This window comes from Phaethon aethereus (assembly GCF_964289735.1).
Source record: "Phaethon aethereus genome assembly, chromosome: 1".
Lineage (NCBI taxonomy): Eukaryota > Metazoa > Chordata > Aves > Phaethontiformes > Phaethontidae > Phaethon > Phaethon aethereus.
Window position 1 is genome coordinate 4,225,316 of NC_138575.1, and position 70,552 is coordinate 4,295,867.

The 70,552-nt window shown below is 49.5% G+C and overlaps 1 protein-coding gene across 3 annotated transcripts; it reads left to right on the top strand.

The window, feature by feature from the left end:
* Positions 1–13,164: 13,164 nt before the first annotated feature.
* PFKFB3 (6-phosphofructo-2-kinase/fructose-2,6-biphosphatase 3) lies at positions 13,165–32,234 on the top strand (the record flags this gene model as incomplete). 3 transcript variants are annotated; one of them, XM_082001758.1, is made up of 16 exons in its annotated part: positions 13,165–13,456; positions 18,646–18,771; positions 19,096–19,192; positions 19,714–19,780; positions 19,936–20,010; positions 20,318–20,374; positions 22,206–22,330; positions 23,092–23,299; positions 24,148–24,294; positions 24,666–24,770; positions 25,784–25,913; positions 26,122–26,184; positions 26,353–26,417; positions 27,965–28,135; positions 29,252–29,274; positions 31,170–31,224. In XM_082001758.1, exons 1-16 carry the CDS (start codon positions 13,378–13,380, stop codon positions 31,222–31,224), a joined length of 1,593 nt encoding a protein of 530 aa, XP_081857884.1. In that variant the 5' UTR covers positions 13,165–13,377. The 3 variants fall into 3 exon arrangements, with proteins under 3 accessions (XP_081857884.1, XP_081857885.1, XP_081857883.1); XM_082001759.1 differs by lacking the exons at positions 29,252–29,274; positions 31,170–31,224 and adding an exon at positions 32,205–32,234; XM_082001757.1 differs by lacking the exon at positions 31,170–31,224 and having other exon boundaries at positions 13,270–13,456; positions 29,252–29,278.
* Between the last annotated feature and the right edge of the window lie 38,318 nt (positions 32,235–70,552).

The window sequence follows — 70,552 nt, forward strand, 5'->3', positions numbered from 1 at the left end:
GCGCAGCCCCGGCCCCGCTTTGGGCTCGCCTGATGGGGCCGGCAGCCCTCGGCAGCTGGCGTTTGGGCAGGGACGTGGCAGGGCCGGTGTTAAATGTCCGCAACCCTCCAGACAATCTGGTTTATTCCCCTCCCTGATGCCTTGGCAGTCAACTCTGGAGCTTGTTTGCCCAACCTGACGCGGGAAGTACCTTTTGCAGGGCAGCGAGGGGAACTTGTTTACTGATTTATTTATTATTTTTTTGGCCATGCACGGCTCGCTGGCTCTCGGCCGCCCGAGAGGGACGGCGGGGACGCAGGGCTGCCGGACCACGTGCCGGCCCCGGGAAGCCACACGGGCTGTGCATGCCCCGTTCACGCGCACGCGGGGAGGAGACGCTGCCCAGCTCTGCCCTCCCGACCTCGCCGTCAGCCAGCACCGTCACCGTCCCTCCCCGCAGCTGCAGCCTCCTCCGGAGACACGCGAAAGGGGCATGAGCAGCGATCGCCGGGACCGGGGCGCTGCTGGGCTTTCCGGCTATTTCCAGGAAACCTGGAGAACAGCTGAGCCTGGTAAACAACAGGGATAACACGCTGGGATGGGAGTTGTTTTTCTCCCCGTAGTACTGGTGTAGTATTGGGTGTCTTGCCTCCTGCACCCAGATCTGGCCACAAGCCCCACGGGGGGATGTGACTTCCCAGTTTCGGTCTCTCCGGAGGCGGGATGCTCCGGCTGCTTCTGCCAGGGGATAAGCAGGAGGATGGGTTGCACTGCGCGCGTCTTGCTCATGGGCTCAAAGGCAGGGACTGAGTGCTTGGCTCAAGGAGATTGAATTATTTTGCCCCTAAAAATGCAGACGGGCACTGCCAGGCTGTCCTGCTCAAGTGGAGAATAAAGGCTCCTTAGTCCCTTATATAAATTTATTTGGAGGAAACTTGTCCCGTCGTCCCAGGTATGACCGAGGCGAGCATCCCACCTTGATGCTAATAGGAGGCTCTAGCATGCCCGGGGCAGAAATTTGAGGTTTTGGTTTGTTTTTTCTCCCGCTCACTGATTTTCTTAGAAATCCTCCTTATTAGCAAGGGATTTCTAACAGGAACGATAGGACATGGCTGAGGCTGTGATTTGGGCTTGGGCAGCCCAGCAAAGCCCCTTCACCCCCGGCACCATGGGATGCTGCCCCGCTTTGTGCCAACGCCAGTGCTCCAGGGATGGATCTGTGCTCACAAAACAACACTCTCTCTGCAAAAAAATTAAAATAATAAAAAAAAAGCTGGGTTTTTTTTCCCCAGCTGAAGCGCTGGATCCCATTCACAGCTAAGGGTGAGGCTTTGGGGTGGGAAGAGGGACTCGGAAGTGGCTTTGCCACAGAAATCTCCATGTTGTTGAACCGACCTGAGCAGGATGACTTGAGAGAGAAAAGGCACCTGCCAGCAGCGATTTTTGTGTTTATTTGTTTCTCCAGGGTTGATTTGCCAAAGGCAGGGAATGGATTTCCACCTCGCAGCAGCTGTGAAGAACGTGTATGTGGGGGAACGCAGTCAGCAAAGCCTTTGGTCCTTTTAAACATGAAATCACTTCTGGTTGCTGCTGTGTTTCCCCAATTCTTTTCTTCTTTTTGTAATTTTTGAGTAGAGCTGAGCTGCTCAGAAACTAACGCAAGTCAAACACATCGGCACTGTAAATAGGAGAGCAATTTAATAAACGATTAAATGGTTTATGGCTGCTGCAACAGCAGCAATTTGGGCAAGTTCTCGGTGGAGAACATGTGGGTGGGAAGAGGTCTTTTTGGGTATGGCTTTACCAGTCCAAGGTTTGGAAACCCTATGGTTGTCTTTTCTGGCTTGGCTTGGGATGTCCTGCCATGCCGTGCTTGCAGCGGTGGGGCTGGCTGGCCTCGGTGGCTAACGGCCCGGCTGCAAACGAGACAAGGCAATGTGGGATGAGGCTGGCGTGTGCCAGCGCCGAGTCTTAGTCACCCCGTTTTGTTGATGACTGACTCTGTCCGAATGCAAAAGAACCAGATTTTTGAGTAGCATCCAAAGCCAGCAGCGGCGTGGGCTGCCAGCGATCGAGGCGGTTGCGTGTGCTCCTGCACGTGTCCGAGGGAGCTGTGCTTGTCCAAGCGTGGAGGGCTGGATCGGACACTGCGCGAGGTGGGTTTCCACGGCTATTTAGCTGGTCAGCTCTGGAACGAGCATCTGTGTTTAAGGCAGGACGGGGAGCAGACACGCAACGCATCTGCGCTCAGAGCACTTCCTGCAGATACGGGAGGCTGCAGCTACTGCGACCCTTTGGCCACCCTTGCCTTCACCCAAAATCCATGCTGGTGGGATCCCTGTTAGCCACAACTGCAGAAAGACCTTGCTTTTGCATAGGTGGCAGGTTTGGGAAACGCTCTGGGCTCTGCCCGTGCAAACCTCCATGGGTGTCGGCATCCCAGTGGATACAGACTGGTGCTCCTGTTGGCTCAGCACATAGTGTTGGGTGATCCAAACATCCATCTGACCCATGAGGCATCACAAGCACCTTCACCCAGCGGTGGGAACGATGTGCCTATCACTGAGATGCCTTGGATTATCCAAGCTCCGGCAATAAATACACAACATGAAGCAAAAGAAGGTCATGCCTTGAGCCCGAGCCCAGCAATCTTTCTTTATTGGGAAGCTGGCAGGAGACCCTGCCCGGGAGTCGGGTGGCCATCAGATCTCTTGTTGACTCAGGCCACTCTCTAGCAGTTGTTTTAGTTCAGCCTGAGCGCCGGGTAAACAGCCGGGCTGGGAAACGTGAAACCCTCGCTCGGACCTTGCCATCGCCGCGGGCGTCAGCCCGGGGAGGTGCAAGCGAAGAAGCATGGACCCACCAGCGCGGTGTAGAGGAACATGTGGGCACGGTGGGGTGAACACGTGGGGTGAGCCCATGTCTCCTGGAGTCATTCGTTTGGTTTTCAAGGAATGAGAAGAAAAAACTGAATCCTACTTGGGGCATGGAGTTTGTGCGGCGATTCCCTGATGGGTGGTGTTGCCAGAAATACTGAAGCAGATGCAATAAATGTGGTTTTCCCCCTTCTCCATCGTATTTGATGCGGACTGCTCATGGTCAACGGCCAATGTGTGCTTCCATCTGTGCCATCCCCTCATGGCTCTGGCTCTCAGCTCAAGTAGCAGCATTTGTTTTGGGAGGAAACTGGGGCATTCCCCAGTGCTATGAAGCACAGCATCTTCCCTCGTGATCCCTACCAAACTGCCAGGTACCCAAACACTGGTTTACTACTAAACGTTAAACTCCAGGGCAGAAATCTAAACATTCCGCTGAATTTTCTTCTCCCCCCCACCCCCCCAAGGAGCTGTTAACAGCTTGTCATTGTGTGTTGGAAAATGTAAATACATTTGAGAAAATATGTTGGCAGCAAGCTCCCCATATTGTTTCAGCTTGTCCCAAAATTCCAGAGAAATTTCTCATTAATATTTTTCATGTCTGACTAGAAAATATCAAGGAAAGAAGAAAAAAATTCTGTAGATATTTTTGGACAATTTTAGCCTTTATTTTTACCCAGCCAAGTCTCCATGGCATGGAAAAGATTAAATGAAATGCATAAATTAAAAACGTCTGCTAGGAATTAGATAAATGGAAATCTTTGCCCTGTAAGCAGAAAATTTTTAAGAAAACCCTGATAAGGAAATCTGGTTATTTAACTTCTGCATTCCAGTGATCTGTGTGATCTGATTCCAGTGGTTTGGCTCCAAAAATTGGTTAGGAGAGTTGTTAGGAAATCGGAGATCTGAACGGTTACTTGAGGGAGGCTTTGACTGTCGAGAGCTCCAGCAAAAGGTACGGAAACTCAGACTGGCTCCTGCAGCTGGAAAAAAACCTCCTAGAGATGTCTGCTGTGTGAAGGGCAGAGCCTCAGGCTTTCATCTCGTGATCATTTTTGTTCCTTGTGCAGGGAATTCAGAAATCTTTGCCTTCTCATGATGGCTTTTCAGTTGGTTGGGCATTTTTCAGTGTAGTTGTGGACCATCCTATTCTAAATTTCAACCTATTGACCATATGCTTTCCCTCTTAGTTGTGTTTCACAGACTTCCTAAAAGCAGTCCCTGCAGGTCTCAGGCTTAAAAGAACATAGCAACAGTCTGGAGAAGTGGGACACTTAGACCTCACCTCTTGATGCCTTGTGGTTTCCATCACCTGAATGGAGAGGTGAACCCTTGCGGAGGCTGATCCAGGGAACAGCTCAACCCGAGGAGCAGTGTTCATCCCAAAAGTGGTAATTCTTGGATGGGGTTGAGGTGCGTAGGACACTGTTGGGCAACCATCACCTGCCATTGCCTGTATCGTCCCAGCCCTGTGAGGAAGCAGGAACAAGCGGGTTGTCGATATGGCAGACGTGCCACATGTAAGGATGTGGGTGGAAAGATCTTCAGCACGTACGCAGTTTCGAAATGTGTCTCCTCATCAAAGCTTTACTCTTCCTCCCTACATGGGACTCATGGATTGAAAAGGAATTGTGTTTTGGGTCACCTCGTGCTGGAGTGTGCTGAGATGCGTGTTGGATGGCTTTGGACATGGGCCGCACTGAGGTCTTCCAACATGTTCACAGGCTACAAACACCTCCAGGACACATCTCGTCCTGGTTTACAATCAATATCCACAGCAGGGCAAGCGGATTGCTCTGGGAGTGCCCATTTCTCTCCGTGGATGGTAGAAGCAGTCAAAGGTGACCAGCCCTTTGTAGACACCCAAAATGACACAAATCCTTCCCAGATACTACTCACAGCTTTGCTGTGGATGGAAGCAGACACGGCAGGAGCCGTGTGGGGCTGCAGCGCTTCCTCCCTGCTCAGCATCCCCCAGGGAACGTTTCTGTCCGAGCCCCCCAGATGGTGCAGGTCGTCCTGGGATGCTGGATGTAGGATGTAGGGTGGCGTTTAATCACCCCCTGATCAAAAGCCTCCGTGTCAGAAGCCGGACTGATATTAGCAGGGGTTGATAGCAGGGATAAAAAAACGTCCTTTTTCCCAGGCTATGATTAATCCGGCGCGTGCTGCTGCCTACAGGCACCTCCTCCTCGATCGGCAGGAATGCAAACCGCCGCATTTCCTTCCCGAGAGCTTTGGGTTGTAGCTTCTTGCATTTCTTTGAAGAGATTCCCCAGCATCTCCAGGATATCTGGCATCATTTATGACATCATTGCCTACAACTCTTTAGAAGCCTCTTGGGCACCATGGCAACGCTGAGGTTGTTACTGGCCTGGGCTTGTTACATCACAAGGTGAGTCAGCCCCAGAATGAAAGGCCACAGCCTTCGCCATTGTTTGATTTAATAACCTGCAATGATGAGATAACGATCCAGGCTCTTAATGAAAGGTGGGTGTTAATAAGACGTTAGGAAATAGTGCAATAGCAAAGTCCATGGGATAATGACAGGCTGTGATTTCCGGAGGGTGACCATCTTCTACCCAAAATGGGTTGAATAGACTCATCCATGGGGGTTTCGTATCCATCACTGGCGCCCTGCAGGCAGGAGACCTGGAGAGCTGCATCCCAAATGCCTCCCTGGACTGGGAATTAAGCTCTTGGTGAACACAACCAACTTCAGCCACTGGGCAGCCCCATGGAAATGGCTCCTGTAACACTCTGTGCTTAGAGGAGGGCCGGGACCTTAACTCCTTCCTGCTGGATCTCCAACTTGCTGCATCGCTTTCCAGCACAAATTAGGTCTGGACCAGTTGTGAGCACACGGCTGCGTTTCTGCTGATTTATCTGGAGGAGGAACTGTGGTAACACATGCCAAGTTTATTCTGGCAGCAGCAGGACGGGTGGTAGCTGAGCTGGCAGCGGGGATGGAGTAACCCTGTAAACACACTTTTCTTTCAAACCAGCAGGAATTTTTTGTGCCGGATCGGTGCCTTGTCGCAGGTGGTTGTGGCATCTTGCTTAGGGACGAGGTAACTTAAAGTCAAGTTTAACATCTTGTGGATTTACACCCTAAATCAATCCCAAGACTTTCAGTGGGGAATTTCACAACCTAAAATCACAGGGCAAACGGGGAGGTGTTCCTTTGGTGTAACTAAAAGTACCTGGGTCAGGCTAATGTGAATATTGGCTTCTCAGAGTCACTGACAGTGCCAAAACCTGAATTTTGGCGCTCTGTCTGATCCTCACCCTTCGACCCTTTCTGTTGGGACCGAGCCTGAAATTTTGCAGCCAGATTTAATTTCAAGGAGAACCAGTGTCAGATTCCTGAGACTGGAATATCCCCGACCTCTTGCCTTCTAATTACCCTGCAACCACTTTTAAAACCCCATTTTGCCTCTGCAACCTATAGAGTCAATTATCTTTATGGTTTAGCCCGTTTATGGGATGAGTTTTGTTTTGTACTAGTCTTGTAAGGTCAGGAACTTTCACAGGACATTGCTCAATCCTGGACCCATTTCTGAGCAGACCTGCCAGCGTTGAGCAATGTCCCTGCTCCGATGGATGTGGCAGGTTCAGAACGTTATTTCCAAATGTTTTGGGGTTTTTTTTTTGAGATTTACAGAATGTAAATTGCTTTCCTGGGATTTTAAATAGGAACATCAGTCTGGGAGGCTCCTTTGCGGCCATCAGTCCCGGCTAATGGACACCCATCTTACACCTCCTCGTCTCTGGCCTTGAGCTTTACTGGGTCTTCCCAGAGACCCTCCAAGACCTGAGCATAGAGGGGCACCCACCTCTCTCTGGGGGTGATGGAGGGATCTTTGGGTGATTTTAATTCTAACTTGGGAAATCGAGATTAAATCCAGGCTCTCATCCCGCCGCCTTCCCCATATTCATCACGACCAGGCAACGTGTTTGCAACTCTCCCGTTTCCTTTCCTACCTACCTTTAACTCACCCAATTACAACCAAACTCCTCGAGTTAGGGCACGAATCTGACAGCTCAGAAGAAAGTAGGGTTGAACCCTCATCCTCCTGCTTGAAGGGCTCCTAAATGGAAAAGAATGAAAAAAAAATCGCTTTTAGCAAGGCTGATGGCGTAGCATGACAAAGGGTTGACTTCAGAATTTACCGTCCCCAAAATAGTTCCTGCGTTGCACCGAGTGCGACGGCGACAGCACGCAGGGGAGCTCGGAGCAGAGGGCTGAGCAAAAGCAGGCAGGTCCCCAGGCTTGAATCGGTTGAATACGGCTGAAAAAGCACTTAAGGAAAACCACAGGGACCCCGTTTTCTACCAGCGGACAGTGACATGATTTTTTTTTTTTTTTTTTAACTGCCCGGTAGCACCCGCCGTTGCAAGCGAGCTCACGTGCACAAGAGCTGATTTTTGCTGTTTGTTGCTTGAATGCTGGGGAAAGCGTCCCGGTGCCTTTCTGCAACCCCTTCGTGGCCTTTCCTGCCTCTTGGCTGCCGGGAAAGGCAAGACCAGCTCCCGGCGCGGCGTTTGAGCGGGGCCGATACAGCGGGGCCGAGCAATGCCCTGCGCCTCGGCGGGGATTTCCCCCTCTCGGACTCAGCACTTATTTCTCAGCGCCGGAGGCTGAACCCCTTTGAATTATCCCCTTCTCCGCTTGCAGCTATTTTTAAGGAACGCTGCAGCCCCAGGCACGCGCGCGGCGGCCGCCAGCGCTTGCTCTGCTGGTATTTGGGTGCGCGGCTGGTGTTAGCAGCTAGCTGAATTTCTTACGGCAGGGGAAGGAAGGCGTTTGGTGAGCACATCAGGTCCAGTTACAGCGTGCCGTAGTCTCAAAAACTGGACGGCGTGTCCCCGGGTGGAGGAACGGGTGCGTTTCTCCAGCGTTTGTGGGGTGGCTCAGGGCAGCCGGTGTTCCCTGCCTTGCCCGGATCCCGCACCCTGGGGAAGAGTTGAGCCCTGCCAGTTGCAGACCCAAGAGGTGCCGATCGGGAGCTCTCCTCCCATTTCAGGGGAGGGGGCTGCAAGTCCCGCGCTCGGCAGCATCCCATCATCGCTGCAGGAAACCCTGCCTTGAAATAATATCGTGAAGAAACCATTTTGCCTGATTTCCGTTCCTCTTTGGCCAGCAGCGGGGCTGATGATGCGGGGCTGATGCCGTTGAGGAGGAAAGGGAGCGAGTGATTGCGAGGGCAGGGGGGGTGGAAGGCAAGAAATGAGGAAGGAAAACCCATCTCTCGTTCAGAGGAGAGAAAAAGCTCTTTTCCGTGGCAGAAACACCCCGCCGCGGTACACGGCTGATGCAGGAGCTCGTCGCGGCAGGATGAGGCCGAGATGAGAAGGGGAGCGGGGATACCCCGGTGCCACAGGTACAGGTCGCACTTTGCTCCTTGTTTATTTAGTCTTGTAATTGAAATACCTGCGAAGGGGAGGAAGGAGATTGAAAGGTGCAGACACAAAGGACCGTGAACTCCAGCTGCCCCTCCAAACCCAAACATTTTTTTATCAGCATTTGCAAAACCCCCCTCACCGTGAGCCCGACCCTCGGCGGCTTTCGCAAACTGCGAGTCCTTGCAAAGGAACCTCCATCGGCAGCAAAAGCAGCTCAGCGTCCAGCGGGCGAGAGGAGGAGGCAACCGCTTGGATTCCTCCCTGGTATCTTTGAAAGCCGATGATTACCCTAAAGCATGGCAGACCATTTTCTTGGCTTCTCCAGGATCCTGCTGATTTTTTTCCCGAAGCTCAGAGCTTAGCATTTTTGTTTGTTTGTTTGTTTGTTTGTTTAAAATAAGTGTGTAAATACCTCTCAGTCAGCCCAGAGGAATCATTTTCTCTGTTGCAAGAGGGTGTCATTAATGCACTAACAAGAAATGGGGCAGCTGCTGCCTGACTTTTGCAACCTCCCTCCCAGGGTAGGGAGAACTGTTTGTGCCCATGTCCCAGGCTGGTAAACCGAGGCCATGCTGGAAATTGCTGCAGGGCAAGCTGTCCTACCGTTAACCGAGGACACGTATGGCTGCATCTTTATGATGATGTATGCACAGCTCCCAGCCACCGTCTCCAAATTTTAACTGTGCAAAGAGTTGCTGGGTGCAGGGTTGGACGGTGCGACTCGGATCTTGCCGGGCAGCACGCACGCTGCACCCTGTCCCCTCCGTGCCACATGCTAAGGGGATGGTCCGTGTGGTGCTGAACGTAGGCGTGAACGTGACTTGTCCTGTCCTTCACAAGTTTCCTTTAGGGGGGGGGGGGGGAAAAGAGAAAGAGAAAAGAGGAGGATGAATCACGGCTTAGTCAGAGTTGGGGCTCGCCGGAGCAATCGCTACCGTTGCCTGCATTTTGATGCCGGGGGAAGGGTGCCAGGGGAGGGTGGCTGGTGGCCCCTTGGTACCGGTAGGTTCTTCCAAAGGGGATGGGGTATTTAGTCTGGGATTGTGATTTTTGGGCCGTATCCAGAGCCTAATTCCACCATTTGGGGTGGGTTGCTAAGTCAGTTGGGTGAGACATAAAAGGAGGAATTGAGGGGGTTTGACTTTGATGTTTTGGAGAAGTTCGCAGCCTGTAAACCCCGGAAGAGATGGATGTCCCGTTCTCACAGAACCGGGGTTTTTCACCCCCCTCCGCCAGACTCCCCTCCTTTGCGCTGCCCTCCCCTCTCCCACCCCTCTGGACCTGCTGCCTCCATCCCTTGGATGCCCGAGTCTTTTTTTTTTCCCCCCCATCTACCACCAGGACCTTCAGATTTCGACCCCTGAAATGACATTTATACTCCTGTCCCTTTGCGTTTAGTAAATCACTGCAGGTTCCTGCGACAGGGTAGGCGAGGCAGCACCTCCGGCCAACGCTGGGTGATTTATTCCTCCCTCCGCATCTTTCGTCACCCGGGGAAGCAGAGGATGCGGGACGGCATCGCTGGCCATCCCGCGGCACGCCGCGGCCCTCGGCAAGCCGACGCACCTCTTACTAACCGCGCTTGGCCCCGTCGGTGATTTGATTTCTCAAAAAACCGCTGAGCTAAGCACCCCGTGGGCTCCTTTCACGGCAGCTGTGAGCAGCAGCGTATTTACGGGTGCGGGCTCTATTTATAGGGAGTTGTGCTTTTACACAGCACGACTCGAGAAGGGAAAATAAACTCCCTCGGTGCACCTAGTGCTGTCCTGCCCGCCACCCTCGCCGTGCCGGGAAAGTGCCTTATAAATAGTCATGGTGCTTCTTCCAGCTGACCTCGCTTGGAGCAGCTGGGTGCTCGTGCCTTTGAAAACCAGGCCATTTATTTAGGAGTTGAAGCTTTCCGCTCCAGTTATTTGAGAGTTTTTAAGCCAAGAATTAGTAGGTGGATCTAATTTGAAGTGACTGTGATTTTAATTCGGGCAGGGTTTCGCTTTCGGGCTCCTTTCGATATTGGGGGGGTGGTGAAGAGCTGCGGAGAGGAGAGCTGAGCTGCCGGAGGAAGGGGGACGCCCAGACTCCTCGTCCCGCAACGTCACGTGAATTTTCTTCCTTCTTCTGACTTGTGTTTTAGCTGAGAACTGAGTTTTTGTTGCCCTCCGTGGGAAAAGGTTGGGGATTTCAGGAAAAAAAAACCACCACAACCTTTTTGCCCTTTCCCGAGGGTGGATTTTGTGCGTGGTGGTGCAGGGAGCCCTGTTGTGCCTGACCCCATCCCCACCCTCGCCAGCCGAAGCGCCTGCTGCTCTCACCCTCTTCCTTCCCACATCCCAAATCTCTGGCTCTTTTCCAGCTCCCTCATAGTAGCTAATATTTTTTTTTTTTTTTTTTTTTGCCTGTGAATATTTTTTGCCTGCGAATATTTTTTGCCTGCGTAGGAGAGGGAAGGATGGTGCATTTTTTTACTCCATCCCTCTTGGCTCCATGTAAGGAGATGGCCAAAAATATCTTCTTTCTAGATCCGTTATAAAAATATAAGCCTTTGCTTCTAGAGGAGGAAAATGCCCTAGATAATAACAGAGGCTATCGAACACTGGAAGTATCCGAGATGCTACTCGTCGAGCTTTAAATTTTCAAGCACAATTTGCTTTATTAAACCCCATCAAAGCAGATGCTCCCACCTCTACAGCTCGTCCCAGCTCTCTTTCAGCTCCCCCCAGCAGCCTGCACCCCCACCCACCCCAGTGCCACCCCATCGCTGGGGCTGGGGGGGGTGTCAGCACCTGCACCCCTGGGGCCTCGGTACCGGCAAAGAGCTTTTCTGGGTGGCCCCTGGCTGATGTCCCCAACCCCTCTGTGCTGCAAACGCAGCTTCGGGTTGTTGCTGGGCTGCTGTTCGCAGCCTGATTTAAGGGCGGAAAGGTAACACGCAGCAACCTGGCCGCTGGGGTATTATTAATAATAATAAAGCACTAAAATAATGAAAACGGTAAAATAATGAAAATAATAAGATTATAAAGAATAAAATAATAAAACCAATGTAATAGTGTAATGATATAATGGAATAGTATAAAATAATGCGATGCTGTAATAAAAGCAATATGGTAATACAATAAAATAATATGATAAAATAATACAATACACAATAATAGAATAAAATACTATAATAATACAATAGAATATTACAATAATACAACAAAAATAATACAGCGCTGTAACAAAATACTGTAATAATGCAATAAAAATAATACCATAATACAACAAAAATAATACAACGCTGTAACAAAATACTGTAATAATACGATAAAAATAATAGGATAATACGATAATACAATGAAAACAACGCTATAGCAAAATACCGTAATAATGCCGTGACAGTAACCGCGCATCCCCCGCGCATCCCCAGCGCTGCCGCCGCTTCGCACCCCCGGCGGAGCCGCTTTGTGCGGGGGAGGGACGGAGGGGCCCGCCCCGCCGCCGAGGCGCCCGCCCGGGCGCTTTGCGCGGCCGCGGAGCGGTGGCCGCGGGCGGAGGCGGAGCCGCCGGGGCGGCCCCGCCGGGGGAGGCGGCCCGGCCCGGCCCCGCCATGCGCGACGTGAGCGACGTGCCGGGGCGCGGACCCCGGCCCCCCGCGCCCGCCGCCCCCCGCCCGGGGCAGCCGCTGCCGGCGCCCCCGCGCAGCCCCCGCGCTTCGCCTCATGAGGAGTCTGTCTCGGTTCTTGGATTTAGGTTTACTTTTGGGGGGGTTATTTTTAAATTTTTAAAAAATATTTTTTCTTTTTTGTTAATTTTGTGGTTTTATTTTACTTTTTATTATTTTAGTTTGTTATTTTTGTTTTGCTTTTGATTATTTTTTATTATTTTGTTTAGTATATTTTACTTTTCATTTTAATTTTGTGGGGTTTTTTATAATTTTATTTTTTTATTTGATTTTCATTTTTATGTTTACTTTTTACTTTTTATTATTTTATTTTACTTTTAATATATTTTCGTTATTTTATTTTAATTTTTTTACTTTATTTTTTATTTTGATTTTTTATTTTACCTTTTTATTATTTTATTATTCTATTTTAAGACATTTCATTTTCATGGATTTCTTTTTTTATACATGTTAATTTCTCTGTATTTCAACATGTTTTAATTTTATCTCTTTTAGTCTCCTATATACTTTCTCCTCCTATACCTTCTCTTGTCCTACACATCGCGTCTCACGTCCCCGGTTCGCGCCCGGGGGCCGCCCGCGCGCCCCCCCCGCGCGGCGCGGGCCGCCCCTCTCCCCCCGCCGCAGAACAAAGCTCCCCGCGCGCCGCGGCGCCTCCTTTGTCCCCGCTGCAGTGCGGGGGGCGGGCGGCAGGCGGCAGCGCGGGCCGGGCCGCGCCCCCGAGCCCTCTGCGCCCGCCGCCTCCCCCCCCCCCCTCCCTCCCTCCCCTCCTCCTCCGCGGCGGCGCAGCGGCCGCCCCCCCCCCGCCCCGGAGGGCGGGAGCCGCCGGGCGCCGGCCGGCCTGGCGGACTAGAAATAGGCGGCCGCGGCCGCCGCCGCCTCATCGCGGGCGCAGCGGGGGGAGAGCGGCAAGCGGCGGCGGCAGCAGCAGGAGGAGCGGCGGCGGCAGGAACGGCAGCAGCGCCGCTTCCCTGCGGCAAGCCAGGAGCCAGGCAGCGCCAGCCCTTCCCCAGCTGCCTCACGTTGAGATTTTCCTCCTTTTTTTCTTTTTTTTCCAAAATAAAAGAGCTATTTTTTTTTTTTATCTGGATTTATAGCGAAATTAGCGGCAGGACTAGCCCTCGCTCCCTCCAAGCACGCTGCGGCGGGATTTGTGCCGTTCCTGCCGGCTTTGTGCCTTGAAGCCCCGTCCCTCCTCTTCCTCCTCCTCCTCCTCCTCCTCCTCCCCCTCATCCGCCGTAAAGCCGTAGCGAGGCTCCCGGGAGCATCGAAAGCGCCGCAGCCGCTTGTGCCACCCACCCCCCCAAAGGGACGACTGCAACAAAAAGCCTTTTTTTTTTTAATTGTATTTTTTTTCCCCCTTCATTCTTCTTTTTTTTTTTTTTTCCCCCTCCTGCCACCCCACCCCCCAAACGCTCCAAGGTGGCCGCGGAACGCAAAAAGACCTTTGTTTTAAAAATGCCCATGGAGCTGACGCAAAGCCGCATCCAGAAGATTTGGCTTCCCAATGACAACCGGCCGGCGCTGCCCCGCCGCTGTGAGTACGGGCACCCCGTGGGACCGGGGGGGTGGGAAACAGCCCCCCCCCCCCCATCCTCCCGCGCACCCCAGGGGGACTCTTTGGAACGGCCTCCCCACACCCCCCTTCCCCATCATAGCCCTCCAGCATCACCCCGGGGCCGCGTCCCGCCCGCTGCCGAGCCCTGGCCGCAGCCCGGGGAGCCGGGGGCAGGCGCAGCCATCTCACGGCAGCTCCGCGGCCCCGTGGAGCGGAGGATGCGGAGAGGCGCCGAGACACGCGTGTCCCCATTTCCACCCTCACACCCCCCCCCCCGCTTCCAGCCCTGGGATTAAAAGGGAAGGGAGCAGGTTGCTACCCTCAGCACCCGCTCGGCTGGGATTTCCAGGGTGTCTGGCACCTTGCTCTGAGATTTTTTTAGGTGTTTATTAATGGGGGGGGGGGCAGAGTTAGGGATTTGGGGAAAAAACCACCAGCCGTTTGCACTTTTACCCTGTGCTGTGCTTGGGGTGAGATAGGAAGCAGGTGGAGAGGAAGGCAAAAAAATAATGCTTGAACTTCTGCAGCGGTTTCCTTTCTTTCAAGAGCTCCGAAAGCGTCCTGAGCGTGCAAAACCAACCTCCGCGCTTTAAAAAGAAAAAAAGCAAACGCTTGGGTCATCCCGGTGTTACTATAAAACAAATCATGAATCATAACACAATACTAAAGCTCAAGAGGCAGCTCTTTTAACTCGCCCAACAGCTAAACTGACAACTTGCCAGTTGGGCAACTCCGCGTAGCTCGAAATAAGGCATCCGCGGATCCGGGGCTGCGGAGAGCCCGGGCGGAGGATGGAAGGGGCTCGGCCAGTGGGTGAATCAGCCTTTCCCATGCTTTCCTTGAGCAGGCGTTCTTTTTTTTTTTAAAGTCGTTTCGGGCATTTATTTCCAAGTAATTTTTAATCATCGTAATAAATGCCGTGAAGTTGCCAGACGGTGCCCCGTGGCCGTGGGTCGGGCGTGCGGCGCGGGGCGGCGGAGCCCCGCAGCGGATGTTCGCACCCGCAGCCTGTGCTTGGCAAGGGCGGCTCTTGCAGCAGAAGCTGCTGAGGAAATGGCTTTCAGCAACAGGCGAAACAGCCGGGTTGCCACGGGGCTTTGCTTTTTAGCGGGGTAAAATGTCTCCTGGCTTTAATGCTTTAATGCTTTGCAGATGTATCGGTTGGGTTTGATTTTTTTTTTTTTTTTAATACCCCCTCCCCCCCCCCCCGAACTGACACCTTTGAAAGAAATCCCTCGTGTACGCGGAGCCTCCCTGTGTTTTTTGTTGCTTTATTCACCTGGTTTCTCAGAGGAGAGAATTCTCTCCTTCGCAGAGCAGAAAACTAACATATTTTAACATATTAAGGCACCAAGGGACTCATTAATACCGTAATGGGGCTTCTAATTATTTTCTCTCGGGGTGGGAACAAGCCATGCTGGGCACTGTTCGCTGCGCTCTGTGGGAAGAGTGTTATCGGGCTTTTTTAGTTGGAAGTTTTTTTAAACCCCAGGTGGCTATTTTAAACTCGAGGTGCTATCAATTCCTCGGCAACAAAGAGCAAAGCCACAAAGCCGGGTGGGAATGGAGGTGTCCCAGACATGCGAGGCCCGATGCGGTCCCTGGGGAGGAGGAGGAGAGAGTAGGAGCATCCCTGGGAGCATCCTTGGAAAGCTCCGCCTGGCTGCTCCCTGCGTGTGAAATAATTAGCCCGATCGCCCGCTTCTTCGTCAACGGGAGGCTGCAGTGGACGCGAAGCGATGCCTTCATCTGGCCTTTTGACGGCGATCCATTAAATTGCTGTCAAGCTGCACGTCCCTCACGTAGGGGCTGGGAAAGTCAAGTCGTCGCAGGCGGCTGGATGGGCAGAGCCAGGCGAGGGGAGGGGGCTGCTCCTGCCTTTCGCTCCCTCATCGCTCCGGCTTGGTGGACGAGGGCGAATGGAAATTCGGCGGGGATGTGCGTGCCAAACCTGTGCTGGCAGGTCGGCGGGGTGATACCGGTCCCTCAGGCACGCGCGATGCGCGGCGCGGAAACGTCTCCTCGGTGCGGCCGCGAGGGTGACGGGGAGTTGCGGTGGGATGAGGCTGGACACGGGGAACGTAAGGCTAACGTCGAACGAGTGGCGTGGGCTTACAGGAGGCACATGGGAACACTTCTTACAAGGAGACAGTAAAAATGCCTGAAGGTGGCTGTTTTATCGAACCTTTTATAGAAGCAAATTTCCTTCCCTCTTTTTTTTTTTTCTTTCTTCCTTCCACCCGCCCCGGTGACCCGCGAGAGCACACCAACGCCAGCTTTCTGAGCAGATAGGAGGCACAAGTGACGAGCTACTTCTCAATATCCTGACTGAGCCTTTCGAAAGTCACCCCTGACCTTGACTTACCTGGATACATATTGATAACGAGTAATGAATATGCATTGAAACCCCTGATAGCTTTCTGGCCGTGGCGGGGGGGGGGGAAGAGATGAATTAGGTCTTTGTGAAGCACTGGGAGCAAAACACGGGCTTCTGTTTCATCCCTGATGCAAAGTTTCCTGGACGCTTTTGTGATTTTGCTGGGGCTGGGCTCAGGTTCCTGATAAAAAAGTTGCACACCCTATGCCCCGGTGTTTTGGGAAGTGCTTCCCAGGTCTGCAAACAGATGCTTTTTCACAGTACAAGGGGAACCTGGATCTTTCCATTGGCAGCAAATGGAACTGGGGGGAGATGCCCCCAATACAGGTGTCTAACTCCTGCAGCACCCTTTGGAGGTGGCATGTTTGCGCCAGCTCAGGTGCTGTCTCAGCTGTTTGGAGCCAAAGAGACGTGAACAGTACCTGGCTTTGTCCCCATCCTCTTGGAATGCTATTATTTTAATGGCCCCAAATCCTCTTGGCTCCGCTCTTTGGTATCCTTTGTCTGCTGCCAGGTAGGGAAAGGAGTTTCTTTATTCAAGTATTATTCCTTCTCCCCTCTCTATTTAATATGTGGTTGGTTTTTTGTGCAGAAGACTTGCGCCCATAGGTTGGTTGAGGATGTGAGATTGTTAGAGTAAAAAAAAAAAAAAAAAATTTCTGGATACATTGCACAGCTCCCTTGGTACCCCAGCACACAAAATCAGGGCTTGCTGCTGAAATCAGCAGGAGCTGGCCCGGGCTTTTGAAATGCGGCACCGGGGAGGCAGGTCGCACAGAGGGAGCAAGAGCGAGGGTAGGTCCAGCCTGAGGAATGTGGGATATTTAAAAAAAAAAAAAAAAAAATCTCTTCTTTTAGATAGTTTTCTCACCTCTTATCTGCTGAGTCTGCTTTGGTGTGACAGCCAGACAGATGATGCGTGGCTCTTCTGTCCCCTTCTGGGCACCAGTGCTGTAACTCTTCCTTGTGGCCTTAATTTGGTTCCTTTAGCCGTTGGATTTTTTTTTTTTTTTTTTATTAGTAAGGGAAGGAAATCCCACGTGCTTTGCGTGCTCTCTGGATACCTCTCGGTCTGTTTGCCCTTCCCGGATCTCCTGGGATCTGGGATGATTTCTCATCCTTCCCAGACGAGAAAAATCTACCCCAACCCACCGCCCTGTCTCCATCCCCGGGAGCCCCTCGCAGCCCCACACCGCTCTGCCGCCGTCGCCTGGTCCCACCTGCAGGCAGCTGGGATGGGCAGGCAGAGCTCTCCGCCCAGACCATAATTAAGCTGCGTTTTTATGGCCCTGCCACCAGCCACTCACTCCCTGCATTCCTTTCCCCTGAGTTCTCTGGCCTCACCGGGCAGATTGAAGGGTGGGTGAGAAATCCCCCGGAGGGTCTCGCGTATCGGGGCTGTCTCTGCCTTCGCCGGGAGGGCTCTTGGCGTGTCACGTCGGGGTGGCATGAAAGACGTCTGGCTAATCCAAATTCCATTAGGCATCGTTAAGATCTTCCTTTCCCATATTTAAAGCACTTGGCTTTGTGCCTTGGCCTTTGGTGTGTGCGGCATCCTGTGAGAAGCAATTCTGTAGGGCAAACCCTGGAGAGGAGCAGGGATGCTGCCACGTTACATGGTCCGTGGGGCGTGCGGTCCAGATAGTCCAGAGGCATCCCGTGATGCTGGGACCAGGCTGTGGAGGACTAAAAAAAAATTGCAAAACTGCATTCCCAGTCCTGCAACCTCAGCAACTTCCTCCAAACTGAAAGAGGAATTTACTTTCTAAAGGATTTATGGCGGGATAAGCGATTCACCTGGGCAGCCTGGCAGCTGCCTTGTCTGCATTTTGGCCGTGCCATTCGGGTGAATTGGAGAGGAGTTTCTCTTCACTTGCCAGGCCATCACCAAGTGATGCCTCTGGATTATTTCCAGATGTTTCACATGGACCCTCTTTACAACAACAACAAAAAATTCCAGCTTAAAACAAGTTTATGAGGAAAAAGTCACTCTTGGATATCTGCTTTTAAACGCCGGTGGGTCTGCAGTCCTCGGGCCCTGCTTGTCCTCAGTGAAAACAGTTAGTTGGTTGCATTTGCATGTTTATCAGCTAAAAAGCTAGCAAAAGTTTTTGGAAAGTGTGTGGGTGGAGATCTCGGTGCACACCTGGTATTTCAGCACAACAGCTGTATCTAAAGTGCGCTGCTGCGAGGACCAGACCAAAGTCCTTGGCCATCCTCTAGCTCTCCACAGAATTGGCCAAATTGCAGGAATAAGAGGTTGTGTTTCTCTTGAATTTTTTTTTTTTCCCCCCCAAATGGGGAAACTGAGGCACAGAGGTCCTGCAGGGAGCCTGGGGCAGCTGCTGGTTCCTTGATCACTTTGCAGCCATCGGGATGTTCTCCTCTTGCCATGGCTGTCAAGCTGTCACTCCTGTCCCCCAGTTTGGGTGGCACCAGGGTGAATTTGGGTCAGCATGGCTTAGCTGGGGCAGTCGTCTCTTACCTGTGGGCAGCCACAGAGCCACCCACCATGCCCCCTGCTCTGACATGTGCTCAGTCAGCAGATCCCATTGCAAAAATGAGTCAGGGGATTTGCCTGCTCATGTTTTTGGTTGTCCATGCTTATGAGGGATGCACAGAAGATACTGCAGAGATGGTGGTGCACAGGGAGCAGAGGCTTTGGGTTTCTTCTAGCTGCTGAAGGACTTGGGGAAAGGTTGAGTCAAGAGCAAGTGCCTTGTAGGGTTGATACAAGATGAGCTGGAGGATTAACGGCTGCTCATGTTGTGCTTTCTCCTCCTCCTCGCAGCCTGTGGGCCACAGCTTGCCAATTCCCCCACTGTGATAGTGATGGTTGGCCTCCCAGCCCGTGGGAAGACCTACATCTCCAAGAAGCTGACTCGCTACCTCAACTGGATTGGTGTCCCAACAAAAGGTGAGGCTTTCACTGTCTGCCTGGGGAAAGCATGAGGTCTGGGTGCTTGGGAGATGCTCAAGGAGCTTAGTCCCTTGGTGAGTGGAAGGTGGTGGAGGATCTTTTCAAGTTCCCATGGGCCAAATATCCATGTCCTCCCATCGCTTCTGCTGCAGCTTAGGTTCTCCTTCACTTTGAAGACCAAGGGATGTCCCTGAGCCTTTTGCTCTAAGATGTCACTTCTTGGTCCATTGCTGGAAAGCGTTATCTGGAGGAGCTGCACAGCTGAATCGAGCTGCACTGACACTGCTCCTGGTTTTGATGGTCTTTGCTTTTCCCATGCAGTTTTCAACGTGGGCGAGTATCGCCGTGAGGCTGTGAAGCATTACAGCTCCTATGACTTCTTCCGCCCCGACAATGAGGAGGCCATGAAAGTCAGGAGGTAACTGTGGGCACCGCATCTGTGCTCATACCCAAGTCCCAAATGGGTGGTGAAGCCCATGGCTGGAAGTGGAGTTGCCCAGCTTGTTTTGGGGGGTGATGGACAGAAAAGCTGAGCTCTAGCTTGATGTTTCCCTGCCTGCCTAAGGAGGGCCTGACTTGGGCGCCAAAAGCTGAAAATGGAAGTTGTCACAGCTTGGTAGCTTCAGGATCACCAACACATCCTCCATGAGTAGTACCCTGAACTCACCTTCAGGCTCAGCAATGTAGGGTACAAGGTTTGCCATGAGGTTTGGCCTTCGCTTCTTCATCTACCATTGCCTCTGCCGTGAAGACCAGCGTGCTGCTCAGCATGCATGGCTCTTGTATTTGTGGCAGGCTGATGGTGTCTTTCCTAAAAGGTCCCTGGGAGAAGGGGAGGAGGAGGCACAAAGCCTGCCCTCCTTTGCAGAGGTCTGTGTGCTGACTGCTGTGAGCATCTCAGAGGACATCGGGACCACGTGTCTCTCGCCTCTTTTGTAGGCAATGTGCCCTGGCTGCCTTGAGGGACGTCAAGCTGTACCTGACGGAGGAGGCTGGCCAGATTGCGGTAAGCTCAAGAGATGTGCTCCATGGGGTTTGGCAGCAGTCCTCGTCCCGAAGGCACTGTGCCCCGTGCAGTTCTCTCTGCAGTTCCTTCTCTGAGGAAGGGCTCAGTGGGAAACCAGGCACTCTGGGTGCTCATCGGGATCTCTGCTTTTAAAGGTTTTTGATGCCACCAATACCACGCGGGAGAGGAGAGGGATGATCCTAAACTTTGCCAAAGAAAATGGGTTCAAGGTTGGTACCATCAGGCTATGCCTGTATTGTGTAGTCTACGTTAGTGTATTGTTGGCATTTTTTTTTCCACTAATGTGTTGTTCTCGTAATGCCCCTGTATAAGGGGGATTTCGCTGCTGGGTTTGATCAAAAATACGAAACTCTTCCCTTGTTCCCAATCCCGAGCCCTGGAGAAGGGAAGGATGGGAGTGGGGCAGAGGCAGAGCTCTCTGATCAAGGAAGGGAGGAGGTTGGGTTGAGCAAGCAGCTGATTGAGTGCTGCAAACCTTATTGCTGGCCTTCAGGTGAGCTTTGTTTTGGTCCTCAGGTGTTCTTCATTGAATCTGTCTGCAATGATCCCACAGTAGTTGCCACCAATGTTATGGTAAGCATGCAAATGTCTTGCTTTTGTTTTCCCTCATGGGAGATTGTCCACCTGTGCTCAGCCACTTTCTTACAGAATGTCTTGACAGAGCTGGTTGAGGATTAGGAGGTTTTTATCTTTTTATGGTGTATTTGTCCCTAGGATGAGAAAGGAGCTGTTACCTCCCAGGACATAGGGCCACCTGGACATAATGAAAGAAAAGTCGATGTAGTCTTTGCTGCATTCCCTTCCACGCTCTCTGCATTTCTGTTATCCTGTAACTTGATATCAAGGAGAGAAATGTATTCAAGATGCTTTGGTGACCCCTGCAAAGTCCCGTTTTTTTAGAAGTGATGGGTGTGGTTAGGGATTTAAATCCTGTTGGAGAGCAGTCTGACTTGGTGTCTTCAGCCATGTGCAGCTTCCCAAAATCTACTGGGGTCTGCTTTGTGAAGAATAACAGCTCAGCTTAGAGATTTCTTGCCAGTAGCTGAAATCTTGGCTGGGAAAGTAGCATAAAACATTGCTTCCTGGCTCCTTGGGGAGCTGCTGGATCTTTGATTTCCCACCAGCAGAAGAGATCCTTTGCCCGTTAGGCTTGGCTGGGGCAGGTAGATGCTAATTGGCCTACCTAGGCATGATTAACTTGAAGGAAAGTGTCATTTCCCCCACTGGGCTCTGCTCCAGCCTTATCTCCAGTTGTACATCTGAACTTTGCAAGCTATTTTATGGTGTCTGGGAATGCGTTGCACGGTACCCAAAGTCTGCAGGAAGGGTTTTGTTGGGTTTTATTTTGCCCCTGGGACGGGCTCCACAAAGGGTGCTGTGGTGGCAGCGAGAGCATGGCTTTTGCTCCTGCTGGGAGCTGGTGTCCCATGGCCAGTGATCAGCTTTTTGGGAGGTTGCACACAGCCTTTTCCATGATGCTAATAAAACGCTCGATTTACTCCATCTTTTTTTTTCTTTCCTCTTTTTTTTTTTTTCTTTGCAACTCCCTGAAGCTGGATTTTTTGGAGGATTTAATCCCTTTCTTTGGAAACTAATGCTTGAAGGGGGAAAAAATGAACTACTAGCGGAGCGTAGGTTTTTGCTCCACGAGGTGCTGCAGACGAAAGGTGCTCTTAGTGCTGGGATCAGTGCAGAAAATACGCTGCGGGCCTGGGATGCTGCCACACGCGTCATTCGGTTGTGTTATCCTGGTGGCTTCAGGATGGTCCTTGAAGTTACTAATATGTAACGCTGCTGCTCAAACCCAGATCTTCAGGAAAAGTAGCCTGCTAGAGTAGTTCAGGCAGAGTTTAGTCCATAAGAGTTCTGGATCTTCACGTTGCCCGTTTCTAGCATCTTTCAGCCCAGTAGCTTGTACCAAATAATGCACAGAAAGGGGTTGAATGTTGTTATCCCGCTGCCTCGGATGGTGGACAGCCAGGTTGACCTCTACCTCCTGGGAGCTTTATTCACTCAAAAGGCCCGGGATAAGCATCTTGTCTAAGCTCATGCACTTTCCATCCTCAGCTTGAACTGTTTAAACCTAATGCTTTTCTTTAGCCATAAAAGAATGGCTCAGTTTTCCCACTGTGTTGGGTGGTGAAGTGCTACCCCAACTCTTGGGAGGAGTGGACTGATGTGCATCTATACTGGTCACGCAACAGTTTATACCAGATTTTCTCACTTTGTGCTTAGCTTTGGGTCTCGTTTGCTTCTTTTCTGTGTTATGATAAGTGATGACTATAAAGTGTCTCAGCTGATACCTGGATCTTGGCAGGACTTTGAAATTTGTAATTGGCATGGCCTGGCTTGGAAAGAAAGCTTCCTAACCTCTCCTTGCGGCGTGTTTTCCCTCCTGCTGCAGGAAGTAAAATTGTCCAGCCCTGATTACCGGGACTGTAATTCGACCGATGCCATGGAGGACTTCATGAAGAGGATCAATTGTTACCAAGCCAGCTACCAGCCGCTCGACCCCGATGACTATGACCGGTAAGAAACTTTTGCTGACTTCTAAACTGGCTTGAATGCCTTTCTACTCCTGAGAGTGGAGTAATGAAGTTTGTAGAACATGTTTCACTTTGTGTTCAAGTACGTGACTGTGTAAGAATAACGTATGGCCCAGCCTCACCGTGAGTTCGGGCTTCTTCCTTGAAAATGCTGGTTTTCCCTAGCCCTGTGCCAGGGAGCCGGGCACTGAAACCTTCCCAGGCTCTTCTGGGCTTAGATACACTGGTTCTGCAGGTCTAAATACAAAGGCTATGGAAAAGCAGTTCGGTTTGAGTGTTTCTGAGGTGCTTTTGTCAGTTAAAGGAAGGGACTGCTTGAACAGGCTCAGACCACAAGGTTGAGCAAGCCCTGTGGTTTCCACCTAGTTGTGTGCCCTAGGAAGACCTTTGCTGTCCTGCATGACCATGCAGGCAGCTCCCAGCCTTTCCACTGCTCACAAATAGGTCTGTGTGCCCTGCATGGATTATCCCAGTCCTGCTGAGCCCTGTCCTGGGGAGGAACGTGCTCTCTGCTAGCCCTGTTTAATCCTCTTTACTGCTGCAAGGAGGAATGGTGATTACATTGGTGTTACTTGGCTCTCCATGAATTGCCGTTACCTGTCAGCTTCCTGTTGAAAATAGCCTTCACGAAATCCTTTTAAAAGGGTGATTATGTTGACTGATACATGTCACAAGGCTGTTTTTTGAGGATGATGTTTCTTTCTGCTTTCTCCACTGGCAACCCACTTGCTCTGCTTTCCCTAGGGAGCTTTCTCTCATCAAAGTCATTGATGTTGGCCGGCGGTTCCTGGTCAACAGGGTTCAGGATCACATCCAGAGCAGGATCGTTTACTACCTGATGAACATCCATGTCCAGCCCCGTACCATCTATCTCTGTCGGCATGGTGAAAGCGAGTTCAACCTCAAGGGGAAGATTGGAGGTGACTCGGGCCTCTCCAACAGGGGCAAGAAGGTAAAGAGAAGGGAATATTCCTTTATGGTTTCTAGGAATTATTTGGCTGTAGTAGATGCCATGCATTGGGCTAAGTGTATATTTGGTGACAGCTGGGGTGCTCAGAGGATCCATCTACGGGGATGGTCAAATATGGGCTTGGGCATGGCCTCAAAACAAGACTTTCCAGCCATCAATGTTGCATGTAGGCTTGCGTATAGTTAGGGGTTAATAGAGGTCGGGCTGCAGAAAACTCTGGGAGAGAAGGCTATGAATATCTTCATCAAGTTCATTCAGACCTTGCACAGGCAGGGCGGGATATAGAAGGACTGCTGCCACCCTTTGGTAGGGACAGCCGGCTCTGAGGGTGCTTTCAGGTTGCTCACTATTTGATTCTTCAAAGACATGGTCAAACATGCTGCTTCAGAGAGGGTTAATAGCTATTTTGGCTTGCCAGACCATTTTGAAGTCCAAATGGAGTCATTTGAGGTGTGACTATTATCAAGGACTACAGGATGCATTGATTTAGCTCTATGGCAAATAAGCAGAGCCATGGTTAAGGGTGGCCAGGGATCACCCGTAGCATTGTAGCAGAGCCCAGGTTGTGGTGCTGTTTCTTGGATGCTGGTGTTGTTCCTTGATGACATTGGGTTGCTGCTTTCTCCTCTGCTTTCTCTCTGTTCTCATACCCCTCATAGCTTTTGGGGATCAATGTGTGGCTGCTCTTCACCTCAGAGCAGAAGGCTAATACGTCTGTATGGAAGGCAAAAGAGGTCCTGAAGAAGGCAACATTTACTGGGAAGGAGGGAAGACCACCCATTGGGAAGCTGTGGATCGGGAATCAACCTCTGTTTTTTCATGTCCCGCAGTTTGCACTGGCACTGAACAAATTCGTTGAGGAGCAGAACCTGAAGGACCTCAAAGTCTGGACCAGCCAGCTAAAGAGGACAATCCAAACGGCAGAAGCTCTCCAACTGCCCTATGAGCAGTGGAAGGCACTTAATGAAATAGATGCTGTGAGTATCTTTGATTGCAGTAGGAACAGCTAGATCATGCTGGCTGCTGCTTGGCAGAGAGAGTGGTTGCACCGGCCTTTTCACTTTTGCCTAAATCTCACTTTTTGTGGGGATACTTTCCTTCTGTGGGAAAGTGTACTTTTTCTGCTGCAGTAATGACAACTTGGCTTCTGATCTTAGCTTTACCTTGTGCAGATGCTTCAAGATCTTGGCTTGAATGAGTAGATTAAAATGATTTTTTGCTCGGAAATGCTCTGTAGGTGACCACTCAGAGGGTTATAGACAATTGCTTTGGAGAAGGTTTTGCCTGTTGGGTGTGCTGATGATTTTTGAGCATGTCCAGTAACCTTATGGATGTCCTGTTCTGGCAGGGTGTATGTGAAGAAATGACGTATGAAGAAATCAGAGAGCAGCATCCAGAGGAATTTGCTTTACGTGATCAGGATAAATATTACTACCGCTACCCTTCTGGGGAGGTAAGTCTGCAAGGAGACCTTCCGAGATGTGACTCTTACTTTAAACACGGCGTTTTTGTCTTCGTGCTGTCCTCTACACTCGGAGCAAGGGAGCAGCACGTGCTCCAAGAAACTAGACTCAAGAAAGGTCAGGGTTCATATTTAGCTTTTGCATTGAGCTCTTGTGAAATCGTGGTACGTGAAGACCTCATTAAGAAATGTATCCCTTAATAATAGTCCCACTAAACTGATAGCAAACTAGGAAGATGGTGGCTCTGGAGGTTTCTAGTCCAACCTCCTCCATTACACCCACTCAGTGTTGTGCTGCCCGGATTTCCTTTTCTTGCATTTCCAAAGAAGTAATTTCTACTTCTTGAGTTGATATTGATATCTGTTTCTGGCATGGGGAACACGACCTGCTTTTGGAGAGTGACACATTGAGGTGGGAATTGACATCAATTCTGGATGATGCTTTAGGTTGCAAATCGGGCTTTTTATCCCCATATTAAAAGTCATGTCCATAGACATTTGTGGAAAATAAATGTTCGGAGACATCCTAATGACAGCTTGTGTAGTAGAAGAATGTTTGGCGATGTCTAACACTGACTCTGGGTGTCAGTGGTTCCTTCTGCCTGCCTGTCATGGTTCTTTGAGGTCTTTCAAAACCCTGGAGATTTTCAGGTTGCCTCAGACTTGTCAGAACTTAGAAATCCTGGAGAAAATCAAATTTCAAGATGATAGAGAGACACTATGCTCAAAGACCCTGTGCCGTTGTTGCTTACCTTAATAAACTCTCTAGGACTGTAACTGAGATATGAATGGCTGCTTTCTTCTCTGACCAGAAGAAATAGCTGTGTTCTAGAGTAGCCTGAAGATGAGGATTTGTTGAACTTTGCTTGTTTTTAGCAGTAATTATGTTGATTTAATTTGAGGCATGAAATCAATAGATGGACAAAGACAATGACCATTGTTTCTTGTGAGGTCTTCGTTTCCTTGATTCTATGCCATACCTCCCTTCCCTTCTTCTGTCTCAGTCCTACCAAGATCTGGTGCAGCGCCTAGAGCCGGTCATCATGGAGTTGGAGAGACAAGAGAACGTCCTTGTGATCTGTCACCAGGCTGTCATGCGCTGTCTCCTGGCGTACTTTCTGGACAAGAGTGCAGGTGAGCTCCCTGTCCCTGGGAAGGGCATCGATCCTGCTGGAGGAGGGATGATAGACATTGCTCTGAGGAGGTGAGGGATGTGTTCAGGTCCACGCAGGGCCTGGAGCATGCATCTCTGGTACGGGATGGCCTCAGCTGCTGCGGAAGGTGTCTGAGCCTGCTTTTGGAGAGGGGGTGGGATGACCCTCCTGCATTGCTTTCTCTGCAGATGAAATGCCCTACCTGAAGTGTCCCCTTCACACAGTGTTGAAGCTGACCCCAGTGGCCTATGGTAAGTGGGGCCTTGCTGCTAAATATGCCAAGGGGTTTGACTTGTACCTCCTCCCGCGTCCAAGCTGCCCCTGGGAGAAGAGCAGGGGTCTGGGACAGTACCTTGTAGCATCCTCTGCCTGTTAGGTTTGCTGATGGCTGCTCCATCTCCTTGTGCTTCCTCCGACAGGCTGCCGGGTGGAGTCCATCTCTCTGAACATCGAAGCCGTCAACACCCACAGGGAGCGGCCAGAGGTGAGTGTTGCTTCTCCTCAGAGCTGTCCCTTGGTGTCCCCCTCCTTTCCCCTGTGGCCAGCTGGCAGCGAGGACACCCGGGTCAGGCATGGGGAGGTTGCTCAGCTAGATGCTCAGAGTGCTGCTGGAGGACAGGGGCGTCAGGTGGGTTCTTGCTCTGCAAAGACGTGGCCGGTCGAGGGTTTTCCGAGGGAAAAGGACTGTTGCACGTGCCTGCTTCCCACTGCGCTGGCCCAGGGAAAGCTCCTCCCTGGCCTTTGACTTTCGCCTGTGCTGTCATCTGCTCGCCCAAGCAGGGAATGGAGCCATGGGTGGAGAAGGTGACTTCTCCCAGGTCTCCCAGCTGGCTAGCAGAGCCCGGGCTCAGCGCCTCGTCCAACATCTGCCTTTGTGTTGGCTTTTTTTCCGGCATACCCACGGCTCTGGGGGGCTACCGGAGTGCTGTTGTGGAGGGTGGTGGCGCTGGGCTGGGGATGCCGCAGGGAGGAGACCTGTGTGGAGGAAAACTCCTGTAAGGTCAGGTCCATCTGCCCCGTGCTCCACCGGGAGCTCAGAGGCCAGAGCAGGGGGGCACCAGCTCGGTGTCGGGGCTGGGCGGCCACCTAAGGGGACCCCAGGGACCCTGGCGGTGCCCACGTCCCATCCACTGGGACCTTTCCAACTTGCTTGTAGCGGTGATGGAGCCCGTCTGGATGGGGGGTGGGTGGAGCCGTCGCCCTTTGGCTCACACCTCCTTTTCTTGGCTTCCCGACCAAAGCGGGCGGCAGCATCTGAGCTGCCTCTCCCTCCCTGCGGCCGTAGCGGGGAAGCCAGTCCTTCCCCCTGCCGCGGGGCCCACCGATGCCCTTCCCCACCACCCTCCCCGGGGCTGGCAGGAGAGCCGGGGGCTGCGGGTACGATGGCGCAAGACGCGTGCGAGAAGCGCTGGGGTCCCTCGCTCGGCTGCGCGGACACTGCCCCTCCATCCCGCCTCGCTTCAGTTGGCGCTTAGCACGGTGCCGACCCTCGCTGGCTGCTCTGTCCCCACTTCCCAAACCTCCCTTATCAGCCTGGGCTGGCTTGTCTTCCCTCTTCTTGCTTCCCTGGGCTAGAGGGACCGGCTTCGAGGAGGAGACCGATGGGCACCTCTCTCTGTCCCGTAAAGTCATGGCTTTTGGTTACTTTTATGGTTTTTTTAGCAATCTGTATTTACTTTTTTGTGAGTGGAGGCTCAGGTGAGGAGAAGGTCTGTCTCGTTTCGGAGTGCAGGGCTTTTTTGTGGGGTTTTTTTTTGTTCCCCTCCCCTTCTTGGGAAATCGCACTGCGTTCTTGAATGTTTTGCACTGGGGGGGGTTTTGCGGTGTCCAGAGCCTTTCACTTTATCCTTTGCTCGTCAACAGTGATTGGGGGAAAAGCAGAGGCCGCTTTAAGAAAAGAACCCAAAACGCACCCTGCTTCTTTTTTTTTTTTTCCTTTATAACTCTCGCCTTCTTCCCTTTTTATTATTTTATTTTATTTTCTTTTATTCTTTTATTTACTTTTTTTTTCTTTGTCTCACTCTAATTTAGGAAGCAAAGAAGGGACCTAACCCGCTCATGAGACGTAATAGCGTTACCCCTCTAGCAAGCCCAGAGCCCACCAAAAAACCTCGCATCAACAGCTTTGAGGAGCATGTGGCTGTTTCTTCTGCCCTGCCAGGCTGTGTTCCTCAGGAAGTGCCCACGCAGCTGCCGGGACAAGTTAGTTGAACTCTTGTGTTGTTTTTTTTTGTTTTGTTTTTGTTGTTATTCTTGTTTTATTGTTTGTTGTCCTCCTCCTGTCGCTCCTGAAGCTGGGGAACGGCTTGCACTTGTCGCAACCTGTGCTGCATCTTTCTCCCACGGCTGCTGTCCCTCCCTGCCTCGGGTTGGTTTTGGGAGCACCTGGCGAAGGGTCGCTGTCAGTCCTCTCTTGGGTTTTGAGGGCATTGTAAAGTTCGCCCAAAGCTCTAGGCTGCATTAATTTAGTGCCTTAACCATCTGACATCGTGGTGTCAACCTCCTGAGGAGCCACATCTCTAGAGCGGGCAGGACCGAAGGGCTCGTGCCTTCCCCCTGGATGCTCTCAGCTCCAGCGTAGACCTTGGCGTTGCGCAAATGTTCTTGTGCTTCCCTCGAGAAGGAGCTGCCAGGACTCATCTTTGGCTGGAGGGATCTCCTCCTTCCTGGGACAATAGGCAAAACAGACGAGAAATTAGTAGAAACCTCTTGGCATGGTGAACCCAGTTGCCTTCTGCAGCCCTAGGTGAAACCCAGTGGGTAGCTGCTGTGATGCTCATGTGTCCTCTCCTCTCTCACCCGCCCATGAAAGGATGTAGAGAGACCTTGCTTGCTGCACTTCTCCAGGAACAACCCCCTCCCTTGTGCTCATTAAGGAGCTGGGGTGGTACCAGCGAAGCAACCGTAGATACATAGGAGCCCCTTCGCCGTGCTGCCTTTCCCGCCAGCTGCCTGTTGGATCTCGCTGTCTCGCCTGGCCCCTCTTCACATTGTCTGTGGTGTTTGGTGTCCTCTCACCCCAGCTTGGCCAGGTCTGGGGCAGGTTAGGAAGCATGCCGTGCTCCTCCAACCGCTCTGCTTGGTGGCTGCTTTGCATGAGCCTTCCCCACCCCAGCAAGTACCGAGTGGGGCCGCTCGGTCTGTCTCTCGGCTTTCGGGGCTCCGCTTGGGCTGATTGAGTCTCGCAACAAACCCTCTGCTGGCTTTGGGTTTGGAAGCGCGCGCTGTTGGCGTGCCCCTCGCTGCCGTCTGGTGTCCTCTGCCCAGTCTCGCGCGGCGTTACTGACACCTCTTTCCGTTCTCTCTGTCTCTCTGCAGCCTTTACTAGGGAAGGCATGCCTGTAAGTACCTTCTCGCGTCTTATCCCCCTCCTCTTGCCATCCCACTGGTTGTTTTGTTGTTGCTGTGAAACCCGGCCGGGTTGTGGACTTCTTGGAGTTAATATTTCTCTGTGTGGGAGGGATTTGCGTATGTCTTAGGAAGGGTAAAGAGGAGAGTATGGATGCTGCTTTGTCCAACCCCTAAGTATCCTAGCTTGATTAAATGTCCCAATTTTGTTGAGAAATGAAGCAAATTATCACTTGCCCTGTATCGATGATGTCTGAATTCCCTGCCTCCTCCTTGGACAGTCACGGGATGGGAGATGCTGTTGGTGATAAACCCAGGTTCTCTGTCCTTCCCAGGGAGCTCCGAGCTGTGTCTATGTGTGATGGCACCAGAGAGATATCGGAGAAGGTTCTGACCTTGGCCTCCAACAGGGTTTTATCACTTGCTTGGGAGCAGAAGTGTGTTTTCGGGAGCTGGACTGATCCCGGGTCCTGGCATTCTGCAGTTTTGCAAACCTGGATTTTGGGAACAGTGTGCCTAGATGCCTTGGGCAGAGTAGATGAAAGGATATTGTCCTCCTCTACCTCTATTAAGCAGGATGCCTTGAGCATTTAATGGGCTAATTATGAATAATCAAGGCTTTAGCAGCTTGGCTCAGTGCTGTTAGATCCAAAAGGCACAGGACAGCTTCTGGATAAATTGGAAGCCTTTGGACTTAATTCATGCTACATCATTGAGTTAAGAGATCAGCAGTCATTGAGCTGTGCTGAAATGTCTTCTCAAAGACTAGGGAGACTTTGGGGCTGAGCTGAGGCTGGGGTAGTGCCCAGGGGTCTTTTTGCCCTCTATAGACCAGTTTGAATCAGCCTCCGGGCATCCTTGCCCTGGTTGATTTTTGTGGGCTGAAGATGGAGGAATCTGCTATAACATGTCCAGGCCTCAGCCCTGCTTGCACATAACAGCTGGTGAACCTCACATCACTTGCCCTTTGAGAGTACATGTTTTTGAGAAAAGGGAAGTTGGGAAGGTCACACTTGGCTTTGCTGGTGGATGAGTTGGGGAAGATCATCACCGCTCATGCTCCTGTGTGAATGTAGATGTTGAGTTGCTCAGTGTGGCCTGTATGTCTGTGCTCCTTCCCTTGCTGCTCATGGGCACAAAAGCCCCTGGTGAAGTATCTGGTCTTCTTGGGTTGCTTTGAAACCATTTTTATTTTGTCCGTCCCTCCATCCACCTTTTTCCCATCCATGCTGTAATAAAAAGCACTGCATGCCTCAGTGCTGGCTGGGACACTGAAAACACGCTCCGATGTTGAGTTTGGGAGATGGCTACATCAAGTTTTCCTTAGACCTGGAGCTCTGCTGGAGGAGGCGGTGGTGGCTACCCACTTGGCACCAGCAAGTTTAAAATTTCCAGCTGCTGGGAGCCTGCCTGCACCTACTAGTGGGTGACTTAAAGGCTGCTTTTGCGGGACCTGTGAAGGCACCCCAGACCAAAGGCTGGGTGGCATTCATGCTGCTGTTACCTCTTGGAGGCTGTTGTCTTGTACGTGCATGTGTTTTGTCCCTCACTGTGTCCCACCACAACCTGTATGGGGTCAGGGGAGGTGGAAGGTACCTCCTTCCTAATTTGCACCATGGGACTTGGTTGGCAGTGGGCGCTTTGTTGCATCAGCCTTCACTGTTGGGGTCTTGACCCCCATTCAGGAGGACCAAGGGACACCTGGAGAGGCTGGGAACATGGCTGTGTACCTTAGAGTCCTCCTGGCTGTGGGATCAAGCTGGTTTGGGGTTGTGGGACTACCTGCTGTGATGATTTCTTTTCCTTTTGCTTGGTTTGTGATCCAAAGTGCACTTTTTAATGACCTGATCCCCTCCCTTCTTCTCCCCTTCACTTTTCATGCTAAAAGACGACCCGTTTGTCACTTTCTCAAAGTTTTCTCTTTACTAATATTTCCAAGGTAAATGGCTGTGGTACATGTGGCTTTTCCTGACCCTCCTCCTGTCTCCTTAGATAACAGAGAGGACAGCTCAGCCCGCTCTGCCTCATAGCCTGGCCGGCATTCCTGGTGCTTGTAAGAGGCAGTTTAGGTAGTAAAAAAAGAAAAAAGAAAAAAAAATTGTTGAGAAACCTTCCTAGCTGTCCCTTTTTTCCCTTTTTTCCCCACCCTGTTTCGTGTAGTTTTGTGAATTGGGAAATGTTCTTGTTGTGATCATCTCGCCTTGATTTTCTTCTCTAGCGGATGCTGGTCCTGCTTGTGTTTAGCTGGTTGTCTCTGGTTTTGTGGTCCTCACCACGTGCTGGTGGGTGCTGTTGTCACCACCTCGCACCAGGGCTGTGTCTGAAGCAGCTCTAGGTGGGACATCTCATGGGACATCATCAGGGGAGCGGGTGCTCCTGCCATACTGCTGGTGGTGGCTGGTCCCTGTGCCGGCTCCTTGGCACGACCAGTGGGAGTTGCCTCTTCTTGGAAGTGCCAAGGATGGACGAACGGTGACCCGCTCCTTGGTGGGCAGGGGGACACTGCCCACCCTCAAGGGAAGCAAGAGAGAGATGTTTCATCGGGCTCCTTCAGTGAACACCGTGGTCCCGTGTCGCCTTGCCTTGCACAGACCAAAGAGCAGCTTCAGAAGTGCAGACTGGCTGGGTGGGAGGGTTGCCTTGGTTTTAGGTCAGTTTTTAGGGTTATCTCTGCCAAATTCCCACCCTCTAGTTAAAGCCAGGTGGTGCCTGAGGGGAGGGGTGTGGGTAGCAAGTCAGCGCATCCCCCCCCTCTCTCCTTGGGTGGACAGTGTCCTCTCCTCTGTGGTGGGTGCTTCCGTAGTGACCCGTGCCATGGCTTTCTGTAACTCCCCCCGTCCCCTGCTTGATGTGCACGTAGAAGACGACGCCGGGATGGGGTCCAGCACGACCCCCAACGCCGGTCCTTCCTCTCTCGTTGCAGAACCTGAACAACTCGCAGAAACCGTCGTGACTCCGTTGGCGCTGTCGCGAGGCCACCGGCGACGCCAGCTTCCCATCCCATCGCCACTTCCGAAGCTTGCTTATAAACCGGTCTCCTCCGTCTACGGCGAGGTCGACCCTCGGCTGTTTCTTCCCGCGCCTGTTCCTCTGCAAACCGCCCCGCTGACGAGCGGGGAGACGCGGGCGAGCAGAGGAGAGGAGCCGAGCTCCCCGGGGTCACCACCAGATCTTTAGGCTGCAGCGTTTGCTCTCCTCTCCGGCGTCCTGTTAGATCGCAGCCAGCTGTAAAGTGCTTCTAGCGCACGGGAGTTTAATTTTCCTCTGTTCAGCAGTTTTGATCTCCTTTTGTATAGCTGATCCGTACCCACCCGTCTCCGGGTGGGGTGTATATATGTGGATGGTGCAGGGTTAGCAGACGAATAAGGGAGGGAGGGAGCAAAGGGGTTTTGCATTTTTATTATTATTATTACTATTATTAATTACTCTCCAAGAAAGCCCCTAGCACGCCGTGCCGTGGTCCTCTACTCGTGCTCCAGCCTGTCGCACACGCACAGCCCTGCTCACCCAGGACGGCAGTTGTGTGAAGTCTTCACAACCAGAACTGCTGGGTTTAACCAAAAAAAACCCCCAAAATATATGTTGGGTTTTTTTTGTTTGGTTTTTTTTTTTTTTTTTGTGGAATCGATACACCTTAAAGGGGTTTGCAGAGAATACAGATCTGCTTCTAAAACCCGTCACGAGCTGCCTGTAGCGTACGGAGAGCCACGCCGGCGGCGGCTCGGGTGATGCTTTCATCTTGGGGAGCACCCAGGGGTGCTCTTGAGTTCAGGAGTGTGTCAGTTCTTGGGGAGACTGAGCACCGGTTGAGGTGCTGTGCTGGTACTTCATCTCCCCTGTCCTCTTCCTTGGAGGAAGACGGAGATTTTGGGGGGGAGTTTGAATCCCTGCGTCATCGCAGGTGGACGGGCTGAGCTAGATGCGCTTTGCAGACACACAGATCTCCTGGAGGTAGCCAGAGGTCTGGCTGGGGTGCAGGAGGCCCTGTGTGGCTGCAAAAAGCCACAAGAAGGGACAGTTTTGTCTGTGTTCTTTTAATTTTTTTATTTTATTTAATATATATACATGCACACACACTTGGGTGTGAATATGTGTATGCCTAGAAACCGCTTGGTTTTTGCACTTTATTTGTGGCAGGAGCATAATTATTTTATTTTTTTCCGAGTCGTGCCCCTTAACAGGGAAGCCTGAACACAAGCAACTTTTTGTTTTTTATTTTATTTTGCATGCTGGAAAGCTGGGACTACAAAAAACCCAGTAGTTACGGCGTTAAGGGGTGCGGAGGGGGGGAAACAGGGTGAGGTCCTGACTTAGACTCCGTCAGCCAACTCCCAGTGGTTTGATACGCAAGATCCCTCCTTGGCAGCCTGTCCCGGGCTGTGAGACCGGTTAAAAATAGCAATTAACCACTATTGCTTTGTGCAAAAGTCTGTGGATTTTGCATTTGTTTAATTTTCTTTTTAGGGTTTTGGGTTGGTTTTGGGTTTTTTGGGGGGGGGGGGGTTGGTTTGTTTTGGTTTTTTTTCCCCCCCACTCCACTGTGCAGCATCCTCTCCATCCCCATCTCCTGGTTTTTGGCCGCACGGCTGAGCTGGAGGCAGGAGGTGAAGGCAGCCTTCACTGGGCTGGAGGACTGGAGATGGGCAGCCCTTGGGTTTCATCCTTCCTGTGGCTTTCCCCAACCCCCGGGGTAGGAAACAACATCCCTACAGACGGGAGCAGAGAGATTTGGGGAGAAAGGATGATTTTTGCTTTTGTTTTCTTTTTTCGTGTATATGTTGGGGGGGGTGTCGGTCTGTTTTTCCTTTGGGAAAAGGCGAACCACAGTGCCTAGCGCTTCAGCCTCGTGTAGCCAAAGCGCCCGCTCGGAGCGGCGCCGACGGCGGGAGGGGGCCGGGACCGCGCTCGCTCCGTATCTGACCGGGGGCCGCGGGCTCGGCAGCGCCCTGCCTGTGTGAGCTTGTGCATATGTGTATTATATTCCTGTACAGATGAAACGTAGAACACTTCCCCCCCACCCACCCCCCTTTTTTTTTTTAATGGCCGCATTAAAAGCAGACTTCTCCCTGTGTGCGCGGTTGACATCTGCTCTTTAGTTTTCTCTGACATTGAGGAAAAAATTAATGTTTTGGGAAGGCGGCTCATTTTTCAGCCTCCTTCCTGGGGAGGTTTATCTTTCTCCTCCTGCTACGAAAAGATAAGCCGGCAAATGCAAACATGACGTCTGGCTGCCCCGTGATCGATCTTGTACACATGTAATTCTGCAGATGTTTTGGCGTGTATTTGTGTGTGTATATACATATATAAATATATATATATAAAAAATCAAAAGGCAAAAAAACCCCTTAATGACCCTAAACTTTTTTCCTTTGGGAATAATAGTCTCAGCAGGTCTACGAAAAGATGAAATTTGAACCTGGCATTTTGTCCAGCAAGGGGAAAATTGGTCTCTGAGCAGCGGAGAGGCCTTTTCTTGCTGGAGGGGTGGGTGGTAGGTGGGATGGTGTCAGCCCTGTGCCATCATGCTGCCCCAGGAACTCACTGCCTCGTTTTTGGTTAACGGAGCCAAGGATCAGGCAGCGATGCTGCAGCCAAGGCTGGTGGGGAGAGGGGACTTGTCGAACCACACCAATGATTTCTTTCCCCCCCCCTTAGTTGTTTGGTTTTTTCCTAGTTTTGTTTTCCTTTGTGATACTTGAATTTAATTTTTTATTATTTTTGGGTTTTTGATAGCAGAACACTATTTATTTAATGTATACTGCAAAGCTTGGAGAGAAGGGTAGTTACTTGGGATTTTTTTTTTTTTTTGATTTGTGGTATGTTAACTGTTCTGTATATACGTCTGGAAAAATTGCCTGATATAAAGCTGTGCCAGCTTAAAAACAGGGTCTGCCTTTCAGAAATTTGTATATTTTGCAGTTGCTGGACCAATAAAGTATCTTGTTGAAATACAGATGTGACCTGGTTCTTCCTTGCGTTAGCAATTACGCTCTCGGGCCGGTCTCGATGCGGCTCGGTGGCCCCAAGCGTGACCATGTGCCGTGAGTCCTGCCTCGCACGTATGTTCCTGTGCCTCAAACCCCTCCTGACCCCGCAGTGGGTTTTCTAAGGATCATCTCCAAGGGAAACCATTTGGATCCCATGGAGTGATCCGTTTTTTTCTTTTTTCCCCCAGACCATGTTACAGCAATTTTGAAGAGCTCATCAGTGGAGTTGAGGGTGTGATTCCTCCAGCCAAGTGTTGACACCTGCTCAGGGCGAGCAGATACCCCCAAGCTCTACTGACTACATCGCTGTCGAGTACAAAAGTGGAGTATGTCCTACTTAGATCTTCATCTTGGCTGCAAGTTAGACAGGACTAGGCATTTATTCAAATCTAGTACAGTTGAAACCAAATACCTCCTTCAAATGATGCTAAATGAAGCCGAAGGGCCAGAAAAGAGCTGTCCTCTGAGGTCACGACTGTCTCTGCCCCGGAGGCAGGAAAACAGCAGATGCCACCTGCAAGCAAAGTTGTAAAATTCCCTGCAAAGTTGGCTGTTTCTTTATATTTTTTTATTTTTTTATTTCCCCCCTCCCCGGGCTCCAAAGAAAAAGAGGGGAGGAGGCGGGGAAAGGCGTAATTTGGACTCGGGAGCACGTCTTGGGTGGATGCTCCCCGTGCGGTCGGGGGCTCCTCCGCCTCCAGCAGTTCTCTCTCTGAAAGCTTGTCAGGAGGGAAAGGTGTGGGGCAGGGGCTCAGCTCGCCCTGACCTCCCCCGGGCTTTCGGAGCGGGTCCAGCCTTGCTGGGGGCTGGGGCTTGCTGCGACGCAGCCGGGATGCGCAGGGGCCGTCTGCCTTCTCCGGGCCGCTCCGTGCAGCGGGACTCCTCACCAGGGAGAGGGCTCTCCGATTTTAAGCAGGTTGAGGCACCTGCGATGGCTTTTTCCCAGGCGTGCGTGCAGGCGCGTGAGGCTTCAGGGTGATGCTCGTCCCTGCAAGCATCCTGGGGGCAGGGAGGGCCCATGCTCTCCAGAAAATCCAGAAACCACAAGATTTTTATTTTATTTTATTTTTATTTTATTTTATTTTTATTTTATTTTATTTTTATTTTATTTTATTTTTTTTTATTTTATTTTTATTTTATTTTATTTTTATTTTATTTTAATTTTTTTATTTTTTTTATTTTTATTTTATTTTATTTTTATTTTATTTTATTTTTATTTTATTTTTATTTTATTTTATTTTTATTTTATTTTAATCTTCAGCAACCTGGCTGTCTCCTTGACCCAAGCAGAGACGAAACTCTCTTGCCTTATTTTAGGGCAGGGATCATAGCCTTGCAGAGCGTCCCGCAGGGATGCAGGGGCTTCGATAATGCCGCCAGCCGCGGTGGGCTGAGATTACGCGTAGCCACAACAGCAGGGCTCTTCTCCTGCCTTCCCCGGGTGGGCAGGGGCTGTTTTGAAGCCGTGATAACCTCGTCCTTGCGAGGGGAGCGCTGGGGGGAGGCTTTGCCTCCCGGAGCGTGACTGTGGGCAGCGCCTTCAAGGCTGCTCTGCAAGAAAACACCCCTCCGAAAAGCCTTTTCTCCTCTTTCTGCGCGCGGGGGGCACGAGGGGGCTTGTGCCAGGCCATCCGCGCAGGAAAGCCGTGCCAGGGAGGGGGTTCGCGGGCCAGCGCCATCCCAGGCAGCATCCTTTGTTCTTCTCCCACGCGATGCATTGTGTAGCATCGCAGAGAGGAGGTGTTCCTCGAGGCAACGTGGCTTTAAAGGTTATACTTGACAGTGGGAACGTTTCCCTGCTCCCAGTCAAGTCCCATTTTCTTTAAAAAAAGAAAAAAACCCCAAAAAACAAACAACCCAGCTCACTGCTGGCAAACAAGGCTAGAGAACTTGTGATTACTAAAAAAAAAATAAAAAAGGACAGACCAGTCACGCTGGCTGACTCAGCTCTGATTGATGGCTCAGGAATGTGTCTGATACGTGCAAGGGATTATACAAACCGTGGGCAAACCTTTACAGTGCAGCGTGTTGGATGAAGCGCAGCCGGCACCGCGCTCACCTGCCTCCGGCTGGGGTGTGACTGCCATCACGTCAGGGGATTGGAGGCGTTTTTCTTCCTTTTTTTTTTTTCCCCCCCACCTGTGAGAAAAAATAAAAAGAAATTAATATTTTGGGGGGTTGCTTTGCAAGGGGAAACAGCTTGCTGCTTATGGCTCTACTACGAATTATTTGCAACAGCTCCAGGTATCTAGATGCGTTTGTGCACTTTTGCTACAACAAACATGTCCTGGGAAGGCATATATTTCTACTGAAATACGGAAAATTTATTTTGCAGCTGTGCACAGACCGGTGTAAAAGTCTCGCTGCCCCACACCTAAACCCTGCTAAGTGTCGGGGTCCCTTCCCCATGCCCAGGGTGGGCTCAGAGCCTGGGCTTCGTTCGTGGCTAAGGGAAGGCTGTGTGGATGCAAGTATTTGACCCTTGCACCTCCCTTGCTCGTGTGTGCATCAGTGTCCTCGCCCCCGGCCGAGGCTGAGGGCCGTGATGGGGCAGCGCCAGGCTCCTCTCCCCAAGGTGGGGAACAGCCCATTGCCATGAGCGGTCAGGCTTGGTGTGGGTCTGGGGGGGAGCAAACTCGCTCCTGCCCCCAGCAAAACCCTCTGTTGTGGCTCCTGCCTAAACCCTTCTCCTCCCACCTCACCCCTGCCCACTGAGGGGTCCCCCGGCCCTGGCACCACTCACCTCTGCCAGCCTCCCCAGTCGAGTGGGCAAGGGTCCCATGCTGGTCCCATTCTTCAGCTCACTTGCCTTCTGGGGAGTCATCACCAGCTGCCCACTGTGGCACTGAGAGCCTCTTCCACCCCGGCCATGCGTGCCTTGGCTCTTCCCCAGGCAACGTCCCACTAGCAGTAGATGGGAGGACCTACCACGCTGAAGTCCTGCTCTTTCCAAAAAACGCACAGATGTAGAGTGTTTTTTGAAAACCACTCTGAATTTAAAAGGTCAAGTAAAAGAGGACTCATCTAGAAGGAAAGAAAGGGGACAACAGTAGCTATGCCACCAGCAACAGCCATCTCCTCTGCAGCTGGACCTGCTCAGATGCTCCTAAGCCCTGGGACTTGGTCCTGCTGGAGAAACCTCCACCTGCAGCCCCTCTGGCACCCTCCTGACCGCGACAGGGCATCCTCCCAGCCCTGCTTCCCACTCTGTGCAGCAATGAGGAACAGCCATCAGAGTCCTTTGGAAACACTTTTGCCTTCGAGCTGCTGCTTAGAAATAGCTGGCCAGTGACATACACCTTGTGACAGCCCCTTGCAACTTCCTGGATGAATACACAGAGGGGTTTTTTTTTTAGACAACAGGTCATTTGAGAAATCAGATTGTGTCGTTTCCCCAGCCACGTGCTTTTGCTTTCTAACCTCTTTCCTCTCGGGGTGTGACCTGTTTGCCATGGACGATCTGGCCTCTGTTTGCAGAGCTGCTGTTCTCCGCAGCCATGGCAGGACTCAGGGAGACCTTAAAGGTTTGGTCACCTGGCTCCTACTGGGAGTGCTTCTGGGAAGGAACTCGTTAGAATAAGTGAATTGAAACTGAATCTAGTTGTCAGCAATGCTAGAAGGAATTACATCATGTGGACAGAGGAATAGTGGTAAGAGTCAATACCAAATTGGTTGACATACCCCCGAAATACGATACCTACATCCAAAAAGTTGGCTTCATGTCTCACGTTCCCCCTGAAAGTGCCCTGCTGCATCTTCTGTCCTGCTCCATGGTCCACTCCCAAGACCCGTGTCTGGTCTGGGGAGGCCACGGGGCAAACCAGTCCTTGCTGCTGCTGGGGCCAGGCTGGGCTCTGGAAAACCTTCGTTGTAGGGTTTGCTCCATGCTTTCCTTGTGGTCTGATGCACTGGCCAACACGCGTCAACATGAGAGAGTCCACAGAGCAACAGAATACGAAGAAATGGGTCAGTGGTGCACTGAGTGTTGCCAGGTAGTCTCTTCCTTCATGAGCCACCACTATCCCTTGAGGACCCAGCAGCTCCAAATCAACTGACGATGGGCTAAATACCTTGAGAGGTCTTCTTGAATGTTATCATCTCCCACAATCCTAAGGAAAATCTAATTTGCAACCTGATAAGACCACGACAAGGTTACTGAGTCTGGTGAACTTCATCACAAGCCACACAAAACCCAGCTGATGCATTTGTCCACCCAACTTGCTGGCAAAGTGAGAAGATAATTTCTTGCTGATCTCCAAAGACTGAGAGGTAGCACAATCTGAACGGGTGGTGATGAGACCACGATCAGGATCACACATGCTTTGTGAATTTCTTCTTCTTCTAGTACAAGATACCGACTCTTATATTGCAGCCATTCCTAATCAGACACCCAGCAAACATTATTGGGTCTTTACTGCCTCAAGATGTATCTGAGTGCTCTTTGTACTGAAATCAACATTGGCAAAAATTTGTACCAACTGCTGGCCTGGTGCAGAAGTTAGAAAAGTGAATGGCAGCTGAGGCTGTGACCGAAAAGCATGGCTGCATTGGAGCTACAAAGAGAAATGGTAATTAAGACCTAACGAATAATTACCATCGTGGAGGGCAGCTCGAGAATGAGCACAGCCCCAAATCCAGATATTTCTAACTGCAGCTCAAACCCCACAATTAAGCTGTGATTTTGGTCATTATGAGGAGGTATTTCCAGAGCGGAGCCTTGCCTTTCGCTGCCTTTATCCACCAAAACAAATGACTCAGCATCAGCAGAAAGAAAACCCAGCATTTTGATAAATGTCATCCAAACCAGACTGGAAAGCCTGCGTTAGCCTGCGTTGGATGTTTCCACCAAAGCTGGATGCCAACCAGAGCTGCCTTTTCCTGGTGAAGAGAGGAGACGGCTTTCTGGCTAGCAGGGGATGTGTTGGTTTAGGGGAGGTGGGAAGTACCTAAAAATACTGCTGTCCTCCCTTGGGAGCAGGAGTCCCACCATATGGCAGCAGGGAGAAGCAAATGTCACCATGCATTTCTCTGGGTCTTGGCCGGTCTCTACACACTCGTTACTCCAGGGCACCAACGCACCAGTAAGAAAGGAGGGAAGGAAGCTGGAAGGAAGCTGTAGCTCCCATACGGGTACCTGGTCGCCCCGTCCACTCCGTGCTGCCAGCACGCTGTCCTCAGGGGTGGCTCCATGAGCAAATCACAGCACCAACCTAGATTTCAGGGTGGTGGCACAAGTGTTAATGGCTGATTTCCTTCCTGGATCTCCCGCTGGTGATGCTGCAAAGATTGGGACTTACTCCAGCTGTTCCAGGGCTGCTCTTTTACTTTCCAGACAGTATTACTGTCACCCGCTCCAATGGGTGACACCACCCTACCAGCCAGGCACCCTGACTCAGTCTTCCTTCTGCCCAGCCTTGATTCATCTGTGAGAAGTGGCAGAAGTGCTTTCCTGCCATGCATCCAGCTTACTCTAATTGCCCCATCCTTCAGCATTCGCTAGGCATTTGCAGCACCATGCATTCACTTCTTGCTCTGCATTTTCAATGCAATGTGTAGACATCTCCCAAGCCTGTCCTCCTTGCAACAGCATCCCAAGGCCACCTTCTGTCCTTTGACAGATGACAGACATCCTGCTCGTTAACCCACTCTGTAATTGCTCAACCACCACCAGCAGCAACCCATGCCCGGTTCCTGCTGTATGGGTACAAGGGTTAGATGTCAGGTTTTTTGGGGTCTGCACTGGTGGCTTTAACCTACGGGAGAAAGGTGAGAGGAAAGACCTGGGACTCATCCCCAGGGCAGGTTCCTGTAGGAGGAGGTTGCCCTTGCTACCTGAGATGTACCCATTTACAGTGTCAGAGTCATTGCCACAAAACCCAATGCCTTTCCAGCCACCACTTTGGTTTATCTTTTTAATATCTTCTCCAGGTTTTTCCTAAGAGGATATAATCCATTTGGGCACAGACATTTTTGCACCATTACAGTCCCCATTGGTGTGGATGAGCCCACTTTTTAGAAGCTACTTGGGGCAGGGAAGTTATTTTCTTATTTGGCTATAAATTACTTGGTGCTGTATAAGCAAAGCATAATAAAATAACAAAGCACTATTATTCACCATAATTAATTTGTAATAATGACTGGGATGACTTTCCAGACTTGCTAAACCAGCGTGCAGGCTTATAGTATCTCTGAGCATGGCCACTGCACAGAGATTAATGCCAAGCCTCTTCTTCTGGCATGCTTTTGCCCATGACCGGGTCTGTTGCAGAGGTGAGAGAAGTCCATCTGCATCCATTACATAAAGTCACTTCCGAGAGTCTGCAAACCCTGGAGAGAGATGGGACCAGGAGGAAAGTGAATCAAGTCAGAAGAGTTGTAACAAAGGGTTTGCAAGACTCATGGTTAAAGCTGGCTGAAACTCAAGGCTTTTGGTTCACCAGAGATCTTCTTTTTCAAATGTAAATAAAAATATCTTCCTGTCCAAATGGGATGGAAATCATTACTTTTCACAATTTCCAAAGCTCCTTTCGACTCCATGAGCCAACATACCATTTTCCCTGTTTTGCTGAAGACGTTTTAAACAAAGTGTTGACATTTTCTGATAAAACATTCCTTTTTTGCAAAACACCTCATTGGGTTAATTTGCAGTAACACTGGGGGAAGAAGCACCACTGACGAGAGAATGGGGGACGGCCCTTCATCACTCATGAAAGATGAAATGGGGGTTTTATTGCCCTTATCTCACATGAGGTTGGATGCTCACCCCGCCCACACAACAGGTCACCTCCAGACACCTCCTGGAAGACCCAGCAGAGGAGCTACGGGCTCAGGAATGCAGATATGGCTCAGCGTGGTGTCTCTGACATCTCACCGTCATCCCCTGAAACGCTTTTGGAGGCTACATGAGCTGGATGGCCAAGGATGCCCTGGGCAGGGAGAAAGGTTGGGAGAGGTAAGCTCAAGCAAAAAGCCCACCAGTGTGTCCTCGGTGGTTTTCACTCAGGTATTAACGACCTCCCTATCTGCTAAGCTGGCCTGAGCATGCCTGTGGTGGCTGCTTCCTCCCGAAGCGGCTCCTAGCAAAGCTGCTGCTCTCTGTGTACCCGCACGGCTCTTCCGAGGGCCGGGAAGGAGGGGACCGGTGCCGATTCAAGGGCTGCAAGGAGGTCAGCCAGCCCAGGAGGACGCTGCCACGGCTGTGGAGCCGATTTGCCTGCAGAGAGGTGCGGTGAGGGTTAAGCTGAGCCAGGCAATCCCGTGCCTGCCGCGGGGTGAGACCGCGCACGTGTTGGGCAGCTGGGGTTTGGCTGATGGGCTGCCGTCGCAATAGTTCAGTCGTGCGCCTGAGCTTGTAATGTGAGTTTTGCAGCTTCTTTGGGAAGCTTTGTTGTTTTGGTTTGTTTGTTTGTTTTTTTTCTCCACACATGGAACCAGGGAATCTGAAACCCTCTGGTATTTCCCAACAGCAGTGCAACGCATTGCACAATATTTCCCTTTCTGGTTGTGCTGGTGGGTTTTTGTGCTGGTTTGGGACAGAGGATTTGGCTTCACGGCTCGTCTTTGGTGGCACAGCTGGGTTTTTTTGCAAAGCCTGATGTTTGCCAAGAGCAGGCAAGATCCCACACAATCGCAAAGTCCAGCCCATCCACTGGCTGTAGGATTACAGGAGTTCTCGTGTCTGTGCATCTTTTGCAGGTTATGGATCAAAGTCAGTGCAAAAAGAAATACAAGCAGTACCCGATAAATACAGGTTGGGTAGGTTCAAAGTGCTAACGAGCACAAGCAAGCTGGCCATCTGCTTCCAAAGGGGCTGCGTTTGCCTCTGTGCAAGGGTCAGATAAAATATTAAGCATCTGTTACATCCCTCTATTGTTTTGAAGAGGTGGTTTGAGATAAGCAGCTGCGGGACCCATTGCTGGAAGCCGTCTGGGTCCAGTTTCGTGGGAGGGTGCTCCAAGCCAGGCTGCGTGGGAGAGCCACGCTCACTCGCAAGCAAGTCGCACGCTTCGGAACCCGAATGCCAGAGGTCAAGATACCTCTGGATGAGTAAACATTTGCTGCGAAGGCTTAGGAATAAATCCACTGAAGGAAATGTTGCAGAATCGGGCCTCGTCTCCTCTGGTGAGCCCGATATGTTTTAGATAGATCCAATGAGCTGCAGCCGAGCCGCTCTGGGTTATCGTCACCTCCGCTTGTGGTAGGTGAGACAAAGCACAACACCGAGGCATTCATCGCGAAGCAGATATATTCCAGGGTGGAAATCCAGTAGCATCTTCTTTCAAGTAATTAATCAAGGCACCAAAGCAAATATGCACCAAGAGCAAATTAAATCATTGTGGATGGGTCATGCCTGCAGAAAATAAAACTGTCAAGGAGGTTGTTTCTGAAGCTGGCTGGGATTATTTATAGCAGCGCTGTCTGGAGGAGCTCATCTGAGCGGGCAGGGGCTGTGGCTGCTGGGAGAAATCAGCTGTGCTTAAGTCAGGCCGGGAGCACAGGCAAAGCTAGGCAGGATTCTTCTGGGTTAGCTTTTTCCAAGCTGAAAATGTTGGTTTGTCAAAAATTGAAGCTTCCTGCAGCAACATGCCAGGCTATGCTTATATTGGCAAACCAAGAGGGTCAGGACAAGGGCTGGAGCCGGGGCTGTGACCGTCTGTGGTGTTCTGGTGTGTTCCCCAGCGCGGTGTGGATCTGGGCTAATTGGGACCCGTGGTTGATGGGTGCAGGGGATGGCACGGCTCATGGGTGGCTCCTGCATGCAACCACTCTATACCCACCACCCAGCTTGGGTATGCGCATCACAGAATCACAGAATCACAGAATCACAGAATCACTAGGTTGGAAAGGACCTTCAAGATCATCAAGTCCAACCATTAATCCAGCGCCACCATGTCCCCTAAACCATGTCCTGAGGTGCCACATCCACACGTTTTTTGAACACTTCCAGAGATGGCGACTCCACCATCAGCTGGGGAGTCCTCCTGTCTAAAGGCGCTCTCCTAAAATAGACCAGAGAGCTCAAAGCAGCTCTTTATTTGAGGCACTCTGAGCAAGGATGCAGGCCGTGGACCGCAGGATTTTGTGCACTATACTTACAGGGTCTGCGAACACGGCTGAGGGCAGCAGCCTGCTGTCAGGAAACCAACGTGATGGGTGAACTGGAGAAGACTGGGAGCAGCTGGGCAAGGACCAAAGAGGGGTCTGCGTGAGCATGATGCACACCGTGGCCATGCCCTGGGAAAGTCCCAACGCTCAGAGTGAAACTCCATCCCAACGGCCATGTCCCCACCGCTTGCGTGTGGAAGGGGAGAGCTGTGGGAAATCACCTGCTTCTCAGGGTTTTGGGGCAGAGGCAGAAAATGGTTTCACCCTCAGGTGCACGTCAGTCCTGGTTAGCCGGGAGGGTGGGTGAGCGGCGCTGCTCCCCAGCTGGCATTTTGCATAACTTCATGGGGCATCACTCCTTTGGAGGCCATCACCCTGTGGGGCAAACCTGACAAACCTCCATGCTGTCCCTGCCTCTGTGGTTCCCTCCATGCTTGAACAGCAGCCCCCAGCTAAAAAGACATGGCTGGGGTCACTGGACCACTGGAAGTTGCCTGTTGTTCTGGTCTCTGAGCCTGTATGTGTGTAAATCACCCCAAGGCAGGTCCACTCCTTGATGAATGGAAAAAATGTATTATTATTATTATTATTATTTTTACTATTATTATTCTTGTCATTGTTACTATTACTATTATTATGTCTGGGAGTGGCATATGCTCATCCAAGCATCTCGGGAGCTGGGAGGTTGGAGAGGGATCCAGGCTGCACAGTGGATTCAGTACAGCTCTGCTGGAGCCCAAAGCCTTTATTTGCTTTCTCTGTCTGGGAAGGGTCTAGGAAAGGAAGTGGTAGATTGTCTCTTTTCTCATCCTCTGGGATCCCCAGGCATACTTCGCTGATCCCTGGAGGGATAAATTCCTGTTGTAGCCTCTAGCAAGAGTCACATACCTGCCTGGATCTCCAATAGTTTGAGTGACTGATGAACCTGTATGGGGAAGACATCAAAACCCAGGGTTTAGATGTGAAGTCCATCTCCAGGGCGTCTCCCAAAAGACAGCCAAGGTGGAAACACAGTCTCCTTGCCTTCCAGAGCCAACATCATCCTTCCCCCTCCATGGTCCCAGTTATGGATTTTCTGCAATCCTGAGACCTGGCATTAAGCAATCCTGAGCAAACAGCATTCCCACGGGGCTCGTCAACCTTGTGCTCTCAACTCGCTCTGGTCACTGCCTTCTAGTTTAGGATTTGCTGGAGGTGGGGGATTGCAGCAGAAGTCATGTCATCTAATGGGGCAGGTGATGGACCAGTGGAGTCACAAAACACAGGGGAACCTGTAACTGGTGTCCAAACGGGGTATTTGCCCTATCTTAACTTCTTGACATTGCGTGTATTGGTGCTGATGCTTTGATTTACAACCTGTGCCTTGGCAAAAGTTTGCAGCTTCTTTTGCAGCTGGCGAGCAGGGTTCAATTGTCGCATTGCCTAACTCTCCACTGGGTTGGAAAAAGTCAGCAGCAGCCAGCCTAAGCAAGAAGGCTGCTTGACTTCAGGTGCATTTTGTCTATTCGTTTCCAATAAATCCTGTAGAAAGTATGCAGGCTTGGCTCCTCCCTTGAGGGAGAAACTCTGAAGGCAGGCAGAGGCTTTGAGTACAGTGGTATTTAAAGCTGTGGGTAGTTAGTTTCCACCAGTAAATGCAGTCCTCGCACATGTGGTGAGTGGAAGAAGTGACTGAGATTTGCATCTCTGCCTGGCGCTGGCTCGGAGGAGAGAAGCAGCGCAGCTGCTCAAAACGAGAAAGCAGAGCCACGGCTGCGAGCACGGGGGATGAGGGGAAGCAAGGGGAAGGATGTCACCACATGTTGCTGATAGCCGTTTCCAGTAATCGGTGCAGGCTGCATGGCTTAGGCAAAGCTCATGTTTAATTTACCACCAGACAGATGCTGGATAGCTTTCCTGTTGCTTCGTCACAGGGCTTGAAGTCTCCTTTTTCTTCTCTGCTGTTGACCCAAGAGAGGCAACCAGCAACACTGATCTTATGAGCCACCTCTACATGTCATGTCCTGGTGAGAAGGTTTCTTACAGTTAGTTCACTTCAATTGCTGGTCTGGCAGAACGGCTCTCTTGGCCTTGGGTGGCTGAGGACAGGCATTTCTGGATCTGGATTTGGCCCTACCAGTGCTCCAAGCCTAAACTGGATGAGATGGTGGTCAGGTACTTTGGGTTACCTGCAGTGGGGCTCCCAGCACAGCTCCTTCTGGCTTTGCTCAGCAGGTGGGTTTCAGAGGTGCCAAACACCCTGACCTCTCTGGTGCCTCTAAGGATACCAGAGCCTTGGGAAACTCAAGTCCTCAAGTCAGTAAATTACAGGTGAGGTCAATTATGTCATGAGGACAATGCCCAGAGGTTGACCAAGATGCAACCACTATTGTGCCAGGCCTTGCATGGACATGGAGCTCTAGATATGTGGCAGGCCCTTGCCACGCTGAATTAACAATCCAGAAGGTTTTATCCAGAGGCTGTGCACTGAGAAGACAGTGTGGGTGGGAGGAGATGAGGAACCAAACCAGGCCTGTTGTTTAGGTGCATAAATCTAGCAAATTCCTTGCCAGCTATTGCTTGCTTTACAGAACGTGCTGGGAACAGTGCTCATTAGTTATGCAAAACTGCATGATTATGAAAATAAAGTCTCAGATAAGCCAAACTAGCCCATCATGAGGTCCACAAAAAACAAGAAGTGTTTAGAGAAATGCAAAAACCGCCCTCTGCTTGGAGCACTGAAGCTGGAAGAAATGGCATCGTTTCTAGTCCAGGACTGTGCATGAGTCCTATCTGATCTCCCAGACAGTGCAGCAGCTCCTTGTCTCCTCCTTCTCTTGCCCAAGGGATGTTTTGACTCCAGCACTGAGCAAAGAGAAAGGCATATGTGACCTAGATATCAGGTTTTACTTCTGCTCACATCCCTCCAGCTTGAGTAAACAGCAGAGGATGTGACTGAGAGCACACACGGTGCCTCGACAACGCCTCTGCTCTGCTTCAGGTTTTCTTCTCCTTTCCCCAGAGGTGAGTTTGACTCACTCCCTGTTTAGAGAGATGCTTCCCCTTTCCCCACGCTGCTTATTAAACCTCTCTGATCAGGCGGTCCCCAGCCCAGCTCTGGAGCTTTTCTCCTTACACGGAGTAGCTTTGTCCTACAGGACCTACCTCCCAAGCCAAACCCCACCGGCAGGCTGGGAAAGGATGGGAAAAACCCCGGAGACTGACAACACAAACACAAAAAAGGCTCACTTGATCAGCTTGAGCGCCAGCCCCACCCTGGGGTGTGGAGTAAACACGGGCAAGTATTTATTCATCGCCACTCAGCATCCAAATATTTGTTTTTCTTTGTCACTCGGGCACACACTCACATTCTCTCTGCCTGCCAGATGCCTTCGTTCCCAGCGAACCTGGGCCCACTGCTGTCTGCTAAGGCAGGGGAGGAAAGGCATCTTGCTTGCAAGATTTGTTATAAATATGCTGGGATTTCTAGCAATTTGATGTCTAGAAGCACAAGGATATTTCTTTTTGGCTATCTGAACTTCCACCTAAACACTCTTCTGCACCACACGTTTGTCTATCCATTTATATTCATGCACTCACAAATTTTTACATATGTAAGTGAAGAAGATATGCTTATGTATTTAGCATATATGTATATCTGTCCACCCACATTCGACTACGTATGAATACACAGTGCTGGAAATGGTAATCTGGATGCCTTGGCATTAATAATGCATAAATCTGATGTTTGCAGAAGTGAATACGTGGCACATGATGCCATTTCAATCTTTGCATACTCACGTATACATCTTTTCTCCATCTGCCTAGTTACAAACACCAGTATGTTCTTATATAGGAATGTGGATGAATTAAGGTAGCATACAGCACTGGCTATCTCAGCCAGAGTAAGCGTCAGCAGAACCATTTAATTAACAATCATGTGCCTGTTGTATTCGGCTGAATCAATATGAATCCCATGCATACATCAATGTCCTGATCAGCTTGATGTGACGACCAAGCAAAGAACGAAATGTCCTTGTATGACTAAAGAGGAAAAGTTCCTGGTTGACCCCGTGACCATTAAAGCACTTCATCCACTGGTAGTCTGAATTAGGCTGCAGGTAAAATGTGAAGGTGTGGCACCTGGGAGGAAAGTTTTCCGTAATGGTGAGCGCACACATGATAACTACCCTTTGATCTGTCCCAGCTTTATGGATATTAGGGGAAATGTCTTTAGGGCGAGTGAGTTCGACATGTTGACCATGGCGATTAGATAAAAGGTGTTTAGTGAGAAGCTTAATTTCCTGCCTAAAGTGGTCATGATGACCTGTGATGTGACGAATAACGATGGGCTGCTAAAGGTCAGGGAACCGGCCCGGGGGGAAGGTTTTTCAGTATCTTCAAGGATGTAAAAGGAAGGGGATTTCTCAACTAATCTGCATACTTTATGGAGCTGGGATTTTATTCAGAAGTGATCCCTGGGGCGATTCTCCATTGCCCTGGTGAGACTCATGAATTTGAACGGGTAACTCAGAGCAGCATTAAAGGCGACATAGAGATTCTTGTTCTGGCCCAAGTCTGCCTGCCCCTATACTCACGGGTAATTAAGGACATGTTTTATCCATACCAGCAACAATCTACTTTTACAGTCTTTATGACAGTGATTTGCTAAGGAGACACAAGACTTCACTGAGATGTCCCACTACAGCACCTGCAATATGCTGCAGTCCCCACATTGCGGTTTAACTTCAAGGGTGATGCGCAGCTCCCAGTGAGAGCAGGGTGTATGATGCCCAGTTTAGACATCGGTGACAAAGTGTCCATGTGCTGTTGACTCCATTGACTGGATACGGAGGTGGGGTCAGGCAGCTCTGGAGATTTGCTCTGCTCTCTGTGTTCTTAAGATAGATAGAAGGCACAAGTCATCTTAGTCACACCAGAAAGTGGTTCAATATGACACATGCTCCACCTGAAGTCATCCTTCCACTGCTAATTGTTGTGGGTGCCTGTAAATTTGCTTTTCTTCTGCAGGCGTACCTACCCCGCAGTGGAATAGACTCAAATTTGCATTTTCCAGCTAAGAAAGCCTTGTGGTCCCAGAGCCAAGCCACCATAGCTTATGATGCTCCTCCAGCCATACCACGTGTATATCGCCTGTTACATAGCAGGCCAAAGGAGTAACTTCCTCCACTTTTTTCCTGAAACCATCAGAAGAACAGGCAGGGAAGCCTGGGAGGTCAAGGTAGTTCTTTCAGTCAGATGTGTCAAGTTCCCCTTCAGATAGGGCGTGTTCTATCAGATAAGAGGAGGTGTGATGGCTCCTGACGTGAAATCCCTCGGCGCAGGCTGTCACAAGTTCCCAGCGGTCTCATGGTAAGAGTGGCAGAGAGTGGCTTGGAGCTGACTTGCAGCACTTCTATAACTGGAAGCTGTAAATGTAATTGCATCTTGAGAGATTACTGAGAACAGACAAAGGCAGCCATCAGCTGCTCTGTGACCATGCTGAACCCTCCAGATAGACTGGTAGCAAAGTCTGTTGAGAAGGCATTATACCCGACTCGTGTTCAGAAACAGGGCTCTTCTGTGGTCCATGGCTTGCTGCCATTTTCATACTCCCAGTTAGACCCTCTGTCCATCAATTAGACCCTCTAACCATCAGCCAGTGTGTGATCCCACTTCTGATAAGAGTAGATCTGAACTTAGCATAAATCAGCTCCTGCTCTGCACTGAACTCAAAGTGGCCCAGGTTTCAGTGGCAAGGTCTCCCTGTGTTCTTCTGCGGTGGTTTCACCGTAGGAGGGGAACAGAGGGGGATAAGGCTTTTTTGGGAAGCCCTACAAGGTGGGTGTGGGTTGACCAAGGCTCCTTGATAGGCTCCAAGGTCTTCAGCGCCATCTACTGCCACGCTAAGTCTTGGCTCCCTGGTCATCCCTCCAGGAATTGGTTTAGAGGATACTTTTGGGCTCATAGGATGGGGATAATTAGCAGCTACGTCTATTACCCTGCTGTTGCTACGGGCCGAGTACAAATTAAACACGCTAGTGTCTGGAGACAAAAACCTGGTGCTATTTCCCTTACAAATTCGTACAAAGGGCAAGAAAAAGCAAATACTTGAGGACCGTTATCTGGCAACGAGTAAAAGCCAGGCAACAGATAATAACTGGGAGCTACTGTTTTTGTGCTGTTTTTTCTGATCTGCTTCTGCCTATAGGATGTCAGCATAAAGTTACAAGGTGAAGGTTGAGTAGACCATTCAGTGAAGGTCAGAGGGAAAAGAGACAGAGTGGTTATCACTGTAGGTTATTGACTCATCTGTGATCAGATATAAAACATCCTCCACGTTAAGCAGTGAAGAAATGGTAGATGAACATGGGATAGGATAGGTGTGGCCAAGCAATGTATCTGTCTCTATGTCATGTTCTAATCTCAATCAACTTGAAGCTGAAATCAGTGAAGTTACATTGAATTTACAGCCCCTGTACAGGCTGTTTCAAATTCAAGCCCCTGTATGGAACTTGGTTCTCCCTGCTCTTCCCAGGTAGGAGAGCACAGAGGTTCAACAGCTCTGACAGGCCTAGGAAAGATCTGACTTATGGAGCAGGACTGCAAGTCATCTCTACTGTGTCTCAGGATTTCATCCATGTGAGAAAAGCCTTGACAACCAGCGACAAACCCCATCTCTTCAGCCATTTAGAAGCTGGTGTCATTCTAAGACATTTTATGGTTTATGTTCCTACCCTGCACTCTCAGGGGGTATCAGTGGTTCGAAATACGCATGCTCCTCTACCTGCCCAAGAGCCTGGTTATTAATTTTATAAAATGGAGACCCAAAATCGAGTCTGTTCAACTTTGCTTCTTCTGTAGATGAAGCCAAAGGCCATGCAGAAGCTTCAGCACCTTCCAGCCCTCAGCAGTCCACACTCTAGGCAAGGAGGAAGATGAACCGCAAAGTGTAAGTGTTTCACATCATCTTTAAAGCTATCATAGAGCATTATAAGGGTTTCAACATAATGGGAATGAGCAGGACTTGGGTATCTTCAGTATGACCTCTGGTGTGAGCAAAGGTGTCCAGGACTCCAGAAAATACATCAATTTTTTTTTTAGTAGAACTTGCCCTTATCTAGGGAGTACAAAACCTTCCAGACACATAAATGACTGATGCCAGCTCAGCAACATTTTTTGCTCCTGTGTTTGCCAATGACCAAGAAGCTAACATATATTTGTTTGCATTTAATTCATCTGGTTAGTGAAACCATTATTAGGAACTGGGATCAGTTTGGTTTAATGAGAGGGTCTTTGGGACGACTCCAAGTCAAAATTTTGACAAAATGTGCACATTCAACTTTAAATACCTCTTCTGTGATCCTTGAACAGGGCAGGGAACCCTACAGGTGGCCTGGACTTCATCTAACATCTTGGTTGAGGGATTTGGGAACTGATCTGAGCATGTTTCTGTACTAAACACTTTTCCTTCCCTAAGGTCTGATGTGCTGTCAGATCCTCTGGGACCTGGAAAATAGAGGGAGGCAGCTTTTGAGGAACTTGTAACCCAAAAACAGGGGAGATTTTGGAGGAGAAATTGAAAATTGGAGATTGAGCTCATTAAAAACAGTTTTCTTAGTACCGCCAACAGTCATCTAGGAGTGCTTGTAGTCTGGGAGTTAAATACAACCTCAGGACTTTTTGCATGCTCTTCTGGTGAGGATCTGAGCAGCCTGATTCAGCAGGAAAGCAGTAGATATTAGAAAGAATTAGGAGGTTCCCATCAACGAAGTCTCAGAACATAGCCTAGCATAATTGCAACCTAAAATGCTTCTGCTAAGCTCCAGCTGGTGTTGATTTGTCACCAGCCTTCTGTTGCTGATGGCTGGGTAAATTAGGAGTCCTCTGTATAGCAACCTGTAGGCTTTTTCCAAGAAAAACAAACAAAAAACCTCAGTATGGTTTCTGCAGGAATGAAATTCCAGTTGAAGCACTAGCTTTGTCCCCCTGCTGAAGAGCAGTTCCATTGACAACATCTACAAAGGGCACGAATAATACAGACTTCTGTCAACCAGATATAACCTCCTGAAAAACCGTAATTTTCACCAAATTCTTAGCAGCATCTCTTCTAGCTAATACGCTTGTGTTGCTCCTCGTGTAAAGACAGGAGAACGGTACATTTGTGCAAACACACCCAAATTCCTAGTGGGCATCGCCCAGGTCTTCAGCTGGGAAATTTGACATACAAAATGTGACCCTGATCACCTGCTGAATGCTCCAGGGATGACGTGTTGCAATCAGCCTTCCGGGGACAGCTTGTAGGCATGTGATAAGATTAACACGTGTTCTCACCCACCTTTGGTGTCCTGGTATTGCCGAACACTAAGTTTCTCTTTGGCAGTCCTGCACCTCGGCGTGCAGAGAGCTGGGTTTCAGGAGTTCATGGTGACTTTACAGAGTCTCTCTGATCCCGGACATACCTATGACTGAAAAGGACAGGCCTGGGGTTGAATGATTTAATTTTCCACTGTTCCAATTTACCTAGATGCAAAATGGTAATAAGGAGTTCTTGGAGATCTTTGTAAACTGCATCAGGTCTTGCTTATGTAGAGGTTAATTATTCTAATTATTATATCCTTTTTACTACCAGTGATTTAGCACAAAGGAATCTACCTGAGGTGGTTAGACAAGAAACTTTTTATAGTGCTCAGTCAGCAGGATTTGGGGACGAGACATCTGAGCTCTGTTTCTGAATTTGTGACCGTGACTCCTCCAAGACCTTGTCCAGGACACTTAAAACATCTCTGTGGCTCACATTACCCCACATGTAAAACAGAAAGAATAATACTGAGCACTCTGCAGAGAAGATGAATTCTTTACTGTCTGTAAGATGACTAGAGAAGACTTGAGGGCCAGGGAATGCAAAAATGCTTATCATTTTCCTCCTTGCGGCTTAAAATTGTGGTCTTGGCATCCATGCTGTGCTCTGGAGGGGCCTGTGACAGCAAGTTTGTATTTGGCTTACAAGAAACAACATGAGCAAAAGGGTTCCATGCCTCTGGTAGAAAATGTTCCAAAGTCAGGGGGGGAATAAAAAAAAGGCTTGAACCACTCTGCCCTATTCTAAACAGATGGTAATGGAGATTTTTAAACATACATGTGTTAATAGGTTCTAACTTGCTGGCAATTGACTCTTTCTTCATGAATAGTCATGGCAATCAAGTTCAGCTGGCGTGGTCTCTGGGTCTGAGCTAAGAGTGCCCGTCATATCGACTCTACCCACAGATGGTTTCCAGAGGGCATTTCTCCACAGAGAAGTTGCTTCTCTTTTGCTCTAACACAGCCCGAGTTAGTCCGGCTGCAGCTTCTGACCACCTTCCCAGAGACACAGCTATTTTCAGGCTTACAGAGATCAGCATTTCCAAGCGAGTGAGTTAAAAACAGCTAAAATTTCCCCTGTGGGAGAAAAGGGACACGTTTAATCCATTCTCCTCCAGCACAGGTTCATCTCTTACACCTTCCCTTCAGCCTTTGCTGTCAGTAGTGCTTTAGCAGTTTTTTGTTCTTTCTTTCCTTTTCTTTCTGTTTTTGCAGGATCTGGTCAGTTCTGAGTTGCTGTGTGGAAGAACTGTAAAAGTAACAAAAGAGCCTGAAGGATATGACTTCGATTTAGTTTGCCAAGTGTCTTTCACCCTGGCTTCAATGACGACTCGAGGCAGAATTGCCTTTTCAGTCCCACTCACACATGGATCATACGAAGACATGGCCGTCTGCAGCCCTGTGAGGAGACCCGGGGAATAAAGGTGAGTCACATGTATGGTGCAAAATCATCCAACACAGAGAATTTCCATTTATCTCACCAGTCACTGATGTTTAGAGCATGTTAACATGATGCCTGAAACAATAGCTAATAAAAACAGTCAGGGAGAGGTGTGATGTTTAACTTGGCCAGAGCCTACCAGGATTTCTAAAGCACATTAAGATCCTTGGATTAAAGACAGAGTGTAAAGGCAAGGATACCATTATTATCAGTTTAAATTCTGCCTTCCAGGCATGTGAAGTAGGAAGATCCCATGGTCAAGGGCAAAAGATAGCCGCACGCCACATGCAGCAGTGGAATTTGATACTTGCCGTAGGGTGAGGTGGTAATTAGGGGGGACTTTGTACTGTATCTGTTGACATTTCCAGTCACAAGTTGCTTACAATAATTGAAAATGGAGTTTTAAAGCAAGCCTGGGATGAGAAGCCTGAGATTTAATTTCAAGAAGTTCTTGAAGACTCAAGGCAGTATAACACCCTTCTTAGTAAATTAATCTCTTGGTGTGGGAGCTGGCCTGGATTGAGGCAGCTGCTGAAACATTGGAAATTTTTATTCTCACCTTTCAGAGGCATTAGTATCAAAATACTGTTTTTTCTATCTTGGTTTCCTTTTTATTTTTTAAGTTTCTTTTCCTTTCATACTGGAAATTTAAAGAAATAAAACCAGAAGTAAAATGCATTTGACAAATGAGTAGCTAAAAATACTCAGTCCTGACTCATGGTCATGGAGCAAGGGTTCAATCTGGGCTGCATGTGAGAGCTCATTGCATGGGCTCAAGGACTACTGGAGGACTGATTTAGGGATGCCCTTAGCTATGAAGTGCTCCAGTCCCACACTGCGGTTTCCTCTGGCTGCAACATTAACTAATACACGAGAAAAAAGCTACCTTATTTTGGCAAGGAGGACCATAGGGTCCTTCCCAAACAGGTGCAGAGGTGTTGCAAAATTCACCAGTGCAGCATTTCTCCATGTGTATTCTCCTGCTAAGTGATGCCCAGGGCATCTGGGTGCTGGTCAGTGCCCCAAACCAGTTCTGCTCACTGAGCACTGTGGAGAACACTGGGGGAGCTGGTGTGAGCAGTTATTGCAAAATGCTGTACCTTGTGGTAAAATGGTCAGTGTGACATCCCCAGAAGAAACAGAAAGGGAAAGAGGAAAGGCAGCCCCTGCTTACAGTAGGTCTTGCTTGAGCTCTTAATCACAGGACTCGTCAGACTCATGGACTAGAAATGCTTTATCTTCAGTGGGAATGGTGATGTGACACAAAATGGCCGTTTTGCACCTTGAATCCTGTGTTCAGTGTTGGGCCTCTCCCTACAAGAAGGACGTTGAGGTGCTGGAGCGTGTCCAGAGAAGGGCAACGGAGCTGGGGAGGGGTCTGGAGCACAAGTCTGATGAGCAGCGGCTGAGGGAACTGGGGGTGTTCAATCTGGAGAAGAGGAGGCTGAGGGGAGACCTTATCGCTCTCTACAACTACCTGAAAGGGGGTTGTGGTGAGGTGGGTGTTGGTCTCTTCTCCCAAGTAACTAGTGATAGGACGAGAGGAAATGGCCTCAAGTTGCGCCAGGGGAGGTTTAGACAGGATATTAGGGAAAATTTCTTTCCTGAGAGAGTGGTCAAACATTGGCACAGGCTGCCCAGGGAGGTGGTGGAGTCGCCATCTCTGGAAGTGTTCAAAAAATGTGTAGATGTGGCCCTTCAGGACATGGTTTAGTGGGCTTCGTTGGTGGTTGGACTTCACACAGAATCACACAGAATCACTAGGTTGGAAAGGACCTTCAAGATCATCAAGTCCAACCAAGACTTGATGATCTTAAAGGTCTTTTCCAACTTTAATGATTCTGTGATTCTGTGATTTGCCTCTGGTTCTTCCGCCTGAGCACTGCACAAGACCCTACAGGTGAAAATCAGGTTGTTTGGTCCCAGGCACCTCTGTGGTGAGTGGGAGAGAGAGAAAACCCCAGTGTGGCAGCAATAGCTCATGGGCCTGCCATTCCCTTGGGCCTAGCAGAGCTCATGAAGGAGGCTTTCCATTCCCCATAGCTCCCTTCATCTTGGTGAGAACTGCTGGGAACAGAGCAGATCCTGCCCTTGTACAACCATTTGGCCCCTCTCCTCTGCAACCTCCGTAGGAGCCCCACCAGGTGGGCATGTTGCTGGATGAAGCCCACATTCCTCCTGCGGAGGAGCAAACCTGCCATCCAGAACAATTCAGTTCCAGTGAGAGACCTCTTCAAGGACCAACCATGCTGGGTCATCAGGACTTCCAGCCCTGCAAAGTAGGGGGAAGACTGGAGAAGGCATGTGAGACATGCATCCAATGGGGATGTGACAAGACTTCTTGTCTCATGTGATTGTGTGCCGTTTCCATCCAAAAGGAGAGGGAGATGATAACATTACGTGCTTCAGTTCCAGCCTTAATGAGGCCTGTAAGGAGGAGTTGATAATTAGGCTCATGATTCATGCCCTAGGTTTGAGCTTCTGTTTGAATGCTCTGCCAATTAGTGCATGCTTCCTGATCAATAGCAGGGTAATTATGAGATTAGGGTTAATGGGTCAGACTCACTGAAGGCTTCCTATTCTATGCCAACGTCAGATTAGCTGAGTCCTGCTGTCATTAGTTTTACCTTTCCAGGCTGCTGGCTACAAAGCAGCACAGGGCAAAAATGGATTGTAATTACCTCTGGTTTGCACAGGAAGACTCCTACACCGAGGTTTTTAGATGGGAGATGGGTGTCTAAGTTCCCATCAGCCAAGATCTAACCGATGGAGCCAATGGTGTCTACAGAGAGATTCATCCTGTGCCTGGAATGGGACAGCTGGGGTGGGATTCATTTGCCTAAACACAGCTGTCAAGTGCATGGGTTGCCCTGGACATCCAGGCAGGGTTGGCTGATATTCCATAGGGAGAACCATTCCCCCTGCACGGAGGACAGATGAGAGTCCCTGAGACACCTCAACTGTGGACAACAACGCGTGGATAACTTAAGCACCCGGTATGTCCAACCAAGTAAGCCATGAGGGTTTCAAACCAGCTCTTAGCTCAAGCCAATCAGCTCCAAAGAGAGGGGTGGGGGTAAAACTGAAGGTAGACATCCACACGAGGGTTTGCAGCCCTGTCTCCAGGCCACAGAGACCTGTGAGCCTTGTCACATGCTGGAGCTCTGCTCCTTCCCAAGACTGCGGGTTTTATTCCCAACTAGGAGAAAGTCCTCTGTGGATGTCATCTTCTACTCTCATGATGTTATTTAAGGAACCAAGCAAAGACAGGTGCTGGGGCTGGAGGTGAGATGTGAATGTTTGCCTGCCTTAGCAGAAATGGAGAATATAAAAATTTAAGGAGTTTTCATTACAGAGGAAATGTAGGACTGTTACCACCAGTAAGGTCTCTCTGAGTTGTTGTTTGAGTGAAACCATGAAAGAGGATCCCGTATGGGAAAGACAGCCCTGGAATGAGCTAAATGGGAACCAAAACACCTGTGACACTGATGGGGGGTACCAAATAGAATCACCATCTAACTGATGATGCTGAGCCCTGATGCCCTAGAGAGAAATACCTCCCAATCCCAGGGATGAGATGAGAAGCAGCAGGTTCTTCTTGGTATTTACAGGCTAGTTTTGCTGGCTCCGGAAAGAGAGAAGCACCCACAGGGGCCTCCAAGGAGTCTCCAGGGACTGAGTCACTCTCAGAACAGTTTTGCTTCCATGACTTTGCGTTGGCCCAAACTTTAGCCCTACTAAGATCTTCCAAGTGATGCTTTTCTGATGTTCATTGAGTCCCTTGCTTCTGTGCTATGTGCCAGGAAAAAATCCTCTGCAGGATTATTCCAGTGAGGTGGTGTGATGGGACCTATTTTGCTATGGCAAAGTAGCTGCTTAATAGCTGTCCAAGTAGCTGCTTGGCTGAGAATGACATACTCGTTACACAGGTTTTCAGTGTTCACATTTCCCTTGCAATGGGTTCTGAACCAAACCTTGATGTTGCTGTTCAGACAATGCCCTGACAGTTTCAGTCATTTAAAGTAATCATTCCTGCATTTTTTAATGTTTAAAGAAGGGGTAACTTGATCATGTTATATTACACATGTTCCTTTTTCACACTTCCTCATGATTTTTTCCACCCTTTAAATTCCAAAATGATTCAGTTGTCTTTAAAGGCTCAGACTTTTTTCAAGAGACACAGCCACGTTGTAGCTTCCCTCCTGGGATATTTTCAGCCAAACACTAAATGAACCAACACACCTAGCAGCAAAATCTCACATCTGCCCATGAGGACATACAACACAGACGTGACTACTTTTGGGGACACAAAGAGTTTCTTATCCAGCACATCAAACAGCTGGGTTCACCGTATGCTGCTCGTGCTTTAGTGCAGCAGGACTGGCTTTACCAGAGTTACTCCAGAGAGCACAGCTCAGGTGAAATCCTACTTACTTGGCAGTAGTGGTCCCATTAGTCATCCCCAAATAACCCAATCTGACCACAAAAAAGGCATAGTTTTAACATCTGAGGCTTTCCTGTGCTGTGTGCTGCTGTCCTATTTCCCTGGGATCTTCACCCCTTCCCTGGGAGAGTGCTGTTATCAGGGCTGCGGTGTCTTTGACTCGGCCTCCTTAAAGCACAGGGCATGAAAAGCAAAGCTGTGCGTATCCATGGATATTCTCCATTCCATGGGATATATTTTCCATCACCAAATATGCCATGGATGGAGTCCTGCTTTCAGGGTTTTGAAATTTATTTGGACAAGTTCACTGAGACCATTCAGGAAAAATGTGGCTCTATGTTTATCTTGTCATATTTTCCCTTAGGTCACCTCTGTCAACCATAATACTGGGCTAGATGGCCATAGTGTGGTCATTTTTATGTTGTTTTGTACAAATAAACACTTGTGTTTGTACACTCTGGTTCCAGCCCACAGTGCACAAGATGAGCCCAAGAGTGGGATGAGAGAGGGTCAGTCCAATGCCATCCCTGAAATTAGGGGAGACAGTTGTGTAAGAACATGAAAGCAGATGTACAGGATCAGACTGACAGTCCACCTAGACCATTGCCAGCAGTGACTGTCCAGAATATGGGAAGCTTCTCCCAAGATAACCTTCCAGCGACCTGTGACTCTGAGCTTGGCGTTCACGGACAAGCATTGCCAATGACATGCACAGTGAGAGCTCATCCTGGGTCCTGGGTGTTTTTGCTAGTTCACACTCAAGTCTGCTGCAGCACCCTTGTTGTATTGTCAGTTGAACTAGGTAGGTCCAGAGTCTTGGACACATCATTCCCTGCTGCAGCCTCCTGCCCTCTTTGCAATGGAGATAGAGGTGGTGAGACCAAGACACACACAAACACACATGGAAAGGGCTGAGGTTGGTGGGAAAGTGAGTTATTTCTGCCCTGTGCCTTTGGCTTGGTCTGAGCTGCTTGGAAAATGGGGTTGCATGGCTCTGAACATAGCTATGGGATGTTTTGATTCCAACAAAGGATTCCAATCCAACGAATCCATGCAGAAATTCATGGGCACCCGCAGCATGATGAGCAATTGGTGTCGAGGTGGTTGTACCCCCATAAGGTGCTGGAGAGGATCTGAGAAAGCTCAGGGCAGAGGGCAGGTTTGCATTTGTATGTACTGAAGAGGTACTTCCATTGCCTTCCAGCCCAAAAACGTGGGGAGCACCGGGGAGAGGGGCTCTGACATGCATCCATGAGCAGAACAGCATTGCCTCAGCAGGGACAGAGGCAGCCGACCCATGGCCAGACCCGGCTGAGGAACCTGCCCAGAACAGCACCAGCCCCAGAGGAAAAGCCAGCAAACTCCCTGCCCTGAAAGTGTGATATTGGCCAAGATCTCCCCTCCAAACACCGGGCAAGATTTCCCCACCTAGACCTGCCTGCTTTGATCCCTCAACCCCAAATTCCCTTCTGTTAAAAAAAAAAAAAATTAAAAAATGTCGCTTTGTGTTTGCATAAGACCATTATTTCTACCTTTTATGAGCAGGGTGGCAAGTTTTCACAGAGGAATAATTCCCGACAGAGCTATTAAATGTTTGAAAAACACATCCAAACAAAATGAAAACCAGGCTGAAAAAACAAATATCCTTACCAGAACTCAGGGGCGTTTCTCATAACATCTTGCTTATGTTATGAAGTCTGATTTTTTTTACTTTTTTATTTTTAAAAAGGATGAGGTAGGCTCAATTACTTCACAGGAATTCATATGACCTGCTGATAAACCAGATTTAAGTCTCTCCTGCCCTGCTGCAAGAATCTCTCGCCGGTTCCTGTACCGACGGGAGAGGCATTGCCTTGCTTGCGTTTTCGACGGGCTCGTGCCTTGTTCTCGTGACAGCTCGTAATTCACCCTCCACGCGGGCGGGCGCGCGTGTCACCTGCGGCACGGCAGGTCTCCGGGGCTCGTGACTCCCGGCGCCGCGGTGTCACGGCCCTGCGCAGCGCTTGCAATGGGCGGGTGATCACCTTGTCCTGGAAAGAGAAGGTGATGTGGGTGCCAGTGGCTGCATTGAAATCCGGCCAAAGAACAGAGATTTCAGGGCACTGAACCCGAAAACCGCGGGAAGAAAAAATATTAGGAAAAAAATTGAAAAACTACAGAAAACTTGTGATTTCGAGTAAATCTCAGCGGGAACTGGGACTCTGTAAAAGGGTGAAGGGTTTTAGATGGCTTGTGTTTGGGGTGCTGCAAAATTTGCTGTGCTGGGACGCACCGGTGAACAACATCGATACCGACGTGCTGCATCAGAGCTGGCTTGGCTTTGCTTCTGCAGGATGAGATAAATGCTTCTTGTCAAAGGAGAAAGGGAACGTACAACATCAAGCAGGGAAAGCAGATGTATTTATACAGTTACTAATGTTTGCTTGAGCCGACAGATGCTAGGCATGTCTCAAATACCTTTATTGTTTCTTTTTTCTTTTTTTTTCCCCCGAGTCCCATGGAGATGAAGTCACTCTCAGAGGTGACTTCAGGACACGCAAATCACCTCAAGGCTGCGCTGGACTTTCGCCTTATGTCTATACCAGGTGTTTCGCAGCGCAGTTTGCTTTATACATACTTCTTGGCTCTTGAGATACCGGGGACCAAAATAAAGCCGGGTGTTTGACTTTCTCCACTTCGGTCATTAAATTTGTACCGATTCCTTATAGCCGGCGTGCTGCAGCTCAGGTCCAAATACGGATTTGGAGGAAATTCTATGTCCTTGCTCTAAAACAAGCCAAACAACCCTCCCCGCCTCCCCTGTAATTATGTTTGACAAAACGAGTGAGGAGTATTTATTAATTTCAGCTCTCGGAGCTGATGTCACCGCAGAGTCGGGGTCCGGGAAGTCTCTGAGTCACGTGGAGACGCAGAGCCAGGAAATATCAGCAGAAGAAAAAAGAAGTAAATATTGAGGCAAGAGACGTTGGAAGCTGGTGGCAGCTTCTTGAAAGCAGCTGTGAGAAGCCGGTCGGTGCTAAGAGCAAACCGTGGCCTTGGGTTAAATGCCAATATTCAGCTGGGTTGATAAATTAAGGCAGAACGCCTCCGCGCTGGGATTGCCTGGCGATGTAAGGGGGGAGCGAGGCATATGAGGGAATACGGGAATACGACCCACGATCCTGGAACGTAAACTGTTGTCTTTCTTCACAGCTTCAGCTAACTGAAAAAGCAATCAGAGCCTCCATGGGGGGGATGGAGGGGAGTGTGGCCCATTCCCATCTCCCTTAATTTTCCTACCAGAGCCAATCTTGCAGTATATGGATTAGAGCTGGACGATGCTGAGGGCTTTGATCTCCCACTGATTTCAAAAGCTCAGGACTTGGGCTGAGGGGTGCTCTTGGTCTGAAGCACAACCCTGGGTGGGCAGAAGCTCCCTGTGGATCCTGCCTGATTTCAGCAAGCGATTGCAGATGAAAAACAATTTGGAAACCTTTTTTTTTTTTTTTTGAAGCTAGGATTCAGTCATCTTTTAGCAATCACGGCCTGCTAAAATTAATGCAGTTTTGTTGTTGGTGTTTTTTTTTCTTCCTCGTTTTTTACCCACTTTATTGGTGGGAGGTTTTTTTATCAGTAGATAAGTAGAAGAAAGGGGAAAATCTTGGGGGGAGAAGAAAAGCCAAGGACCCATGAGGCCCTGCTGCTCTGCACTGAGTATAAATTCAGGCTGAGCTGCCTGTGCTCCAGGTGGCTTGGTGAGGTGTCTGAAACCACAGGGGCCTAATGCAGACCATGATTTCTGAAAAAGTAGAAAAAACAACCCCCAACCAAGCCCACGACAAAACCCCAAGGCTGTTTGTTTTTTTTTTAACTTTCATCCTATTTTAAATTCCAGGTTTTCCTCGTGAGATCATCTTAGTTAGAGTGATGCAGGGCTTTGTATAGGCAAGCAGAGGACTGGGCAAACAGAGAAGATTTCTCCCCTCCTGCGTCAGTGAGGAGAAAACCTCTGTCTGATGACTTCAAGTGAAGCTGGCATGGTTTTGCCTGACCTGCTGAAGACATTCAAGTTTCACTTCACTGTGGGAACTTTGCCTGTGGTCCAAGTTTGCCGTCACTTGCAACATCACGTATTTTTGATGCAAAGCTTTTACTTAACATGTGCTGAAGCATAGCAAAATTTAATTTGGTTTTTCTTCTGCAATTGCAGCCCTGGCTGGGGAAATGAAGGGTGTGAGCACTGGGGGAGTCCAGGACTTTTGTTTCGACACTGGATGTGCCTGGCCGTGGAGCAGAAAGGACACATTCTCACTTTCCTGTTTCAACTCCTTGTATACGGCAGCACATCGCAGCCTGCAGTGAGGAGGAAGCTGTTGGTTTAGATTTCCTTTCAGGTGTGTCCTTTTGCAGCATGACTCATTTTGTGTTCATCTTTGCCACATTTGTCTTTTTTTACCTCTCTTTGAGAATAAAAGACTCTTTGGCCTTGGAGAACAACTTCTGCCCCTGAGGGATGTACATGTAAAGCATAAAGAGAGATGTAGGAAGGAGTGTGAACAAATTTAAGAGGAATATCCCAATGAGATGGTCGTATGCCAGAAATCATGCACCTTGTCTCCAGTTTCCCAAAGTCATTGAGAGAAGCTTTTCATAATCTTCAGTGTCTCAGAAATCCCCAACTTGATGCTGGCAGCCTCCTGTGTGGCTTGTTGAAAATCTTTTTTGCATTTCTTCTAAACTGAACTTTCTGGCGCATAGAGTGCAACTTTATGGAGATGCTTACTGATGGCTTCTTTCCTATTGTGATTATTAGTATTATTTTACAGAGCCCAAAGGTAAGAAGTTACTTCTAAAGACAGGAAGGGCCTTACGAGAGACACAGTGCCCATACCAAGGACTCTGAGACCACATCCACGGAGGCATCTAGGTCCTGGTGATGCTGTGGGCACATGCTCCTCACTGCAGGGGGAGGAAGGCCAGCAAAGAGATTGTGCTGAGGACAACAGTGTTCCATACCCTCTTGCTCTTGGCTTCAAACCCCACCAGCACTTCCTGAAATTAGGTGCTTGTGTTGTCCTTTGGGTGAAGACACCAAACATACTTGGCCTTCCAGAAACAGAAGTGCCCTGACTGCTGTTTTAGCAGCACAGGCCTTGAAGAAATGTGAGATCTTCAGCTTGAGAGCTACAGATTTCTCTCTCCACTTCCCTTTTTGCCCATTGGAGAAAGCACTTCCTAGTGAGCTCAGGCTGTGGAACCCTCTCTGTCCTCCTTAGTGAAGCTGTGGAACCTCATGTGAATTGCAAAACCTGCCCGAGAAGCTGAGGAACTGCTTGGTTAAGGTACTGTGAGCTCCACAGAGCCACAGCTACCCTGAGCCAGTGGTGCCTAAGATGTGCATTAAATCTTCATTTCCAGTTAACATGGTTGTGCCTAAGTTGCACGTCACCTAGGCTGAAGGCATGATCGATACCGCAAACGCCAGCCAGAGCCGCAGAAAGAGCTGGCAATGAATTTCAGGATTACAAGATGAAGATACTGGGATTTTGGTACATCCATAGCATCGTATCTTCTGTGTCTACTGGTAGCCACAGGACTGGGGGCCTTGTGGCACAGGGACCACTTCACTGTTTGACATCCCACTGGACAGATTAAGAACAAACCCTCATCCCAGAGCATTCACAGTCCCAAGGGCAAGAGGCAAAGATGTGCCCAAAGATGTAGAAGGACCCAGAAGCCTGGATGTAAATGGGAACTGCAGTCACTGTTATCCTGTCACGTGTGGCTCCTTCTCCCGTTGACTCCTGCAGCTTCACGGTCTAGACAACCTACCCTTCCACAAGGTCCGGAGGGAGCGGATGCAGCTGCATCTCACATGCCTCTCTGTCCAGTCTCACGCAGTTGCGTTTTTGTATCATAGGTCCTTCTTGCCTTTTGTCCTCGTTTTGCTCCTTTGAACTCTTCCCGACCTCTTGTGAGGCTTATCTCTGCCTCATGCCAACTCCTGATACACTCTGGGAAGTCTGTTTCTGTAACGGCTGACTCTGGATTAGGCAATGAAGGCTGGCATAATACCTTGTAAGCATGTGTGGAAATAAAAATGGAATAAAATAAGGACAATTCAGGTGTTTGCAATTTCCTTTTCTGGCTAACTCTAAAGAAGTCTTTGGCCTATTTTGAAGCACTGTGAAAACAAGGGGAAGCACTGGTTCTCTTCAATTCATCATATTTGATGTAATGAAAGTGATTTTAAAATCACTCCCAAAGGGCTTTGTTCCCCAAAAGGCTGGGATAAAAGCCTTTTGCAGAGTAATTCCTTCTAGTCTCAGATTAATGCTATTTACAAGATGGTTAACGATTAAAGGACAAGTTTAGCATTAAGCTCTCTGCTTCATTAATGCCACATGATTCAGATTGCTCCGATAGCTTGGCCACCCTGCAATCCCAGTCTTACCTTTCATTTCTGTAGCCCAGCTGAAAAAAAACCCCAAACAAAAAACCATGGGAGATAGCAGCAGCATTTCTGGTTGCTCTCTCTATGAGAGAGCCAAAACACGTGGCACACCACGTATTGCTACGTGGTGGAAAGGTGAAACCAGGACTTGACTGTTCACAGCTGGTCATCTGCCCTTCTCAAAGGATCAGTCATCCACAAGGGGCTTTGCACTGTTTTTATTTAGCCCACAGGACATGCATATTTCTCACCATGTGATTTTAAAAGTAAAATCACCACTGTTAAAACTGCGCTCTCTGCAAAACCAGAAAAAAAAGCAGTGAAAGCTGGACTCTCCTCCAGTCTTCAGACCTTCAAGTGGTAGTACATCACGCACTGATCTTCTGCGTTGGTCCAAATTTAATCTGTCGAACTTTTCCCCCTTGTTTGTTTCAGTGATGGGATGTGTCAGCTACCCAAACCCTGTGTCTCTTTTAAGGAGATGTTTGAATCAAGACATGCCAGGCAGGGAACAGGATGTCCTGAGAGAGGACTGAGGATGAGGATGGAGGTATGGAATGGCTTTATTCTTGAAGCAAAGGCTGTGTGTATGGAAAGGGTAAGAAATGAGAGCAGATGTGTAATCCTGCCATGACTGGAAGGGAAGGATGAGGAATGTGAATTTGATGCAGAAGGTAAGTGGGAGCCAAGGATTCAGAAAAAAATAATATCTGCTGTGTTTTGGGTGGAGAACTGTGGGGGAACAGGCAGGAAGAGCGGAGGGGACTCACATTATTTTTGTTCTGATGTCTAGGACTTATGTATCTGCTATAGAGCTATTTATGTATTTTAGGGTATGATTCTGAACTTTTATAGATATTTGCTCCAAAGTGGGATGAATTGTGTCCTGAAAGAGCCTATTTTCTCCACTGGTTTCTAAACGGGTGTAGACAGTATCTCAGGTACACGTCTACGCTCTGTGGTGGGATTCAGCTCCAGAGTCAGTGGCCTCCCTTTTCATACTTATGGTGTTGGTGTCCTCATGTGAGTCTGACATCTGAGCTTCTAAATACTCACTGAACATCTAGGGCAGCTTTCAGCTGCCTTGGTGTAGGTGCCTGCTGCCACCTTAGTCACTCCGATATAGTGTGACTATATAAGACCAGAGTGTCTGGTCTTCAGTAGCGAGGTGAGTGTTGGTCTCTTCTCCCAAGTAACTAGTGATAGGACGAGAGGAAATGGCCTCAAGTTGCACCAAGGGAGGTTTAGACAGGATATTAGGAAAAAATTCTTCACCGAAAGAGGCATTGGACCTGGCTGCCCAGGAAGTGGTGGAGTCACCATCCTTGGAGGTATATAAAAGACGTGTGGATGTGGTGCTTAGGGTTGTGGTTTAGTGGTGGACTTGGCGGTGCTAGGTTAATGGTTGGACTTGATGATCTTAAAGGTGTTTTCCAACCTAAACGATTCTAGGATTATGCAGAGTCAAAATGAAATTAATATCATACTTCTTTGTGAACATGCAGGTGAAGATGCCAGCACAGCTTCTGAGATTTGCTTCTGGCAAGGCTTTTTGCCTTTTGCACCAGGTGAACTACCCAAAGATGTTTAGGGTTGGAGGTGACTATCATCTCACCCTACTTCAGGACCTTGACTCATGTGCTCAAACTAGCCCCAGGTACAAGAGAACCATGTGGAGCTGGCAGATATGACCCGGGATCTACAAAACAACAAAGCTGCCTTTGGGATTGGCGGTTGGAGGCCAGACAGGTCATGTTGACACTGGGTACCTCCTTCCTAAAGGGATTTCCATACAGTAAGGGTGGTAGAGTAGAAATTTAAGGGCTGGACCCACAGAGACAACGAGGTGTGGGACCTCCATTAGAACTCAGCCACCCACAGGCCTTTATGGAGGCTTTATCTGACTCACCTTCACTCAGGGAGAAGTGGCTGCTCCAGCTAAATTTGAGATATTCTGACAGAAAATTATTACGAACCTGCCCTGAAAGACCCAGGGATGGCCAGCAGATGAGAAACGCAGTGTGAAAAGGCAACCTCTGCTCTGAATTGCTGTTCATGGGGCTTGAACATCAGCTTTGAAGAATGAGGATCCTGACCTCTCTCTCAAGCATCCCATGGATTTTAAAAAAGGAAAGAAAGCTACAGCTGTCACTTAATAAAATAATGCTCCTTTTAAATTTTTTTCCCCCTCCTAGCTAAATTGATTTCCTTATTCATCTGTTTTCCCAGACTTTTCAATGCAGCAGCAGAGAGTCATTTTTATATTGACCTGTTTCCACCGACAGTACCTTGCTTCCAGTAAAATCACAGCACATTCCCTTTGTTTTCAGACTCACAGACAATCACATTTATCTGCTCACTGCCCTTCAATAGCAGCCAGCTTCTAATGGATTTCTGTATGAGGACCGTACCCCCTACCCACTAATTGAAATTCAGTGCACAGAGTCACTTCAGTGCAGTGTGGTAGTGGAGAATATCAATGCACAAAGCCAGGAAGAGGGAATGGACACAGAGAAGTTTCAAATTTTCAGTTCCTTGCAGCAAATGTGACTGGGACTTCCTTGTGCATTAAAGCAGTGTAATATGGTCTTGTGCCTCAAACCTTCCTCTGAGGGTCCCAAAATATTCATGAGATGGACATTTGCCCTCTAGTGGGTTCGAGAGTGAGGCTGGGCTTAGATAAATTGAATATTGCAAACTTCACTAGTTTTCAACTTACGGTTACGGGAAAAAGGGCAACCTTCAGCCAGCAGCTGGACTCTGCTAGCTCCTGTGCTGGATCTGAGGATCAGAGGCTGGGAGACACGGTTCCACCTCGTGGTTAGAGACCTGGGTTGATGGTCAAGAGAACAGGGCTTTGTTCCCAGATATGCCTTCTGGATGACCACAGGCATCTCAGCTCACCTCTTTGTGCCAGTTTCCTCATCAGTGAAATATCTTGTTTTCTTTTGAAAAGTCATTGGGATGCTGCTGAAAAAGTCACAAGAACAGATGAGCTTTTTTTTTTTTTTAAATAACAAGTCTTAATGTAAGAAAGAACATGAAGTATATTTAAGGCCCAACAGGGAAGGGTATACTGGATGGCTGGGATTTACCTCAGAGGTTAAGGACATTATTCAGTTTCCCCACAGAGGTGCCTGCTGCCATACGTGAGGCCCTACAGTACCTCCCAGCCTCCAGCTGACACTCCAGAAGGAAAAAAGTTTCCTGAAGGTCTTATGTCTCATCCATTTATGCTGCTTAGATGTTTCAGGTAAGCCAGAGCATCTCAACTGGCTCTAGGCACCTCTGAGTGGGCACTTTGGTAGAGCTCTAGGTCTCCATTGACTGTAACAGGAGATCAGATGTCCACCTCGCAGGGAGACACCTGCACACAGAGAAGGTTCTGTTGCTTAAACAGAGGTGTCTGCTGTCACTTGAGATGTTCCCACATGGAGCAGGCAGATATGACAGAGGTCTATGAGAGACCTATGCCCTTGGGGAGCAGCAGCTGGAGACCTGCTGGGAAGCTGTGGGGTGAAAAAAATGACACACAATGCTTATGGTTAGTTAATTGAGTCCTGCCCCCGTGTCCTTTTAGGCAGTCAGGGACTTCCATACACCCTACTACTCTGCTGCTCTAGAAAACAGATGCCTGTTTCAAAATCATCTCTAAAACCACAAACTGGTCTGCGGTTTAGGGGCTGTGATTGTCATGGAGTCAAGCCCCTACTGTGCTATGGGCATCCCTTAGGAAAACAGACCAACCAGATGACTTTAATGAGCCTTGCCTTGAAAGCTTGATTTTAAGAAATGGGTTCTCCTGGGTCAGGTAGCCCAGGCACTTCTGGAACCAAATCCTCCTGCCACCAAGCTCCAGTTTAGCAGAAACTAGATTTCCGCTCTTCTGAACTGGGAAGGCTGAGCTTAGGGAGATCTTCTTGTAGGTTTTGGGGCAAGTTGCTTCAGTCTCACTGTGCCTCAGAAGGGGATGACAATACTTCACCTCTTGTGTGCTAGGAAAAAAACCTCCTTGATAAGAGCAGCTCTCTCTCAGGTAGACCATTTGGGCTGCTCTTAGCATGGCTTTCTTGCATACCCTGAAGTCAACTCTGCTTGTACACACCGGGCAACCTTGCTGCTACTAAAAAGGAATATTTTTTAACAGCTTTGTTTGTTTTTGTCCTGGGAGAAGGGACTGTCTCTTGCAATATTTGCAGACAGCCCTTGCTAAAAGGAGATCCCAGGCACGGTCTCCAACCAGAACTATAATTCCAGCGGTGATAACAATAATAAACATGGCAATAACCATGCCCAAATATAGCACTTGGCACTGTTTTTCCTGTTCCAATATCAGTTCCTGTGACTGTCATTCTTTGCACGCTTCCAAATGCTGGCATTTGGAAATGGCAGTCGCTTCCAACAACGCCTTTTGTCCAGAAGAGATTATTTCCACTAGAACGCACTGCAAACTGCGAGGCTGCACTTCGTCCCTCCAAGGTAGAGATGGGTCAGTGTGTGACGCACACCTCTCATATGATCCTGAAAAGAGAATGCATCGGCTGTGCAGACTAATTTCACCTTATACTTTCCCCTTTTGTACATACAGAAATCCACTCTCATGATTTCCTCTTTTGTCTTTAGAAGCTCTCCAAAGATCTTCTTTCCCCATTTTTCTTGCAGTCGTTTCCTCAACCTGCTTCCTTTCTCCATCTCTTGCACCCTCCAGGGCAGGCGCCAGCCTCTGAAAAGCATGGGCATGGGGGAAATGCATTTCTCGTGAAAGATGTGGCTTGCTCGGTTCCCACAAGGTGTGGAGACTGCTGGATGTGGGGCTGTGTTACAGCTAGTCAAAACAAGAACTGTGGGCCCAGAGGAATGCCACTGTTTTCTTCCCAGATAAGTCAAAACCAGACCGAAATATTAGCATTTTCCAGAATAGATATCCCTCCCCTAGAACATGCCCTGTAAAGACCTCATTTTGGCAATTCTAGTCCAAAGGAAATATTTTCAAATTCCTGAATTTAATACATTTTCTGTTTGGTGGTTTTTTGTTTTTTTTTTTTTGAGGGGGTGGTGGTGTTTTTCCATAGGAATGAACCCGATTCTTTCTAAGCTGTCACCATCTGTGCTGTGATTTAATTGTACAGGTTCCTGTCTCCCCCCATCCAGGCACTGCACTCACTTCTCTCACTGGATGAACATGGGCATGATGGGAATCAAGGTCCAGGGCGTACCATGGAAAATGTTGTCCATACTGGGAGGTCGCCTCATAGCTGAAGAAAAAGATCCAGGATGCTGGAAAGCACTTTTATGAAGTCCCTGTGTAATGAAAATAGGCAGAGCATGAGGTCAGCATGACCCAAGCAAAATGCTTCCTCTTTGCTTAACAAAACAAAACAAATGGATTCAAGTGATTTTAAGCAGAAGTGAGGTTGGTTGTTTTCATTTTCCCCAAGGGAAAAAAGTAAAACTGTGTGTATGTGTGGGCATGCAAACTCATAGGCAAATAATAGCAACCTTCAGTTATACAGAAATTGCA